This window comes from Eucyclogobius newberryi, unplaced genomic scaffold (genome assembly GCF_026437365.1).
Source record: "Eucyclogobius newberryi isolate DKJ021-1_F unplaced genomic scaffold, fEucNew1.0.hap1 SCAF_1, whole genome shotgun sequence".
Lineage (NCBI taxonomy): Eukaryota > Metazoa > Chordata > Actinopteri > Gobiiformes > Gobiidae > Eucyclogobius > Eucyclogobius newberryi.
This window is the reverse complement of record NW_027315723.1, coordinates 49,586,463-49,658,551: the sequence shown is the minus strand read 5'-3', so window position 1 is coordinate 49,658,551 and position 72,089 is coordinate 49,586,463. Positions and strand designations below refer to the sequence as shown.

The 72,089-nt window shown below is 47.9% G+C and overlaps 3 protein-coding genes across 3 annotated transcripts; all 3 read right to left on the bottom strand.

Moving 5' to 3' along the window:
• Positions 1-19,619: 19,619 nt before the first annotated feature.
• Positions 19,620-48,578, bottom strand: atp7b (ATPase copper transporting beta). Its single transcript, XM_072448222.1, has 22 exons — positions 48,374-48,578; positions 42,199-42,573; positions 41,276-41,651; positions 38,227-38,415; positions 37,814-37,977; positions 37,584-37,745; positions 37,438-37,511; positions 34,855-35,023; positions 34,549-34,782; positions 34,059-34,150; positions 33,722-33,849; positions 33,465-33,619; positions 33,229-33,363; positions 32,963-33,157; positions 32,716-32,898; positions 32,285-32,468; positions 32,064-32,204; positions 31,852-31,994; positions 21,813-22,016; positions 21,619-21,736; positions 20,773-20,875; positions 19,620-19,959 (listed from the first exon to the last, which is right to left on the bottom strand). The coding sequence occupies exons 1-22, from the start codon at positions 48,539-48,541 to the stop codon at positions 19,803-19,805; spliced, it is 3,849 nt and encodes a 1,282-aa protein (XP_072304323.1). The 5' UTR covers positions 48,542-48,578; the 3' UTR covers positions 19,620-19,802.
• Positions 48,579-50,676: 2,098 nt separating this feature from the next.
• Positions 50,677-56,257, bottom strand: eed (embryonic ectoderm development). The gene is made up of 12 exons (XM_072448211.1): positions 56,113-56,257; positions 55,243-55,395; positions 55,058-55,150; positions 54,891-54,956; positions 54,656-54,781; positions 54,440-54,521; positions 54,026-54,117; positions 52,852-52,985; positions 51,767-51,872; positions 51,513-51,671; positions 51,362-51,435; positions 50,677-50,880 (listed from the first exon to the last, which is right to left on the bottom strand). The coding sequence occupies exons 1-12, from the start codon at positions 56,230-56,232 to the stop codon at positions 50,754-50,756; spliced, it is 1,332 nt and encodes a 443-aa protein (XP_072304312.1). The 5' UTR covers positions 56,233-56,257; the 3' UTR covers positions 50,677-50,753.
• A 91-nt stretch (positions 56,258-56,348) lies between these two features.
• pwp2h (PWP2 small subunit processome component) lies at positions 56,349-65,774 on the bottom strand. The gene is made up of 21 exons (XM_072448236.1): positions 65,640-65,774; positions 65,442-65,554; positions 64,516-64,610; positions 64,342-64,441; positions 63,930-64,073; positions 63,717-63,852; positions 60,400-60,623; positions 59,902-60,045; positions 59,534-59,604; positions 59,321-59,457; positions 59,030-59,178; positions 58,766-58,913; positions 58,338-58,488; positions 58,080-58,260; positions 57,817-57,964; positions 57,631-57,739; positions 57,478-57,543; positions 57,181-57,399; positions 56,836-56,986; positions 56,664-56,738; positions 56,349-56,581 (listed from the first exon to the last, which is right to left on the bottom strand). Exons 1-21 carry the CDS (start codon positions 65,655-65,657, stop codon positions 56,419-56,421), a joined length of 2,742 nt encoding a protein of 913 aa, XP_072304337.1. The 5' UTR covers positions 65,658-65,774; the 3' UTR covers positions 56,349-56,418.
• Positions 65,775-72,089: the final 6,315 nt, after the last annotated feature.

Below are 72,089 nucleotides of genomic sequence, written 5' to 3'. Positions count from 1 at the left end.
GACAGCTTGAGCACTATCCTCTTCTTCTTCTGACTACTTATGCTATCAAACAATATTTATTTTTGGATTCCACTTGCAAACTCTTCACCGCCTTCTTTTCTTTCTCTCACTCCTGAGGACCTGTGGACCCAGATGCCCCTCCCCTGGTGAAGTGGTCCCTGCCCTGTGTGGACGGTCCCTCATCTGCCTGAAGAGTGGGTCCAGCTCGACTCAGTCGGTCCCTCTTCTGCCTGAAGAGTGGGTCCAGCTCGACTCAGACGGTCCCTCATCTGCCTGAAGAGTGGGTCCAGCTCGACTCAGACGGTCCCTCTTCTGCCTGAAGAGTGGGTCCAGCTCGACTCAGACGGTCCCTCATCTGCCTGAGGAGTGGGTCCAGTTCGCCTCAGTCGGTCCCTCATCTGCCTGAAGAGTGGGTCCAGCTCCAGTCTCCCTCGTGTCCGTCTGTCCGTCTGTGAGAGTCGGATCTCTCCTTCACTGGAACTCCTCCAGGTTTCTACGCTTTTTTCCCAAAGAGGTTTTTTTTGTAGTTTTTCCTGGCCGAGAAGGAGAGTCTAAGGACAGAGGACCCTGGGACATCGTCCCTCGCCACCACAGACATTGTCTGACTCCATCACCACCACAGACATTGTTGATTCATTTCTCCCTGTGGCCCTCAGAGGCAACTGTTGTTGTGATTTTGGGCCTTACAAAAATAAATTGATTTGATTTGATTTGATTTGATATATATGTTCATTTTTTAAATTTAACCACACATTTTTACATCCTGTTGAAATCATTGGCTTCAGTTATTTTCAGTGAATCATCAGGTTCTGTTTTTAACAGAAAGATGGAAAATAATAAAAAATAAACCACAAAGTCCCTGTGCTTCACACTCAGGACAATAGATGGCGCTCTTCTGGTCACTGAAGAGCGCACCCACTTTCACATACTGCGTCGTTTTAGTTCATTTAGTAGGAGCACGTGCGACTAACACTTGAATATGATGTGTTTGCTTTGGTGTGTCCAGCTGTCCAAATCCCAGAGACACGTCTGTGAGCGTGAGCGGGAACGGTCAGGGAAGCTCCGCCTCCTTCAGCTTCAGCATGTTCAAGTTCAGTGGAGACTCCGCCCAGGTTTATCTGCACTGTGAAGTGTCTCTGTGTGTGAGCAAGTGTGTCCCGGTGAGTGTCCTACTGCAACCGTCCTACTGCAACCAACCACCCCCACTGCAACCACCCCCACTGCAACCACCCCCACTGCAACCGTCCTACTGCAACCAACCACCCCCACTGCAACCACCCCCACTGCAACCACCCCCACTGCAACCGTCCTACTGCAACCAACCACCCCCACTGCAACCACCCCCACTGCAACCACCCCACTGCAACCACCCCCACTGCAACCGTCCTACTGCAACCACCCCCACTGCAACCACCCCCACTGCAACCACCCCTACTGCAACCACCCCTGTAGTACCACAACCAACCCTGTACTACCACAACCAACGCTGTACTACCACAACCAACGCTGTACTACCACAACCAACGCTGTACTACCACAACCAACGCTGTACTACCACAACCAACGCTGTACTACCACAACCAACCCTATACCACCACAACCAACCCTATACCACCACAACCAACGCTGTACTACCACAACCAACGCTGTACTACCACAACCAACCCTATACCACCACAACCCTATACCACCACAACCAACGCTGTACTACCACAACCAACCCTGTACTACCACAACCAACCCTGTACTACCACAACCAACCCTGTACTACCACAACCAACCCTGTACTACCACAACCAACCCTGTACTACCACAACCAACGCTGTACTACCACAACCAACCCTATACCACCACAACCAACCCTGTACTACCACAACCACCCCTGTAGTACCACAACCAACCCTGTACTACCACAACCAACGCTGTACTACCACAACCAACGTTGTACTACCACAACCAACGCTGTACTACCACAACCAACGCTGTACTACCACAACCAACCCTATACCACCACAACCAACCCTATACCACCACAACCAACGCTGTACTACCACAACCAACGCTGTACTACCACAACCAACCCTATACCACCACAACCAACCCTATACCACCACAACCAACGCTGTACTACCACAACCAACCCTGTACTACCACAACCAACCCTGTACTACCACAACCAACCCTGTACCACCACAACCAACGCTGTACTACCACAACCAACGCTGTACTACCACAACCAACCCTATACCACCACAACCAACCCTGTACTACCACAACCACCCCTGTAGTACCACAACCAACCCTGTACCACCACAACCAACGCTGTACTACCACAACCAACGCTGTACTACCACAACCAACGCTGTACTACCACAACCAACGCTGTACTACCACAACCAACCCTATACCACCACAACCAACCCTGTACCACCACAACCAACGCTGTACTACCACAACCAACCCTGTACTACCACAACCAACCCTATACCACCACAACCAACCCTATACCACCACAACCAACGCTGTACTACCACAACCAACCCTGTACTACCACAACCAACCCTGTACTACCACAACCAACCCTGTACCACCACAACCAACGCTGTACTACCACAACCAACGCTGTACTACCACAACCAACCCTATACCACCACAACCAACCCTATACCACCACAACCAACGCTGTACTACCACAACCAACCCTGTACTACCACAACCAACCCTGTACCACCACAACCAACCCTGTACTACCACAACCAACCCTGTACTACCACAACCAACCCTGTACTACCACAACCAACGCTGTACCACCACAACCAACGCTGTACTACCACAACCAACCCTGTACTACCACAACCAACGCTGTACTACCACAACCAACGCTGTACTACCACAACCAACCCTATACCACCACAACCAACCCTGTACCACCACAACCAACGCTGTACTACCACAACCAACCCTGTACTACCACAACCAACCCTATACCACCACAACCAACCCTATACCACCACAACCAACGCTGTACTACCACAACCAACCCTGTACTACCACAACCAACCCTGTACTACCACAACCAACCCTGTACCACCACAACCAACGCTGTACTACCACAACCAACGCTGTACTACCACAACCAACGCTGTACTACCACAACCAACCCTATACCACCACAACCAACCCTGTACTACCACAACCACCCCTGTAGTACCACAACCAACCCTGTACCACCACAACCAACGCTGTACTACCACAACCAACCCTGTACTACCACAACCAACGCTGTACTACCACAACCAACGCTGTACTACCACAACCAACGCTGTACTACCACAACCAACCCTATACCACCACAACCAACCCTGTACCACCACAACCAACGCTGTACTACCACAACCAACCCTGTACCACCACAACCAACGCTGTACTACCACAACCAACGCTGTACTACCACAACCAACGCTGTACTACCACAACCAACCCTGTACTACCACAACCAACCCAGGGCGGGACACACGGGTCAGAACAGGCTCAGTTTGACATGTGACGTTCACCCTCAGCCAGGGTTCTCATCCTGTCTCTGCTCCCAGGGCCACATGGAGAACGCTCCGGTGACGCCTGGAGAACGCTCCGGTGACGCCTGGAGAACGCTCCGGTGAAAACGCCTCTGCGACCACTTTTGTTTTCTTTATCTTTTCCACAAATGTTTTTGATCACATGCATTTAATCCAAAAAAATTAATCAAAATGAAATCAAAGCAGCACCAAAACACACTGAGGGTGTTGCTGCCCCCTGTGGCCGCCGAGTGGAACAGCACCAGAAGCACCGGCACAAATGTGATCTGTAATTTTATCTTCTCTCTTCTTTTTCTGTTTGCATTAAAAAAAACTCAAAAAATGGAATAAAGGGGTGTGGTTAAACAAGGCGTGTCCATTGTCCTGTTCTCATTTCAGAGTGAACAATGTTTAAATGTAGAATCATCTACAAATCAAATGTAATCGTGATCTATTCTTAATGACAAGTTCCTGTTGGTGTTTTGGACAATTGTCCAATCAGAAAGCAGGATGAGCGTCACATGAGTCTCTCGTTTGGGTTGCCAGTTTCAATGTTGAAATCCAGTTATTAAACATTAAAGGCCTTTCTTCAATCTGACTAAATGTCCTTTTTTCAAGACACAATTAGCAAACCTGAACGAACTGTTCCCAACCCGGCGTTAATAGAGCCACCAACACCAAGTGGTCCTGAACACGAGCCTGAACACAAAGTGGCCCTGAACACGAGCCTGAACACAAAGTGGTCCTGAACACGAGCCTGAACACAAAGTGGTCCTGAACACGAGCCTGAACACAAAGTGGCCCTGAACACGAGCCTGAACACAAAGTGGTCCTGAACACGAGCCTGAACACAAAGTGGTCCTGAACACGAGCCTGAACACAAAGTGGTCCTGAACACGAGCCTGAACACAAAGTGGCCCTGAACACGAGCCTGAACACAAAGTGGTCCTGAACACAAGCCTGAACACAAAGTGGCCCTGAACACGAGCCTGAACACAAAGTGGCCCTGAACACAAGCCTGAACACAAAGTGGTCCTGAACACGAGCCTGAACACAAAGTGGCCCTGAACACAAGCCTGAACACAAAGTGGTCCTGAATACGAGCTTGAACACAAAGTGGACTGAACACAAGCCTGAACACAAACTGGACTGAACACGAGCCTGAACACAAACTGAACTGAACACGAGCCTGAACACAAACTGAACTGAACACGAGCCTGAACACAAACTGGACTGAACACGAGCCTGAACACAAACTGGACTGAACACAAACTGGACTGAACACGAGCCTGAACACAAAGTGGTCCTGAACACGAGCTTGAAAGCAAAGTGGACTGAACACGAGCCTGAACACAAAGTGGACTGAACACGAGCCTGAACACAAAGTGGACTGAACACGAGCCTGAACACAAACTCAACTGAACACGAGCCTGAACACAAACTGGACTGAAAACGAGCCTGAACACAAACTGAAGGAGCTGAACATGAGCCTGAACACAAACTGGACTGAACATGAGCCTGAACACAAACTGAACTGAACACGAGCCTGAACACAAACTGAACTGAACACGAGCCTGAACACAAACTGAACTGAACACGAGCCTAAACACAAACTGAACTGAACACGAGCCTGAACACAAACTGAACTGAACATGAGCCTGAACACAAACTGGACTGAACACAAGCCTGAACACGAACTGGACTGAACACGAGCCTGAACACAAACTGGACTAAACACGACCCTGAACACAAAGTGGTCCTGAACACAAAGTGGTCCTGAACACGAGCCTGAACACAAAGTGGCCCTGAACACGAGCCTGAACACAAAGTGGTCCTGAACACGAGCCTGAACACAAAGTGGTCCTGAACACGAGCCTGAACACAAAGTGGTCCTGAACACGAGCCTGAACACAAAGTGGCCCTGAACACGAGCCTGAACACAAAGTGGTCCTGAACACGAGCCTGAACACAAAGTGGTCCTGAACACGAGCCTGAACACAAAGTGGTCCTGAACACGAGCCTGAACACAAAGTGGCCCTGAACACGAGCCTGAACACAAAGTGGTCCTGAACACGAGCCTGAACACAAAGTGGTCCTGAACACGAGCCTGAACACAAAGTGGTCCTGAACACGAGCCTGAACACAAAGTGGCCCTGAACACGAGCCTGAACACAAAGTGGTCCTGAACACAAGCCTGAACACAAAGTGGCCCTGAACACGAGCCTGAACACAAAGTGGCCCTGAACACAAGCCTGAACACAAAGTGGTCCTGAACACGAGCCTGAACACAAAGTGGCCCTGAACACGAGCCTGAACACAAAGTGGTCCTGAACACGAGCCTGAACACAAAGTGGTCCTGAACACGAGCCTGAACACAAAGTGGCCCTGAACACGAGCCTGAACACAAAGTGGTCCTGAACACGAGCCTGAACACAAAGTGGTCCTGAACACGAGCCTGAACACAAAGTGGTCCTGAACACGAGCCTGAACACAAAGTGGTCCTGAATACGAGCTTGAACACAAAGTGGACTAAACACGAGCCTGAACACAAAGTGGTCCTGAACACGAGCCTGAAAACAAAGTGGACTGAACACGAGCCTGAACACAAAGTGGACTGAACACGAGCCTGAACACAAACTGAACTGAACACGAGCCTGAACACAAACTGGACTGAACACAAGCCTGAACACAAACTGGACTGAACACGAGCCTGAACACAAACTGAACTGAACACGAGCCTGAACACAAACTGAACTGAACACGAGCCTGAACACAAACTGGACTGAACACGAGCCTGAACACAAACTGGACTGAACACAAACTGGACTGAACACGAGCCTGAACACAAAGTGGTTCTGAACACGAGCCTGAAAGCAAAGTGGACTGAACACGAGCCTGAACACAAAGTGGACTGAACACGAGCCTGAACACAAAGTGGACTGAACACGAGCCTGAACACAAACTCAACTGAACACGAGCCTGAACACAAACTGGACTGAAAACGAGCCTGAACACAAACTGAAGGAGCTGAACATGAGCCTGAACACAAACTGGACTGAACATGAGCCTGAACACAAACTGAACTGAACACGAGCCTGAACACAAACTGAACTGAACACGAGCCTGAACACAAACTGAACTGAACACGAGCCTAAACACAAACTGAACTGAACACGAGCCTGAACACAAACTGAACTGAACATGAGCCTGAACACAAACTGGACTGAACACAAGCCTGAACACGAACTGGACTGAACACGAGCCTGAACACAAACTGGACTAAACACGACCCTGAACACCAAGTGGTCCTGAACACAAAGTGGACTAAACACGAGCCTGAACACAAAGTGGTCCTGAACACGAGCCTGAACACAAAGTGGACTGAACACGAGCCTGAACACAAAGTGGACTGAACACGAGCCTGAACACAAACTGGACTGAACACGAGCCTGAACACAAACTGAACTGAACACGAGCCTGAACACAAACTGGACTGAACACGAGCCTGAACACAAACTGAACTGGACACAACCCTGAACACAAAGTGGTCCTGAACACGAGCCTGAACACAAAGTGGTCCTGAACACAAAGTGGACTGAACACGAGCCTGAACACAAAGTGGTCCTGAACACAAAGTGGACTGAACATGAGCCTGAACACAAAGTGGTCCTGAACACGAGCCTGAACACAAAGTGGTCCTGAACACGAGCCTGAACACAAAATGGTCCTGAACACGAGCCTGAACACAAAGTGGTCCTGAACACGAGCTTGAACACAAAGTGGACTGAACATGAGCCTGAACACAAACTGGACTGAACATGAGCCTGAACACAAACTGGACTGAACACAATTCTGAACACAAACTGGACTGAACACGAGCCTGAAGACAAACTGGACTGAACACGAGCCTGAACACAAGCTGGACTGAACACGAGCCTGAACACAAACTGAACTGAACACGAGCCTGAACACAAACTGAACTGAACACGAGCCTGAACACAAACTGGACTGAACACGAGCCTGAACACAAACTGGACTGAACACAAACTGGACTGAACACGAGCCTGAACACAAAGTGGTCCTGAACACGAGCCTGAACACAAAGTGGACTGAACACGAGCCTGAACACAAAGTGGACTGAACACGAGCCTGAACACAAAGTGGACTGAACACGAGCCTGAACACAAACTCAACTGAACACGAGCCTGAACACAAACTGGACTGAAAACGAGCCTGAACACAAACTGAAGGAGCTGAACATGAGCCTGAACACAAACTGGACTGAACACGAGCCTGAACACAAAGTGGACTGAACACGAGCCTGAACACAAACTTAACTGAACACGAGCCTGAACACAAACTGAACTGAACACGAGCCTGAACACAAACTGAACTGAACACGATCCTGAACACAAACTGAACTGAACACGAGCCTGAACACAAACTGAACTGAACATGAGCCTGAACACAAACTGGACTGAACACAAGCCTGAACACGAACTGGACTGAACACAAGCCTGAACACGAACTGGACTGAACACGAGCCTGAACACAAACTGGACTAAACACGACCCTGAACACCAAGTGGTCCTGAACACAAAGTGGACTGAACACGAGCCTGAACACAAAGTGGTCCTGAACACGAGCCTGAACACAAAGTGGACTGAACACGAGCCTGAACACAAAGTGGACTGAACACGAGCCTGAACACAAACTGGACTGAACACGAGCCTAAACACAAACTGAACTGAACACGAGCCTGAACACAAACTGGACTGAACACGAGCCTGAACACAAACTGAACTGGACACAAGCCTGAACACAAACTGGACTGAACACGAGCCTGAACACAAACTGGACTGAACATGAGCCTGAACACAAACTGAACTGAACACGAGCCTGAACACAAACTGAACTGAACATGAGCCTGAACACAAACTGAGCTGAACACGAGCCTGAACACAAACTGGACTGAACACGAGCCTGAACACAAACTGAACTGAACATGAGCCTGAACACAAACTAAGCTGAACATGTGCCTGAACAAAAACTGGACTGAACACGAGCCTGAACACAAACTGAGAAGGAGCTGAACACGAGCCTGAACACAAACTGGACTGAACACGAGCCTGAACACAAACTGGACTGAACATGAGCCTGAACACAAACTGGACTGAACACGAGCCTGAACACAAACTGGACTGAACACGAGCCTGTACACAAACTGAAGGAGCTGAACATGAGCCTGAACACAAACTGGACTTAACATGAGCCTGAACACAAACTGAACTGGACACAACCCTGAACACAAAGTGGTCCTGAACACGAGCCTGAACACAAAGTGGTCCTTAACACAAAGTGGACTGAACACGAGCCTGAACACAAAGTGGTCCTGAACACAAAGTGGACTGAACACGAGCCTGAACATAAAGTGGTCCTGAACACGAGCCTGAACACAAAGTGGTCCTGAACACGAGCCTGAACACAAAATGGTCCTGAACACGAGCCTGAACACAAAGTGGTCCTGAACACGAGCTTGAACACAAAGTGGACTGAACATGAGCCTGAACACAAACTGGACTGAACATGAGCCTGAACACAAACTGGACTGAACACAATTCTGAACACAAACTGGACTGAACACGAGCCTGAAGACAAACTGGACTGAACACGAGCCTGAACACAAGCTGGACTGAACACGAGCCTGAACACAAACTGAACTGAACACGAGCCTGAACACAAACTGAACTGAACACAAGCCTGAACACAAACTGGACTGAACACGAGCCTGAACACAAACTGGACTGAACACAAACTGGACTGAACACGAGCCTGAACACAAAGTGGACTGAACACGAGCCTGAACACAAAGTGGACTGAACACGAGCCTGAACACAAACTCAACTGAACACGAGCCTGAACACAAACTGGACTGAAAACGAGCCTGAACACAAACTGAAGGAGCTGAACATGAGCCTGAACACAAACTGGACTGAACACGAGCCTGAACACAAAGTGGACTGAACACGAGCCTGAACACAAACTTAACTGAACACGAGCCTGAACACAAACTGAACTGAACACGAGCCTGAACACAAACTGAACTGAACACGATCCTGAACACAAACTGAACTGAACACGAGCCTGAACACAAACTGAACTGAACATGAGCCTGAACACAAACTGGACTGAACACAAGCCTGAACACGAACTGGACTGAACAAAAGCCTGAACACGAACTGGACTGAACACGAGCCTGAACACAAACTGGACTAAACACGACCCTGAACACCAAGTGGTCCTGAACACAAAGTGGACTGAACACGAGCCTGAACACAAAGTGGTCCTGAACACGAGCCTGAACACAAAGTGGACTGAACACGAGCCTGAACACAAAGTGGACTGAACACGAGCCTGAACACAAACTGGACTGAACACGAGCCTAAACACAAACTGAACTGAACACGAGCCTGAACACAAACTGGACTGAACACGAGCCTGAACACAAACTGAACTGGACACGAGCCTGAACACAAACTGGACTGAACATGAGCCTGAACACAAACTGAACTGAACACGAGCCTGAACACAAACTGAACTGAACATGAGCCTGAACACAAACTGAGCTGAACATGAGCCTGAACACAAACTGTACTGAACACGAGCCTGAACACAAACTGAACTGAACATGAGCCTGAACACAAACTAAGCTGAACATGTGCCTGAACAAAAACTGGACTGAACACGAGCCTGAACACAAACTGAGAAGGAGCTGAACACGAGCCTGAACACAAACTGGACTGAACACGAGCCTGAACACAAACTGGACTGAACATGAGCCTGAACACAAACTGGACTGAACACGAGCCTGAACACAAACTGGACTGAACACGAGCCTGTACACAAACTGAAGGAGCTGAACATGAGCCTGAACACAAACTGGACTTAACATGAGCCTGAACACAAACTGGACTGAACACGAGCCTGAGCACAAACTGGACTGAACACGAGCCTGAACACAAACTGGACTGAACACGAGCCTGAACACAAACTGAAGGACCTGAACACGAGCCTGAACACAAACTGAACTGAACACGAGCCTGAACACAAACTGAACTGAACACGAGCCTGAACACAAACTGAACTGAACACAAGCCTGAACACAAACTGAACTGAACACGAGCCTGAACACAAACTGAACTGAACACGAGCCTGAACACAAACTGGACTGAACACGAGCCTGAACACAAAGTGGTCCTGAACACGAGCCTGAACACAAGGTGGTCCTGAACACAAAGTGGACGGAACACGAGCCTGAACACAAACTGGACTGAACACGAGCCTGAACACAAACTGGACTGAACACGAGCCTGAACACAAAGTGGTCCTGAACACGAGCCTGAACACAAAGTGGTCCTGAACACAAAGTGGACGGAACACGAGCCTGAACACAAAGTGGACTGAACACGAGCCTGAACACAAACTCAACTGAACACGAGCCTGAACACAAACTGGACTGAAAACGAGCCTGAACACAAACTGAAGGAGCTGAACATGAGCCTGAACACAAACTGGACTGAACACGAGCCTGAACACAAAGTGGACTGAACACGAGCCTGAACACAAACTTAACTGAACACGAGCCTGAACACAAACTGAACTGAACACGAGCCTGAACACAAACTGAACTGAACACGATCCTGAACACAAACTGAACTGAACACGAGCCTGAACACAAACTGAACTGAACATGAGCCTGAACACAAACTGGACTGAACACAAGCCTGAACACGAACTGGACTGAACACAAGCCTGAACACGAACTGGACTGAACACGAGCCTGAACACAAACTGGACTAAACACGACCCTGAACACCAAGTGGTCCTGAACACAAAGTGGACTGAACACGAGCCTGAACACAAAGTGGTCCTGAACACGAGCCTGAACACAAAGTGGACTGAACACGAGCCTGAACACAAAGTGGACTGAACACGAGCCTGAACACAAACTGGACTGAACACGAGCCTAAACACAAACTGAACTGAACACGAGCCTGAACACAAACTGGACTGAACACGAGCCTGAACACAAACTGAACTGGACACAAGCCTGAACACAAACTGGACTGAACACGAGCCTGAACACAAACTGGACTGAACATGAGCCTGAACACAAACTGAACTGAACACGAGCCTGAACACAAACTGAACTGAACATGAGCCTGAACACAAACTGAGCTGAACACGAGCCTGAACACAAACTGAACTGAACACGAGCCTGAACACAAACTGAACTGAACATGAGCCTGAACACAAACTGAGCTGAACACGAGCCTGAACACGAACTGAACTGAACATGAGCCTGAACACAAACTAAGCTGAACATGTGCCTGAACAAAAACTGGACTGAACACGAGCCTGAACACAAACTGAGAAGGAGCTGAACACGAGCCTGAACACAAACTGGACTGAACACGAGCCTGAACACAAACTGGACTGAACATGAGCCTGAACACAAACTGGACTGAACACGAGCCTGAACACAAACTGGACTGAACACGAGCCTGTACACAAACTGAAGGAGCTGAACATGAGCCTGAACACAAACTGGACTTAACATGAGCCTGAACACAAACTGGACTGAACACGAGCCTGAGCACAAACTGGACTGAACACGAGCCTGAACACAAACTGGACTGAACACGAGCCTGAACACAAACTGAAGGACCTGAACACGAGCCTGAACACAAACTGAACTGAACACGAGCCTGAACACAAACTGAACTGAACACGAGCCTGAACACAAACTGAACTGAACACAAGCCTGAACACAAACTGGACTGAACACGAGCCTGAACACAAACTGAACTGAACACGAGCCTGAACACAAACTGGACTGAACACGAGCCTGAACACAAAGTGGTCCTGAACACGAGCCTGAACACAAAGTGGTCCTGAACACAAAGTGGACGGAACACGAGCCTGAACACAAACTGGACTGAACACGAGCCTGAACACAAACTGGACTGAACACGAGCCTGAACACAAAGTGGTCCTGAACACGAGCCTGAACACAAAGTGGTCCTGAACACAAAGTGGACGGAACACGAGCCTGAACACAAAGTGGACTGAACACGAGCCTGAACACAAAGTGGACTGAACACGAGCCTGAACACAAACTCAACTGAACACGAGCCTGAACACAAACTGGACTGAAAACGAGCCTGAACACAAACTGAAGGAGCTGAACATGAGCCTGAACACAAACTGGACTGAACACGAGCCTGAACACAAAGTGGACTGAACACGAGCCTGAACACAAACTTAACTGAACACGAGCCTGAACACAAACTGAACTGAACACGAGCCTGAACACAAACTGAACTGAACACGATCCTGAACACAAACTGAACTGAACACGAGCCTGAACACAAACTGAACTGAACATGAGCCTGAACACAAACTGGACTGAACACAAGCCTGAACACGAACTGGACTGAACACAAGCCTGAACACGAACTGGACTGAACACGAGCCTGAACACAAACTGGACTAAACACGACCCTGAACACCAAGTGGTCCTGAACACAAAGTGGACTGAACACGAGCCTGAACACAAAGTGGTCCTGAACACGAGCCTGAACACAAAGTGGACTGAACACGAGCCTGAACACAAAGTGGACTGAACACGAGCCTGAACACAAACTGGACTGAACACGAGCCTAAACACAAACTGAACTGAACACGAGCCTGAACACAAACTGGACTGAACACGAGCCTGAACACAAACTGAACTGGACACAAGCCTGAACACAAACTGGACTGAACACGAGCCTGAACACAGACTGGACTGAACATGAGCCTGAACACAAACTGAACTGAACACGAGCCTGAACACAAACTGAACTGAACATGAGCCTGAACACAAACTGAGCTGAACACGAGCCTGAACACAAACTGGACTGAACACGAGCCTGAACACGAACTGAACTGAACATGAGCCTGAACACAAACTAAGCTGAACATGTGCCTGAACAAAAACTGGACTGAACACGAGCCTGAACACAAACTGAGAAGGAGCTGAACACGAGCCTGAACACAAACTGGACTGAACACGAGCCTGAACACAAACTGGACTGAACATGAGCCTGAACACAAACTGGACTGAACACGAGCCTGAACACAAACTGGACTGAACACGAGCCTGTACACAAACTGAAGGAGCTGAACATGAGCCTGAACACAAACTGGACTTAACATGAGCCTGAACACAAACTGGACTGAACACGAGCCTGAGCACAAACTGGACTGAACACGAGCCTGAACACAAACTGGACTGAACACGAGCCTGAACACAAACTGAAGGACCTGAACACGAGCCTGAACACAAACTGAACTGAACACGAGCCTGAACACAAACTGAACTGAACACGAGCCTGAACACAAACTGAACTGAACACAAGCCTGAACACAAACTGGACTGAACACGAGCCTGAACACAAACTGAACTGAACACGAGCCTGAACACAAACTGGACTGAACACGAGCCTGAACACAAAGTGGTCCTGAACACGAGCCTGAACACAAAGTGGTCCTGAACACAAAGTGGACGGAACACGAGCCTGAACACAAACTGGACTGAACACGAGCCTGAACACAAACTGGACTGAACACGAGCCTGAACACAAACTGGACTGAACATGACCCTGAACACAAAGTGGTCCTGAACACGAGCCTGAACACAAAGTGTTCCTGAACACAAAGAGGACTGAACACAAGCCTGAACACAAACTGGACTGAACACAAGCCTGAACACAAACTGGACTGAACACGAGCCTGAACACAAACTGAACTGAACATGAGCCTGAACACAAACTGAACTGAACATGAGCCTGAACACAAACTGAACTGAACATAAGCCTGAACACAAACTAAGCTGAACACTTGCCTGAACAAAAACTGGACTGAACACGAGCCTGAACACAAACTGAGAAGGAGCTGAACACGAGCCTGAACACAAACTGGACTGAACATGAGCCTGAACACAAACTGGACTGAACACGAGCCTGAACACAAACTGGACTGAACACGAGCCTGAACACAAACTGGACTGAACACGAGCATGAACACAAACTGGACTGAACACGAGCCTGAACACAAGCTGAAGGAGCTGAACATGAGCCTGAACACAAACTGGACTGAACACGAGCCTGAACACAAACTGGACTGAACACGAGCCTGAACACAAACTGGACTGAACACGAGCCTGAACACAAGCTGAAGGAGCTGATCACGATCCTGAACACAAACTGAACTGAACACGAGCCTGAACACAAACTGGACTGAACACGAGCCTGAATACAAACTGGACTGAACACGAGCCTGAACACAAACTGGACTGAACACGAGCCTGAACACAAACTGAACTGAACACGAGCCTGAACACAAACTGGACTGAACACGAGCCTGAACACAAACTGAACTAAACATGAGCCTGAACACAAACTGAGCCGAACACGAGCCTGAACACAAACTGGACTTAACACGAGCCTGAACACAAACTGAACTGAACACGAGCCTGAACACAAACTGGACTGAACACGAGCCTGAACACAGACTGGACTGAACACGAGACTGAACACAAACTGAGCTGAACACGAGCCTGAACACAAACTGGACTGAACACGAGCCTGAACACAAACTGGACTGAACACAAGCCTGAACACAAACTGGACTGAACACGAGCTTGAGCACAAACTGGACTGAACTTGAGCCTGAACACAAAATAAGAAGGAGCTGAACATACTTTAGAAATCTGGTGGGTAACACATCAAGGCAGCATGTAGATGAACTCAGACTGGTGATGATCTCATGGACAGTTTTGTCAGTTACAGGTGCAAAGTGAGTTAGCTCTAAGTGTCTTGGTGGTTTTAGGGTCATTTTTTGCATTGTGGGATTTATAGCAGTTTTAATGCACTGAACTTTGTCATTAAAGAATAATGCAAACTCATTACACTTGGATGTGGAAATGAGTTCCAACGGCAGCTGAGCTGGAGGGTTTGTTAATCTGTTACTGTGGCAACAGGACACGCGAGTTGTTACTGCAGCTTCCAATTATTTCAGAGAAATATCTTTCCATAGTTCTACATAAAATTAGGTTGTACATGTTCAGCTTCTCTTTGTGAATCTCTTTTTGAACCTGGAGCTTTGACTTGCTCCATTTCCGTTCGGCCCTGCGGCACTCCCTTTTCTGTGCCCTGACCGAATCATCATTTCTCCATCGCAACTTCTGCTTATTTTTAACCATTTTAGCCTTCATAGGGGCGATGGTGTCCAGAACATTCAAAACACTAAATGTAACAGAGTTCAACAAATCATTTACATTAGAACATGAGACATTTTAAAGGTGCCATAACATGCTTTTTTCACGTTTCGTAGTCTATCCTAAGTGTATAATTGATAATAATAAGGGTTGTGCAACACCCTTAACATAATAGTTTAGAAATATCACCCAGACCTTGGACCCCCTCACCAACTCGGAAATGCAGACGGCTTGGTTTGATATTCGCCCCCACCCTTGTGAAGAGCGATCTGGCTCCCCCGCCCAACCCGTGACGTAGTCTCAGAGAGAGCGTGTGTCCCCCGCCCACCCGTGACGTAGTCTCAGAGAGAGCGTGTGTGCCCCGCCCACCCGTGACGTAGTCTCAGAGAGAGCGTGTGTGCCCCGCCCACCCGTGACGTAGTCTCAGAGAGAGCGTGTGTGCCCCACCCATCCGTGACGTAGAGAATCAACATTCTATTTATAATGGCGGTGCGTAGACCTGAGCCTTATGTTCTGGACCCAGAGTCACGAAATAACGAGCTGTGCCCGCGGCAGCAAACAAACAAAAGAACTTAAATAGCCGCGGGTACCCCCTTCCCCCCTCAGCGCGGAGCCAGGGGGAAGGGGGCGGGAGGCGGCAGGCGGGAGGCGGGAGGGGGATGGTGACGCGTGCCTGGGGTTATGATGCGGTCTTGCAACCACCCCCCGTCAGTTTGCAGATCGAAGGAAAGGATATAGTCTGTACTCTCGCTAAAAACTGCGGGAATCAATCAAAAAAACACTCTGGGTAAATGTATGAAGCACAAATAGCAATGTAAGAAGGTTAAAAGCTCTGAAAAGTCGATTTTGCATGTTATGGGACCTTTAAAGGTTTATAATTTCCATAAACAGTGCACCTGTGCCATCATTTATGGGTCTCCTGAACAGCTGCAAGACCAGCCTCTGAACAGCTGCAGGACCAGCCGGTGGTTTGGAAAAGCAGACAAGTCAAAGAAGACACAGAAATGATCAGACAGAGCAGCATCGACCACATTGACATTTGAAATATTTACCCCCTTTGTAATTATGAGATCTAGAGTGTGCCCTCTGCTGTGGGTGGAGCCACTCGGCTGTGGGTGAGGCCTCTCTGCTGTGGGTGGGGCCTCTCTGCTGTGGGTGGGGCCTCTCACATGCTGAGTAAGACTGAAGGTTTCAAGGACAGCGTCAAGCTCTTTAGCGTTTCTCTCACAAATATCATCAACATGAACGTTGAAATCACCTGTAATGACCAAACCATCAAAGTCGTTGTTGTTGTGTTACTTTTGATGAAAGTTGGCAGTCAACTGAAAAATGTGCATTTATCGCCACCGACTGTAGTTGTACATCTTCAAAGTATGTGTTTTACGCTATACGGGACAAAGGAGAGAAAAATAAAGAGAAAGTGAGACTGTGCATACAACTGATACGACTGAAAGCATCTCAGTAAAATCATCAATAAAACCTTGGCAGTGCTGGAGAGGCTTGTATAAAACAATGAAAGAATGGATGGAGACTGTTTTAGCTCCATTTTAAAGGAGACATACTCAAATGATGAAAACACCCCAAAAGACAAGGCAGAGGGCAGGGGTGATGACAGGGGCGATGACAGGGGCGATGCCAGGGGTGATGACAGGGGCGATGACAGGGGCGATGCCAGGGATGCTGTCGGGCCTGTCACTGATTGGTTCAAGGCCTTTGATGAGGACCGTGCGGGAAAGAACTGAACTGACTCCTGCGCCGGCGGCAGTGAAGACTGTTGTGGTGCTGTTGCTGATGAATCCTTCGCTGGAGGCGGTGGAGGTGATGGTGGAGCAGCTGGAGCTGAAACCTTTGGTGGAGGCTGTGGTTGTGGTGCTTTTGATGCTGAAACATTTGCTCTGTCAGCACCCTCATTCCACATCTGCACCCTCACTCTACCTCTGCAGCCTCACTCCACCTCTGCACCCTCACTCCGCATCTGCACCCTCACTCCACCTCTGTCAGCACCCTCACTCCACCTCTGCACCCTCACTCCACCTCTGCACCCTCACTCCACCTCTGCACCCTCACTCCACCTCTGCACCCTCACTCCGCATCTGCACCCTCACTCCACCTCTGTCAGCACCCTCACTCCACCTCTGTACCCTCACTCCACCTCTGCACCCTCACTCCACATCTGCACCCTCACTCCACCTCTGCACCCTCACTCCACCTCTGCAGAGGTGGGGGCCCCTCTCGTTTCCAGAATAGATAGAAGTTCTCATTGTAGTGCAGTCCTCTCGGTGCACACTCTTTGGACAGCCATGTGTTCAGCTGTTTAAACTTGTTTATCCTCCTGTCGATGTTTGGGAGAGGTCCACTTATGAATGTTTGATTTCCATTTCATCAGAACGTTGAATAACTTCAAGAAGTCTTTTCAAAACTTCAGTCTGTTCCCATCATATGTCCACTGCACCACGAGCACAATCAGCTGTTTAACTTCTCCAAGTTTGGCCAAAACATTAGGAAGAAGTGACGTTATCTCAGAAACAGTGATGCTGAGAAAATTATGTGGTGGCATTTTTTCGTGCATCACGTGACTTCTATCAAAACAGTCTCAGTGACCTTGACGTTCGACACAGATCCTCTCTGTCTGCCCCCTTTTGGCCATGTCATGTATTACACTTTTCCTTTGTTCATTTACTTTAGTCTTTGATAGTGGTAAAAATCTGTTTGTAAGCTGTATTTTAGGAGACTTTACATTATCTTTGTATCGTTTAGGTTTGTTCCAAATACAACCTGGTCTTTAGTCAGTTTGGGAACGACACAGAGTTACTCCGGTTTAGGTTTAAAGTAGCAGTTTTTCATTGTGAAAAATGTGAATCTCTTACCACTGGAATAGTATTTTGAGTCCTTTTTCAGATTCTAAAGCAAATATCCGTGCTTGTAGCTCATGAATTTCTTGTTGATATTTCCAACAGCGTCTGTTTCCTTCTTCTCACGGACATGTCGCTGGCTCGTCAGATATGTTGATATAACTGCAAAAAATTTCTTAAAATCTTTACTCAAAAAAGTCATAATTAAAGAATGTTGGAGGACAAAAACTGATTAAAAAGCTATAGCAAGCTGGAGCAAGCAGAAAAAGCATCTGCACTCTTCTGAAGGGTATTTTGAGATGAGAAATGAGCGGCCCAGTGTCAATATGTTTAACAGAGATGCACTGAAGACACGGCCATTAAGTGAAAAAACAGCAGTAGTTACAAAGGCACAAAATTAGTTCCAGGTTTGTTTTGAACAATACATTTTGTTAAAGAGTAAAACGTGTAGAAGCTGCTCTCAGGTGGACGCAGGAGGTGCTTTGTGAACGATGTCATGTTATTTATATTGTCTATATTGGGCACAGATAAAATACATATGAATGAGTCTCTCCACCATCAGTTGATTGAAAATGTTCAGGAAATGGAGTCCCATAAACATGGCACTTTTTAAAAAATATATTTATTCTTTTATTTTCAAATGTTTAATGCTAAAGAGTTTAACAAAACAAGACCAAAACCAGAATCAGTCGACATAAAAAAGACGAGAAAATCATGGCACACAAAACCCAAAGAAAACTGTCCAAAGATTTGTCCATTTTAAAATGTGACACGAGCACTTTTCACAGAATAACTAATGGGTGAAATGGTCGTTCATATAGTTGTTGTCCGTGGGATACTGTGGCGACAGAAGTAACTGTGTGGTTAAGAATACTAAAGAAAAGTATGATGCATTAAGTCTTTGCTTTTATTTACATCTTACTGTTTGTTGTGGCCAGATCAAAGCTAGAATACAGGCAAGGTATAAAATGTGGAACTGAAATTGACCAGAATATAATTTACACAAGTGCAAAATACGATGACCCATAATTACAGTATTGAAGTCAAATCAGAGTATGTTCTTGAATCCCTTTTCTACACCACGTCTCTCCCTGGGGTGCTGGGCGGGTCCCGGGCTGAGGGGGGTCTGTGGCCCTCCAGTCCCACGTGAGCACTGATCTGGGACGAGTGCAGGCTCCTCATGTGGCCCTCCGCTCGCGCCTCGTACTCCTCCAACGACGTCTTCTTATACCTGAGACCCAGAGAGCACCATGACACACGCTCTTCTACGTGAGCTCAGCGTTAATGGTGCTAGAGCTTTTTCAAGAATGTTCCGGCTTTAACCTTATATATCTCCACTAAGTATGCAGTAAAAATGTCTTTTGAGCAATCAAAACACCTGTAATGTAATATATACAAGATCGATCAGTTTAATGCCACACTGTGGAACATTCCAGGCAATGCAATAACATCCCCAGGGAGCAAAGTAGACAGTGCACGTCCCGCCACTGAAGAGCACCTTTAATATCGATGAGGCCTCGCTAAAGGTCCCACACATGTGACAGTTATTCATAGTTTCATAGAGCCATTATGATTCAGAAATATTTAACAATGTTTGTTTGTTTGTTTGTTTAGTTGTTTAGAAGCGTGTAGCTCGTGTGTAGCTCGTGTGTAGCTTGTGTGTAGCATGTGTAGCTTGTGTGTAGCATGTGTAGCTTGTGTGTAGCATGTGTAGCTCGTGTGTAGCATGTGTAGCTAGTGTGTAGCTTGTGTGTAGCTTGTGTGTAGCTTGTGTGTAGTATGTGTAGCTCGTGTGTAGCTTGCGTGTGTAGCTTGCGTGTGTAGCTCGTGTGTAGCGTGTGTAGCTCGCGTGTGTAGCTCGTGTGTAGCGTGTGTAGCTCGTGTGTAGCTCGTGTGTAGCTTGCGTGTGTAGCTTGCGTGTAGCTCGTGTGTAGCGTGTGTAGCTCATGTGTAGCTCATGTGTAGCTCGTGCGTAGCGTGTGTAGCTCGTGTGTAGCTCGTGTGTAGCTCGTGTGTAGCGTGAGTCCCGTTGGTGCACACTCACAGTCGGAGCAGCAGAGAGGAGCCCACCACAGACACAGAGGACAGCGCCATGGCAGCAGAGCCCATCCACGGCTGCAGCACCAGGCCCAGCGGCATGAACACTCCTGTGCACGCAACACACAACACACTTTACACTTTCACCACGAGCGCTTACACCAACCACACATTTATTTCACACTTTACACCAAGATGTTTTCATATTAAAAGTGCACCGTGTAACTTTTCCAGTGGAGGGTCTGCCACCTGCTTGTCTCCGTGGAGATGCTGTTGCTTTGACTGAAATGTTCCACAGTATGGAATTTAACTTCTCTCCATGGAGACAAGCAGATCTGTGGAGCGGTGACCCTGCTCACAGTCAGAACACAAGTTTTTCAAGGTTTTTTGGAATCGAAATGTCTGTAATTGAATAAATATAAGTTTCATAGTTTGGTGTGGAGCTGTGCACGATACATAAAGATACAGTTCGTCCCCACACTGACAACAAAGACTAATGCATGTTTTTCTTTGACTTTCTAAGTCTCCCACAAAATGAAAACTAGTATTTTATTTCATTATTATTCTATTATTCGTCTGTTTGGATGAGTCATCAAAGAAGACACTATGGACACGTTCTGCAGAAAACTCAAGAAATCAATCACTGGTCACTTCTTATAAAGTGACCAGCTCGGACAGCTTAGAGAGGTGCATTGCTCCCTCTAGTGTCCCGGCACAAATCAGCAATATTGTCCCACTATTGACATTGGCAGACAGTAGTATCAATACCAGTATCAGCATTGTCAAAGTATTGTGATACATAGAGTGTTTCACAGTGCACCTTTAATGATGGAATGCTGCGAGCTTTGATCACCTGCTGCGATTGGCACGCCCACAAGGTTGTAGATGAGAGCAAAGACAAAGTTGATTCTGATCCTCTGCACGGTCTTCTTCGAGAGCTCGATGCTGGCCACAACATCCATCAAGTCGTTCTGAAAATAAAATGGAATCCATTGAATCTCTGGTAGAATCCAAGTTTCAGCGCTAAACTGAACGCGCCGCACTCACCCTGATGAGCACGATGTCGGCCGCCTCGATGGCCACGTCCGTCCCTGTTCCTATGGCGACGCCCACATCCGCTCGGGCCAGCGCCGGGGAATCGTTCACCCCGTCCCCCACCATGGCCACACGCAGCCCCTTCTCCTGGAGCTCCTGCACTTTGGCCACTTTGTGCGAGGGCAGCACTTCCGCAAACACCTTCTTGATCCCCACCTTCCCCAAGACATGTCAAAGGATTAGAACTGCAGTACTTCACAGGGAGAACTGCAGTACTTCACAGGGAGAACTGCAGTACTTCACAGGGAGAACTGCAGTACTTCACAGGGAGAACTGCAGTACTTCACAGGGAGAACTGCAGTACTTCACAGGGAGCACTGCAGTACTTCACAGGGAGAACTGCAGTACTTCACAGGGAGCACTGTAGTACTTCACAGGGAGAACTGCAGTACTTCACAGGGAGCACTGCAGTACTTCACAGGGAGAACTGCAGTACTTCACAAGGAGAACTGCAGTACTTCACAGGGAGAACTGCAGTACTTCACAGGGAGCACTGCAGTACTTCACAGGGAGCACTGCAGTACTTCACAGGGAGAACTGCAGTACTTCACAAGGAGAACTGCAGTACTTCACAGGGAGAACTGCAGTACTTCACAGGGAGCACTGCAGTACTTCACAGGGAGAACTGCAGTACTTCACAGGGAGCACTGCAGTACTTCACAGGGAGCACTGCAGTACTTCACAGGGAGAACTGCAGTACTTCACAGGGAAGGGAGAACTGCAGAACTGCAGTACTTCACAGGGAGAACTGCAGTACTTCACAGGGAGAACTGCAGTACTTCACAGGGAGAACTGCAGTACTTCACAGGGAGAACTGCAGAACTGCAGTACTTCACAGGGAGAACTGCAGAACTGCAGTACTTCACAGGGAGAACTGCAGAACTGCAGTACTTCACAGGGAGAACTGCAGTACTTCACAGGGAGAACTGCAGTACTTCACAGGGAGAACTGCAGAACTGCAGTACTTCACAGGGAGAACTGCAGTACTTCACAGGGAGCACTGCAGTACTTCACAGGGAGAACTGCAGTACTTCACAGGGAGCACTGCAGTACTTCACAGGGAGCACTGCAGTACTTGACAGGGAGAACTGCAGTACTTCACAGGGAGCACTGCAGTACTTCACAGGGAGAACTGCAGTACTTCACAGGGAGAACTGCAGAACTGCAGTACTTCACAGGTAGAACTGCAGAACTTCAGTACTTCACAGGGAGAACTGCAGAACTGCAGTACTTCACAGGGAGAACTGCAGAACTGCAGTACTTCACAGGGAGAACTGGAGTACTTCACAGGGAGAACTGCAGTACTTCAAAGGGAGAACTGTAGTACTTCACAGGGAGAACTGCAGTACTTCACAGGGAGAACTGCAGTACTTCACAGGGAGAACTGCAGAACTGCAGTACTTCACAGGGAGAACTGCAGTACTTCACAGGGAGCACTGCAGTACTTGACAGGGAGAACTGCAGTACTTCACAGGGAGAACTGCAGTACTTCACAGGGAGAACTGCAGTACTTCACAGGGAGAACTGCAGAACTGCAGTACTTCACAGGGAGAACTGCAGTACTTCACAGGGAGAACTGCAGTACTTCACAGGGAGAACTGCAGAACTGCAGTACTTCACAGGGAGAACTGCAGTACTTCACAGGGATTACTGCAGTACTTCACAGGGAGAACTGCAGTACTTCACAGGGAGAACTGCAGTACTTCACAGGGAGAACTGCAGTACTTCACAGGGAGAACTGCAGTTCTTCACAGGGAGAACTGCAGTACTTCACAGGGAGAACTGCAGTACTTCACAGGGAGAACTGCAGTTCTTCACAGGGAGAACTGCAGTACTTCACAGGGAGAACTGCAGTACTTCACAGGGAGAACTGCAGTACTTCACAGAGAGCACTGCAGTACTTCACAGGGAGAACTGCAGTACTTCACAGGGAGAACTGCAGTACTTCACAGGGAGAACTGCAGTACTTCACAGGGAGCACTGCAGTACTTCACAGGGAGAACTGCAGTACTTCACATGGAGCACTGCAGTACTTCACAGGGAGAACTGCAGTACTTCACAGGGAGCACTGCAGTACTTCACAGGGAGAACTGCAGAACTGCAGTACTTCACAGGGAGAACTGCAGTACTTCACAGGGAGAACTGCAGTACTTCACAGGGAGCACTGCAGTACTTCACAGGGAGAACTGCAGTACTTCACAGGGAGAACTGCAGTACTTCACAGGGAGAACTGCAGTACTTCACAGGGAGAACTGCAGAACTGCAGTACTTCACAGGGAGAACTGCAGTACTTCACAGGGAGAACTGCAGTACTTCACAGGGAGAACTGCAGTACTTCACAAGGAGAACTGCAGTACTTCACAGGGAGAACTGCAGTACTTCACAGGGAGCACTGCAGTACTTCACAGGGAGAACTGCAGTACTTCACAGGGAGCACTGCAGTACTTCACAGGGAGCACTGCAGTACTTCACAGGGAGAACTGCAGTACTTCACAAGGAGAACTGCAGTACTTCACAGGGAGAACTGCAGTACTTCACAAGGAGAACTGCAGTACTTCACAGGGAGAACTGCAGTACTTCACAGGGAGAACTGCAGTACTTCACAGGGAGCACTGCAGTACTTCACAGGGAGCACTGCAGTACTTCACAGGGAGAACTGCAGTACTTCACAGGGAAGGGAGAACTGCAGAACTGCAGTACTTCACAGGGAGAACTGCAGTACTTCACAGGGAGAACTGCAGAACTGCAGTCCTTCACAGGGAGAACTGCAGTACTTCACAGGGAGAACTGCAGTACTTCACAGGGAGAACTGCAGTACTTCACAGGGAGAACTGCAGTACTTCACAGGGAGAACTGCAGAACTGCAGTACTTCACAGGGAGAACTGCAGTACTTCACAGGGAGAACTGCAGTACTTCACAGGGAGAACTGCAGTACTTCACAGGGAGAACTGCAGTACTTCACAGGGAGAACTGCAGTACTTCACAGGGAGCACTGCAGTACTTGACAGGGAGAACTGCAGTACTTCACAGGGAGAACTGCAGTACTTCACAGGGAGAACTGCAGTACTTCACAGGGAGAACTGCAGAACTGCAGTACTTCACAGGGAGAACTGCAGTACTTCACAGGGAGAACTGCAGTACTTTACAGGGAGAACTGCAGAACTGCAGTACTTCACAGGGAGCACTGCAGTACTTCACAGGGAGAACTGCAGTACTTCACAGGGAGAACTGCAGTACTTCACAGGGAGAACTGCAGTACTTCACAGGGAGAACTGCAGTACTTCACAGGGAGCACTGCAGTACTTCACAGGGAGAACTGCAGTACTTCACAGGGAGCACTGTAGTACTTCACAGGGAGAACTGCAGTACTTCACAGGGAGCACTGCAGTACTTCACAGGGAGAACTGCAGTACTTCACAAGGAGAACTGCAGTACTTCACAGGGAGAACTGCAGTACTTCACAGGGAGCACTGCAGTACTTCACAGGGAGCACTGCAGTACTTCACAGGGAGAACTGCAGTACTTCACAAGGAGAACTGCAGTACTTCACAGGGAGAACTGCAGTACTTCACAGGGAGCACTGCAGTACTTCACAGGGAGAACTGCAGTACTTCACAGGGAGCACTGCAGTACTTCACAGGGAGAACTGCAGTACTTCACAGGGAAGGGAGAACTGCAGAACTGCAGTACTTCACAGGGAGAACTGCAGCACTTCACAGGGAGAACTGCAGTACTTCACAGGGAGAACTGCAGTACTTCACAGGGAGAACTGCAGAACTGCAGTACTTCACAGGGAGAACTGCAGAACTGCAGTACTTCACAGGGAGAACTGCAGTACTTCACAGGGAGAACTGCAGTACTTCACAGGGAGAACTGCAGAACTGCAGTACTTCACAGGGAGAACTGCAGTACTTCACAGGGAGAACTGCAGTACTTCACAGGGAGAACTGCAGTACTTCACAGGGAGAACTGCAGTACTTCACAGGGAGCACTGCAGTACTTCACAGGGAGCACTGCAGTACTTGACAGGGAGAACTGCAGTACTTCACAGGGAGAACTGCAGTACTTCACAGGGAGAACTGCAGTACTTCACAGGGAGAACTGCAGAACTGCAGTACTTCACAGGGAGAACTGCAGTACTTCACAGGGAGAACTGCAGAACTGCAGTACTTCACAGGGAGAACTGCAGTACTTCACAGGGAGCACTGCAGTAATTCACAGGGAGAACTGCAGTACTTCACAGGGAGCACTGCAGTACTTCACAGGGAGCACTGCAGTACTTCACAGGGAGCACTGCAGTACTTCACAGGGAGAACTGCAGTACTTCACAGGGAGCACTGCAGTACTTCACAGGGAGAACTGCAGTACTTCACAGGGAGAACTGCAGAACTGCAGTACTTCACAGGTAGAACTGCAGAACTTCAGTACTTCACAGGGAGAACTGCAGAACTGCAGTACTTCACAGGGAGAACTGCAGAACTGCAGTACTTCACAGGGAGAACTGGAGTACTTCACAGGGAGAACTGCAGTACTTCAAAGGGAGAACTGTAGTACTTCACAGGGAGAACTGCAGTACTTCACAGGGAGAACTGCAGTACTTCACAGGGAGAACTGCAGAACTGCAGTACTTCACAGGGAGAACTGCTGTACTTCACAGGGAGAACTGCAGTACTTCACAGGGAGCACTGCAGTACTTGACAGGGAGAACTGCAGTACTTCACAGGGAGAACTGCAGTACTTCACAGGGAGAACTGCAGTACTTCACAGGGAGAACTGCAGAACTGCAGTACTTCACAGGGAGAACTGCAGTACTTCACAGGGAGAACTGCAGTACTTCACAGGGAGAACTGCAGAACTGCAGTACTTCACAGGGAGAACTGCAGTACTTCACAGGGATTACTGCAGTACTTCACAGGGAGAACTGCAGTACTTCACAGGGAGAACTGCAGTACTTCACAGGGAGCACTGCAGTTCTTCACAGGGAGAACTGCAGTACTTCACAGGGAGAACTGCAGTACTTCACAGGGAGAACTGCAGAACTGCAGTACTTCACAGGGAGAACTGCAGTACTTCACAGGGAGAACTGCAGTACTTCACAGGGAGAACTGCAGTACTTCACAAGGAGAACTGCAGTACTTCACAGGGAGAACTGCAGTACTTCACAGGGAGCACTGCAGTACTTCACAGGGAGAACTGCAGTACTTCACAGGGAGCACTGCAGTACTTCACAGGGAGCACTGCAGTACTTCACAGGGAGAACTGCAGTACTTCACAAGGAGAACTGCAGTACTTCACAGGGAGAACTGCAGTACTTCACAAGGAGAACTGCAGTACTTCACAGGGAGAACTGCAGTACTTCACAGGGAGAACTGCAGTACTTCACAGGGAGCACTGCAGTACTTCACAGGGAGCACTGCAGTACTTCACAGGGAGAACTGCAGTACTTCACAGGGAAGGGAGAACTGCAGAACTGCAGTACTTCACAGGGAGAACTGCAGTACTTCACAGGGAGAACTGCAGAACTGCAGTCCTTCACAGGGAGAACTGCAGTACTTCACAGGGAGAACTGCAGTACTTCACAGGGAGAACTGCAGTACTTCACAGGGAGAACTGCAGTACTTCACAGGGAGAACTGCAGAACTGCAGTACTTCACAGGGAGAACTGCAGTACTTCACAGGGAGAACTGCAGTACTTCACAGGGAGAACTGCAGTACTTCACAGGGAGAACTGCAGTACTTCACAGGGAGAACTGCAGTACTTCACAGGGAGCACTGCAGTACTTGACAGGGAGAACTGCAGTACTTCACAGGGAGAACTGCAGTACTTCACAGGGAGAACTGCAGAACTGCAGTACTTCACAGGGAGAACTGCAGTACTTCACAGGGAGAACTGCAGTACTTCACAGGGAGAACTGCAGAACTGCAGTACTTCACAGGGAGCACTGCAGTACTTCACAGGGAGAACTGCAGTACTTCACAGGGAGAACTGCAGTACTTCACAGGGAGAACTGCAGTACTTCACAGGGAGAACTGCAGTACTTCACAGGGAGCACTGCAGTACTTCACAGGGAGAACTGCAGTACTTCACAGGGAGCACTGTAGTACTTCACAGGGAGAACTGCAGTACTTCACAGGGAGCACTGCAGTACTTCACAGGGAGAACTGCAGTACTTCACAAGGAGAACTGCAGTACTTCACAGGGAGAACTGCAGTACTTCACAGGGAGCACTGCAGTACTTCACAGGGAGAACTGCAGTACTTCACAGGGAGCACTGCAGTACTTCACAGGGAGAACTGCAGTACTTCACAGGGAAGGGAGAACTGCAGAACTGCAGTACTTCACAGGGAGAACTGCAGCACTTCACAGGGAGAACTGCAGTACTTCACAGGGAGAACTGCAGTACTTCACAGGGAGAACTGCAGAACTGCAGTACTTCACAGGGAGAACTGCAGAACTGCAGTACTTCACAGGGAGAACTGCAGTACTTCACAGGGAGAACTGCAGTACTTCACAGGGAGAACTGCAGAACTGCAGTACTTCACAGGGAGAACTGCAGTACTTCACAGGGAGAACTGCAGTACTTCACAGGGAGAACTGCAGTACTTCACAGGGAGAACTGCAGTACTTCACAGGGAGCACTGCAGTACTTCACAGGGAGCACTGCAGTACTTGACAGGGAGAACTGCAGTACTTCACAGGGAGAACTGCAGTACTTCACAGGGAGAACTGCAGTACTTCACAGGGAGAACTGCAGAACTGCAGTACTTCACAGGGAGAACTGCAGTACTTCACAGGGAGAACTGCAGAACTGCAGTACTTCACAGGGAGAACTGCAGTACTTCACAGGGAGCACTGCAGTACTTCACAGGGAGCACTGCAGTACTTCACAGGGAGCACTGCAGTACTTCACAGGGAGAACTGCAGTACTTCACAGGGAGCACTGCAGTACTTCACAGGGAGAACTGCAGTACTTCACAGGGAGAACTGCAGAACTGCAGTACTTCACAGGTAGAACTGCAGAACTTCAGTACTTCACAGGGAGAACTGCAGAACTGCAGTACTTCACAGGGAGAACTGCAGAACTGCAGTACTTCACAGGGAGAACTGGAGTACTTCACAGGGAGAACTGCAGTACTTCAAAGGGAGAACTGTAGTACTTCACAGGGAGAACTGCAGTACTTCACAGGGAGAACTGCAGTACTTCACAGGGAGAACTGCAGAACTGCAGTACTTCACAGGGAGAACTGCTGTACTTCACAGGGAGAACTGCAGTACTTCACAGGGAGCACTGCAGTACTTGACAGGGAGAACTGCAGTACTTCACAGGGAGAACTGCAGTACTTCACAGGGAGAACTGCAGTACTTCACAGGGAGAACTGCAGAACTGCAGTACTTCACAGGGAGAACTGCAGTACTTCACAGGGAGAACTGCAGTACTTCACAGGGAGAACTGCAGAACTGCAGTACTTCACAGGGAGAACTGCAGTACTTCACAGGGATTACTGCAGTACTTCACAGGGAGAACTGCAGTACTTCACAGGGAGAACTGCAGTACTTCACAGGGAGCACTGCAGTTCTTCACAGGGAGAACTGCAGTACTTCACAGGGAGAACTGCAGTACTTCACAGGGAGAACTGCAGTTCTTCACAGGGAGAACTGCAGTACTTCACAGGGAGAACTGCAGTACTTCACAGAGAGCACTGCAGTACTTCACAGGGAGAACTGCAGTACTTCACAGGGAGAACTGCAGTACTTCACAGGGAGAACTGCAGTACTTCACAGGGAGCACTGCAGTACTTCACAGGGAGAACTGCAGTACTTCACATGGAGCACTGCAGTACTTCACAGGGAGAACTGCAGTACTTCACAGGGAGCACTGCAGTACTTCACAGGGAGAACTGCAGAACTGCAGTACTTCACAGGGAGAACTGCAGTACTTCACAGGGAGCACTGCAGTACTTCACAGGGAGCACTGCAGTACTTCACAGGGAGAACTGCAGTACTTCACAGGGAGAACTGCAGTACTTCACAGGGAGCACTGCAGTACTTCACAGGGAGAACTGCAGAACTGCAGTACTTCACAGGGAGAACTGCAGTACTTCACAGGGAGAACTGCAGAACTGCAGTACTTCACAGGGAGAACTGCAGAACTGCAGTACTTCACAGGGAGAACTGCAGTACTTCACAGGGAGAACTGCAGTACTTCACAGGGAGAACTGCAGTACTTCACAGGGAGAACTGCAGAACTGTAGTACTTCACAGGGAGAACTGCAGTACTTCACAGGGAGAACTGCAGTACTTCACAGAGAGCACTGCAGTACTTCACAGGGAGCACTGCAGTACTTCACAGGGAGAACTGCAGAACTGCAGTACTTCACAGGGAGAACTGCAGAACTGCTGTACTTCAGAGGGAGAACTGCAGAACTGCAGTACTTCACAGGGAGCACTGCAGTACTTCACAGGGAGAACTGCAGTACTTCACAGGGAGAACTGCAGAACTGCAGTACTTCACAGGGAGAACTGCTGTACTTCAGAGGGAGAACTGCAGAACTGCAGTACTTCACAGGGAGAACTGCAGTACTTCACAGGGAGAACTGCAGAACTGTAGTACTTCACAGGGAGAACTGCAGTACTTCACAGGGAGAACTGCAGTACTTCACAGAGAGCACTGCAGTACTTCACAGGGAGCACTGCAGTACTTCACAGGGAGAACTGCAGTACTTCACAGGGAGAACTGCAGAACTGCAGTACTTCACAGGGAGAACTGCAGAACTGCTGTACTTCAGAGGGAGAACTGCAGAACTGCAGTACTTCACAGGGAGCACTGCAGTACTTCACAGGGAGAACTGCAGTACTTCACAGGGAGAACTGCAGAACTGCAGTACTTCACAGGGAGAACTGCTGTACTTCAGAGGGAGAACTGCAGAACTGCAGTACTTCACAGGGAGAACTGCAGTACTTCACAGGGAGAACTGCAGAACTGCAGTACTTCACAGGGAGAACTGCAGAACTGCAGTACTTCACAGGGAGAACTGCAGTACTTCACAGGGAGAACTGCAGTACTTCACAGGGAGAACTGCAGTACTTCACAGGGAGAACTGCAGTACTTCACAGGGAGAACTGCAGTACTTCACAGGGAGAACTGCAGTACTTCACAGGGAGAACTTGGGACTGCCTTTCCACTTCTACATATCGGACAGAGATAAATGAGACACTGCAAACTGTTTCCAATCTAGACATTCCATTTGACTGTAAAACACTGTATCCGAGACGATACGTGGATCTTATCTTATCTTATATCCGCCTGTGGAATGTACTTTACGCTGCGGCAGAAAAACAAAGAAATGGTCGACAGCAACGGAACCAACCGGACTGGACTGAAATAACTCTGGACATTTATCGAGGTTCTGCAGGTGACATCACAACATTCTGAATTTCAGCAGCGAGTGGAAAAATAGCATGAGTCAGTGGAAGAGATCAAAACACAACTGCTACAGTCTGATAACATATATAAAAGTCTACAACTCAGCTAAATATTTAGTTTGTAGCTGACATCTCCCTTTGAATAAGATGTTTTAGAGTCAATTGTTGAGGAAATTAATGTCCTAAATCTCCAAATGTCTTCGTAAACAAGCTAGAAATCTGCTAATAAACTACTTTCATGTACATTTTACCTTGTAAAGTTAATTTGAACGAAACACAAGCTCCTCGGACAAAAATGAGGCTGGAATAAGCAAAGGAACGTATTTATCTGTTGCGCTGCCCATAATTCTGCCACACACTGCCACTAAGTCAGATCAAATAATGTCGTGTTGCACATTAACCTCTATAATATCTGACATTCTTTGAGCTGCTCTTCTGTTTTTGTCATTTTTCTTTCTGTGTGTTCTGTTTTGTTTATTTCCTTGTCATGTTGCACTCTATAAAAAACAAGGAGATGGACCCTCGCCCTCATTGGCTCTTTGAGAGGTGCTCAGGCTGTGTTTTACCTGGGCGGCGATGGCTTTGGCCGTGCGCTTGTTGTCTCCCGTTATCATCACCACCTCGATGCCCATGTTGTTGAGCGTGTGCACCGCCAGGGCCGACTCCGCCTTCACTGTGTCTGCGATGGCGATCATAGCACACAGCACGCCTACAGCCACACACAAGAACAGTCTGCACCACCGTCGTATTCACCCGACTCATGAGGAGTGTTCTTTACCATCAACAGCGACCAGGATGGCAGTTTGCCCTTTGGTTTCGTGACTGGACATGGCGGCATCGATGTCCGCTCCAATGTGATGTCCGTTCCTTCTCATCCACTCTCGGTTTCCAATAATGACTGAGAACGACTGGTTTTGGCCTAAATGTGTGAGAAATACGTAAACACATATCATTTTTACCACTTTATGAATACAAAGAATACAGACACAACGCAGTGACCTTTGGAAGTGACCCCTCCAGCAGGCAGGAGGCTGCTCTCATCACTTGTGGCTCCAGGCAGAATGTAGTGCTCCTGGTCGGGCTGCTGGAGGAGATGCTCCACGTTGGAGACCTTACAGCTGATCCCACAGCCCGGGACCGCCTGGAAGTCCTGACAGTATCCCAGCAACGCAGAGCCCAACTCCTGAGACACACACATGTGACATATTAAGGGCCAGTGGGATTAATCAGGATAAAAATATAACAGCAGTGTGAAACTAAAAGCCAATCATTTGCATGCCATGATGGGTTAATAATCTGCTTGTTCAATAAAAAATAGTTCATGTATTTATTCATGTAAGTGATAGAACTGGTTAGACAAATGGGGAAGGTGCTGGCTAACTTTACTCTTAATCTTTAGATCCTTCTCTGGCCTCTTTAGCAGAGCTGACCTCTTTGCAGTGTTTGGCCACAGCCAGCCCGAGCGGGTGCTCACTGTTGGCTTCAGCGGTGCCCACCACGGCCAGGACCTTCCTGAGGGGCATCCGGGCCACCTCCCACAGCACCAGCACTCGTGTCACCAGGGGCACCCCGTTTGTGATGGTGCCCGTCTTATCGAATATCACAACCTTTATCTGCAGGAAGAGCACAGCGTGTCGATATCGTCCAACAGGTTCAATCAATATCTGAGGTTCTTGCCTTATGTGCCATCTCGAGAGGCTCTCCTCCTTTAATGAGAATCCCGTTCTGAGCGCCCACACCTGTGCCCACCATGACAGCGGTTGGGGTGGCCAGCCCCAGAGAGCAGGGGCAGGCGATGGACAGCACTGTGATGGAGGCCTGGAAGGCAAAGCGCACAATCACCTCCGCCTTGGAGATGTTGGGGTTATAACCCTGTGGAGGAGAGAAACTGTGTCAAAGTGTCAGCTGTTTACAACTGGAAATACAGGTTGGGGGGCTGTTACCGGAAAATTCTCCTTGACCACCTCAAAGTCCACAAACCCAACGGCCATCCAGGCTCCCAGAGTTAAGAGAGAAATGACCACAATGAAAGGCACAAAGTATCCGCTCAGCTTATCCGCCAACTGCTGGATCGGAGCCTGGGCAAAAGTGCAACATCATCATTTTGTGAGAAATGACTGTAGGTCACATCGAGCTGAAAATCATGTTGAAATAACTCAGTAATATATTGTAAGTTTACCTTGGAGGTCTGGGCCTCCTCCACCAGCCGCACGATCTGGGACAGAGTAGTGTCTGCGCCCACATGCGTGGCCTCCACCAGCAGCGCCCCGTGAGCGTTGATGGACCCGGCGATCACGATACTGCCCACCTTCTTAGCAACGGGCATGGGCTCACCTTCACAACAGAAATCAGACTAAGACAAACGTATTCAATCACATGGAGGTTTTACAGTTTGAGTTGAATCCTTTTGGCAGTGCCATGTGTCATGTGTCAGACCTGTGATCAGAGACTCGTCTGCCATGGAGCTTCCTTCCATCACTTTCCCGTCCACAGGGAACTTTCCTCCCGGCACCACCTTGAGCACGTCCCCCCGCTGCACCAGCTCCACCTCCACCTGCTCCTCACTGACACAGAGGTAATGTGACTGACTGAACACATCGACACTGAAGCTGCGGAAGTGTGGTGTATTCTGAGAGTGTTTTATACTGACAGGATTGTTTAACGTGACGTCATGTGAAGCACGATGCATGTTGGGTATTCAATAAAAGTTGTTGATGAAGCACGCAGTGGTCCCACGGATTTATGTTCAATACAAGAACACGACAAGTGTTACCTGAGGATGGACAGGTCTGGTCCCAGCGTGACCACGGTGGCGTCGGAGGCCTGGAGCGACATGAGCTTGGCCAAAGCAGCGGACGTCTTACTCTGACCAAGAAGAAAGAAAGAATTGTCATTTTTTTCATTATTCATTTCTTTTAAAGGGGAAAATATATACATTTCTACACATAAAAAAACACATTCATTTTTTTTTTACATTATTGATCAATTAATTTTGGTATAAAAGGAAAAAACAAGAACAGAATTTCCAATATTTAAAAAACAAATGCCAAACTTTACCTCACATCCAATAACAGTAAAAGTGTTTCAGGATTTTCAGATGCTACAAAATGGTTTATTGTCTGGTTGAATAGGTCATTACAATGATTCATTACGTTGTGTTTTCTACTTTAGCTCCTTTTCGTTGTATATTTTATGTTTATTTACAAATTGCAATTCAACTTTCTTTTCTATCTGAACAAAAATTAAAGTATAACTCCTCCTGCCTTCGCCATGTGCTCCAGCCATCGTCCCAGAGCGATGAACACAAACAACATGGGCGGAGTATCAAAGAACGTGAGTGGACTCTGGCCCGCCCGCTCCACCATGGCGACGACGAGCACCACGCACGAGTAGATGTAGGCTATGGAAGTGGCTAGCACGATTAGCACGTCCATGTTGGCCGTGCGGTGCTTTAAGGAGCGGTAGGCCTGGACGTAAAAGTAACGACCTCCAAATATCTAAAAGCAAAAGAAAAATGACTCTAAAAAGTATATAGATTGAAAGAACTGATGTTACGCGTGTTGTTCCACCTGCACTGGGGTGCAGAGGATGAAGAAGACCAGGTTCAGCCACGAGAGCCCTGGGAAGAGGGTGTGGTCTTCAGGCACGGAGCCACCGTGGTCCATCACCATCATGTAAATCATCAAGGCCATAACTGGAACCCCAAAAATCAGGCTGGTCAGGAAGGAGCTCCTCCACCTGCCAAAGAGAGATGCAAAGACTTTACAGCAGGACACGCTGATGGACGCGTGTTCAGATACTGCTGTCATCACTGTCTGGTACAAACTGCTTTCATTAGTCTCTCCTCCTGCTCGACCTTTGACCACTTATGTCTGTCCTCTCTTTGCTGCAAGGGAGCGTCTACAGAGCCCAAACTGCCATGTCATGTTGTGCCGCAGCTCCTGAAACTGCTGCGCTATTTGACCGCACCGGGTCAGGGTCAGGGTTAAGGTTAGGGTCAGGGTCAGGGTTAAGGTTAGGGTCAGGGTCAGGGTCAGGGTTAGGGTTAGGGTCAGGGTCAGGGTCAGGGTTAGGGTCAGGGTCAGGGTTAAGGTTAGGGTCAGGGTCAGGGTCAGGGTTAGGGTCAGGGTCAGGGTTAGGGTCAGGGTCAGGGTTAGGGTTAGGGTCAGGGTCAGGGTCAGGGTTAGGGTTAGGGTCAGGGTCAGGGTCAGGGTTAGGGTCAGGGTCAGGGTTAGGGTCAGGGTCAGGGTCAGGGTTAGGGTTAGGGTTAGGGTCAGGGTCAGGGTCAGGGTTAGGGTTAGGGTCAGGGTCAGGGTCAGGGTTAGGGTCAGGGTCAGGGTCAGGGTTAAGGTTAAGGTTAGGGTCAGGGTTAAGGTTAGGGTCAGGGTTAGGGTTAGGGTTAGCCATGAGACTATATGGCAGTGCCGCGGTTCCTGAAACTGCGGGTTAGGGTTAGGGTTTAGGGTTAGGGTTAGGGTCAGGGTTAGGGTTAAGGTTAGGGTTAGGGTTAGGGTTAGGGTTAGGGTTAGGGTTAGGGTCAGGGTCAGGGTCAGGGTCAGGGTCAGGGTTAGGGTTAGGGTTAGCCATGAGACTATATGGCAGTGCCGCGGTTCCGGAAACTGCGGGTTAGGGTTAAGGTTTAGGGTTAGGGTTTAGGGTTAGGGTTAGGGTCAGGGTTAGAGTTAGGGTCAGGGTTAGGGTTAGCCATGAGACTAGGGTTAGGGTTAGGGTTAGGGTTAAGGTTAGGGTTAGGGTTAAGTTTAGAGTCAGGGTCAGGGTCAGGGTTAGGGTTAGGGTTAGGGTTAGGGTTAAGGTTAGGGTTAAGGTCAGGGTTAGGGTTAGGGTTAAGGTTAGGGTTAAGGTCAGGGTTAGGGTTAGGGTTAGGGTTAGGGTTTGCCATGAGACTATATGGCAGTGCCGCGGTTCCTGAAACTGCTGGGCCATTTGACCGCGCCGCGGCTCTGCAGCCACGGCCTTGCTGCAAAGATTCGGCGTGGTCATCGATATTTACACGTAAAAGTGACAACAAAACAACAATGTCTCGCACATGAAGGACAAAGATCGATCCAACTGAGCCCAGTCCCGTTCACTACATGATGCTCATTCAAACAAACCATGTTCCTAATGATTAGCGCTTTAAGTTAGGAAAATACTGCCTGTATTTCTCACTAACGTCTGATCATTATAAACATGAAGATCCTGAGCCACAAACACAGACTTGTCTTCTCTTCTCTTCTCTGCACATGCTCAGTTAGAGCTTCTCTTCTCCTCTGCACATGCTCAGTTAGGGCTTCTCTTCTCCTCTGCACATGCTCAGTTAGGGCTTCTCTTCTCCTCTGCACATGCTCAGTTAGAGCTTCTCTTCTCCTCTGCACATGCTCAGTTAGAGCTTCTCTTCTCCTCTTCCTGCAGTACTGCTCAGCGGCCTGTAGAGGCCACTAAAGCAGCAGAAGAGAGGGGAAAACAGGCTGTTTCGGATATTTAGAACAATTTATATATAGTTGCGATTTGATTGGTCAATCACTGCTTGTCTTGATTGCCCTGAGCGCACGACGCTGCATTAAAGTAAATGATGTGCTCATTTTAGTATTCAGGAATTCAATTGTGGAAGAAGAGGAAGTAGAAACAAGTTTTGGGTTTTGTTGTGGCAATAAAATAAATTAATATTTGCCTTTAAACACATTGGACTATTTAGCAAATATTTATTATATTTAGCATGTTTAGCATGTTTATGATTCATTTGTACTGTGCCAGGACGAGATGGGGACAGAACATGTGGCTAAATACACCGCCGCTATCGAACAATAGTCATGTTGTGCCGCTCGGTGGTGGAGAGGACAGCACATGTGCGCTGCTTATGAGAAACCTGCAGCATCGCGAGTTTGAATCGAAATGACATTTTGCTGCAATGTCCTTCCCACTCTCATCCCTGTTTCCCACTAAACTGTCCTGGCAAGTCCAGCTGAAGGGCCTCGCTTCACAGCAAGAAGGTCCTGGATGGATTCCCGGGCCTTTATGTGTGGAGTTTGCATGTTCTCCCTGTGTCGGCTAATCCTGCTGTTTACACCGTGTATTTCATGTATGTTCACGAACGATCCAGACCAACTAAATGAGTCTCATGTTCTAAGAAATGCATAGTTTTAGATACTTGCTGTTTGATTTCTTCTGTGTGTTCCAGATTGTTCCGGACGGCTTCTTTCACCAGAGTGGCCTCAAATCCAAGGTCCTGGAAACGGGACATGACTTCTAGACACATTTGTAAAAGCATGAGGTGCCATAAACCCTCTGGATGCTTCACCTGTATGAGCCGGACTATATCTCGAGCTCCGATGACGTCGGGGTTGAAGTGGATCTGAGCTCTGTTTGAGGCCAGCTCCACTGAGGCCCGCAGGACGCCTTTGGTGGAGGTCAGCCTGGACTCGATGGTGTGGACACAGGATGCACAGGTCATGCCTGTGACCTGCAGGGGAACAACACTATTACTGAACACCTTTAAATGTGCACCAACCGGTTGAACGTTCCACTCACTGTGAGCTCCAGCTTCCCGTCTGTGAGGCCACTGTCCTCGATGAGTCTGGCTCCAAAGCCCAGATCCCCGATGAGGCGCTCTATATCAACCGGGGTGATAAGATCTGAGCAGTATTTCACTTCTGCTTTACCCGCCATTAAAGAAACTAAAACGGCAAGGATCCCTGCAGAGACAATGTGTTTGTGTTACTCTTGAATAATCATCTAAAACGACACCATCTCCAACACAACCAAGTCAACGCTTTCATCAAATAATCATTATGAAGTGAGATAAGATAAGATATGACTTTATTTGTCCACACATGGGGAAATTTCGGAGCTGCAACACAAGTATTTGATTTGCTGGATAAGAATGTGTGATCTCTTTATGTTTGTGATGGTGTTGCAGGTTTCAGGGTTGTGTGTCATGTGACCTCTGTGTTTGAGCAGGTTCCTCTCGATGTTGGCCACACACGAGGCACAGGTCATCCCCGTCACACTGATGAAGCACCTCTGGACCTTCTCCTCAGACTCTCCAGTAGTGACCCCAGCCTGCTGCGGGGGCCAGGACCACGCGGGCGGGCCCTCGGACGGAGCTGCTCGGGGCCTCTCGGGAGCAGGTACTAAAAACACCAGACAGACTGAACCTGATGTATATTACCTGACATGCTAACGTGCTAACGTGCTAACGTGCTAACATGCTAACGTGCTAACATGCTAACATGCTAACATGCTGCTGTTTGCATGGAGTTAACTGCTCAGCAGAACCAGGCAAATCCAGATCTTAGAGAGGTTTTCACATTCGGCCCAACAATAGCTCTTCATCAAACTCTCAAATGGTTTCGAGTCCCGTTTCTATGGCAACTCAGCGGCACAGGGTTTGAGGCAGGTCCAGCCTTCAGACTCGTACAAAGCCTATTTAATACGACAAACTCAGGATTCATTTGTTTATTAGTGCAGAGAATATTTCCCTCTTCACACAATACTTTAAAATGCAAATGTAACTTTATTCAATTGCAGGTATTTTTATTGATAAAAAATACTCCACATCCAGATGACGACCTCTGAAACCTTTTCAAAAGGAGAAGCACAAATATTTCTACCACGTACATGTTCTATTCCTGGACAAACGAGGGCTTGAGTCCCACACACAGTTCACCTTTAATCCATCATGTTTCATACTGTGTGTTTTAGAAACACATCAGTAAACTATTTATAATATACACTAGTATAAGGCATTTATCACTTGTTTGATCACATTTACAACAGTTTCATAATAAATACTTTAATGCTCTTATGAACATTCTACACATAAATAATGACTTTTAAATGAATTAACTATAAAAACATCTTATTAATAGATGTCTAAGTCAGAGCTTCTCAATCTTTTTCTGGCGCGCCCCTCACTGCCTATAGGACAGCCACGCCCCTCACTGCCTATCGGACAGCCACGCCCCTCACTGCCTATCGGACAGCCACGCCCCTCACTGCCTATGGGACAGCCACGCCCCTCACTGCCTATCGGACAGCCACGCCCCTCACTGCCTATGGGACAGCCACGCCCCTCACTGCCTATCGGACAGCCACGCCCCTCACTGCCTATCGGACAGCCACGCCCCTCACTGCCTATAGGACAGACACGGCCCTCACTGCCTATAGGACAGCCACGCCCCTCACTGCCTATGGAACAGCCACGCCCCTCACTGCCTATAGGACAGCCACGCCCCTCACTGCCTCTGGGACAGCCACGCCCCTCACTGCCTATGGGACAGCCACGCCCCTCACTGCCTCTGGGACAGCCACGCCCCTCACTGCCTCTGGGACAGCCACGCCGCTCACTGCCTCTGGGACAGCCACGCCCCTCACTGCCTATGGAGCAGCCACGCCCCTCACTGCCTCTGGGACAGCCACGCCCCTCACTGCCTATAGGACAGCCACGCCCCTCACTGCCTATGGAGCAGCCACGCCCCTCACTGCCTCTGGGACAGCCACGCCCCTCACTGCCTATGGGACAGCCATGCCCCTCACTGCCTCTGGGACAGCCACGCCCCTCACTGCCTATGGGACAACCACGCCCCTCACTGCCTCTGGGACAACCACGCCCCTCACTGCCTCTGGGACAGCCACGCCCCTCACTGCCAATGGGACAGTCACGCCCCTCACTGCCTCTGGGACAGCCACGCCCCTCACTGCCTCTGGGACAGCCACGCCCCTCACTGCCTCTGGGACAGCCACGCCCCTCACTGCCTATGGGACAGCCACGCCCCCCACTGCCTCTGGGACAGCCACGCCCCTCACTGCCTCTGGGACAGCCACGCCCCTCACTGCCTATGGGACAGCCACGCCCCTCACTGCCTATAGGACAGCCACGCCCCTCACTGCCTATGGAGCAGCCACGCCCCTCACTGCCTCTGGGACAGCCACGCCCCTCACTGCCTCTGGGACAGCCACGCCCCTCACTGCCTCTGGGACAGCCACGCCCCTCACTGCCAATGGGACAGTCACGCCCCTCACTGCCCCTGGGACAGCCACGCCCCTCACTGCCTATGGGACAACCACGCCCCTCACTGCCTCTGGGACAGCCACGCCCCTCACTGCCTCTGGGACAGCCACGCCCCTCACTGCCTCTGGGACAGCCACGCCCCTCACTGCCTCTAGGACAGCCACGCCCCCCACTGCCTATGGGACAGCCACGCCCCCCACTGCCTCTGGGACAGCCACGCCCCTCACTGCCTCTGGGACAGCCACGCCCCTCACTGCCTCTGGGACAGCCACGCCCCCCACTGCCTATGGGACAGCCACGCCCCCCACTGCCTCTGGGACAGCCACGCCCCTCACTGCCTCTGGGACAGCCACGCCCCTCACTGCCTCTGGGACAGCGGCCTGTAGAGGCCACTATAAGACACAGTGAGGTCAGCCGAGCTTCAGCAGCAGAAGAGAGGGGAAAACAGGCTGTTTTGGATATTTAGAACAATTCATATTTAGCTTAATTTAGTTTAATAGTTAATATAGTTTAATATTAGAACTCACTGATTGCCTTGATCGCCCTGAACGCACGCCACTGCTGTTTTCCATATATTTGTAAAATAAACATTTAAAATTGATATATAAGACATTCATATTACAAACCTCGTTCCCCTGTCCACTGTAGCTGTATCTTTGGGTTTTTATAACTTTCACCATAATTTCACTGTTGACTGTAGCTTACTTTACTTTGCGTCTTTTCTTTGACTCTCAAGTACATTTTAGTATCACTGTAACTTCCTGTCACACGGGATGTTACCAAAATAAAAGCAAAACCTTATAAATGTAGCTTTACAGGGAGGGAGACGAGGGTGAAGGGACCCAGGACAGGACAGTGCGGCGGGACAGAGACACTTTGAGAAGCTCTGGTCTAAGTGCTTTTAAACAAATAACTAGTGCTTATTAATGCCTTCATTTACGAAGAACGTGTCTTTGAAAGCGTAATCATCAGTTCTCTACCTGTAAGTGATGCCTCGTAGCCCATGTCCTGCACGGCCCTCCTGACCCTCTCTGGTGCAGTGAGGCTGGGGTTAAAGGTCACTCTGCCCTTCTGCTCCTCCAGGGACACGGACACTCGGCGCACCCCGGGCTCCTGACTCAGGCGCTCTGTGATGGAGTCCACACAGGAGCGGCACGTCATCCCCGTGATCCACACCTCCAGAGTCAGCCACTCGGGGTGCTCCTGCCCCCCCTGCCCCCCCTGTCCCTGCAGCAGAGTGGCCTCAAACCCCATGTCCTGTATGGTGTCCCTCAGCTCCTCCGCTGTCGTCACATGAGGCTGGAATGTGATGAATGCGGAGGAATTCTGGAGCGACACCTGGATGAAGGACACGCCCTGGAAACAGAGATGGGGCGGGGCGTACACTCGTTATGATCACACATGTCTATTGTTACGGAAAAAGGACTGCATAACAGAGACATACAAAAATGACTAAATAGCCCAAAATGTGAAGATGATTCTGAATATAAAAAAGGGCACATTTGACATCATAACTGATTTTCATTTCAGGCTCTAATCCGATCCATGTAGGGTAAAAACTGTAGACAACTGTAACGTTCTCTGTCTACATTGGTTTGCAGTGATGTATATTGTGTAATTCTGTCCCTTTTATTGACCACACTTAAGCGAACAGGAGGCTGCAGTGAAGAGCAGATGGGATTTCAAGTGGTTTATTTTACACTCTCTTAAACCTGAATGTTGTTCCAGCTCTTAAAAAACTATAACACAACAATCTCTGCAGAGTAGAAATCACTGGCTTTTTAACGCCGCGTGAGTTGTGCAGTCCTCTCTTGTCTTTGTTTTTATTCTGTTTTATAATTCTTAACTTATTTACCGTGTTGACAGCTGAGTCCTCTGAATGCACCGTACACCTCAGCCTCACCTTCAGCGCCGCCATGCGAGCCTCGATGGTCTGGACGCAGGACTGGCAGTGCATCCCCTCCACTCCGATGCGCACGGCCGACTCCGCACTGTGGCCCGTGTTGTGCAGGTGCAAACCGATCTCCTTCGGGCTGACGACATTGGGATCGTAGTGCGCGGAGATCGAACGTGAGGGCAGCGAGGAGGAAGCAGAAAGAACGCCCTGTGTCCCGCACGCAGCGCTCTGAACGGACCGGAGCTGCTCCTCAGACGTGACCGTGGAGAAGGTGAACGTGGCAGAGGAAACTGACGGAGAATGGAGTTGAGTTTCGCTGCCTAAGTCGTACGCCAAGTTGTCAAAGCCATGTTGGCCCGAGTCTGAGGGGCAGGTGCTCCTCTGGGGAGACACACGAGTTTGGGACAGAAAGTTTACAAATCAAAGTAAAGAGGACAATGTGCATGGACTGAAATGAGCCTCTACTTCCTGTCTGATGAGCGTGTTCACACTGAGCTGTGCCGCTGCAAACAAACCAAATGTTATCTTTACATCCGCGCAAAGTTACGGTTTGTTTGTTTTCAATTGAAGCTTCATTAAATTTACTTTTACTGAACAGTATTTCCTCATTAATAGTTTACTCAAAGTTGTATTTTGATTGATTCCTGCAGTTAATCCTGTAACTGAGGCTCGATTGATCAGGAAAAACTCTTGATTATTTGAAACATGAAGACTCCAAGTGATACATGTGGGGTTCTAAATGTGACCACTTTTCAAATCTCAAACATGTAAATGATCATCTGCTGCTCGTTCGGGGCGTTTCAGTTTTGAACAGGAAGTTAATGGGCCCTTTTCATGAAATTTACCGGCTAGTTACGGTTTCCTTAAAAACATGGAGCTCCACTTCCTGCTCCAGTCATTCCTTCTGGGGAATTAGCAGAGTCTCACTAAAATGAATGAATAATGAATGAAGACAAAGCAAAGAGAGAGTTCCAGAGTGATAACCACATGTTCAGACCTTATGTTTCATGTAAATACTTCACCTGGAGACATCTATGTGCTTATAAAAGTAAGTGATTATGTCTCAAAGCTAATGCTAATGCTAACATACAATAAAGGTAATCAATAATGTTCAAATAACAGCACAAACTGAACTAACCTGTTTACACAAACCTTCTATGTACTTTTATCAAGTTTGTCAGTTTTATATTTAAGTTCATATATGTTAGCCTTTAGCTTTGAGACAGAAACACTTTCTTTTATAAACACGTAGCTTTCCTATATTTACATAAGAGTCTAAACCTGCAGCAGTGATTCTCCATCTGTAACTCGCTGTCTGTGTCACAGCATTTCATTCATTTATTTCAGCAACACAGAGAAAGAACTGGACGAGAAGTGAAGATCTGCACTTTTATAGGAACAGGAACTAGCCGGGCCTGTCCTGAGAAGGGCCTGTCCTGAGAAGGGCCCTTCTACTGTCCTGAGAAGGCCCTTTCAGGAAAGGAGAAGGGTATGTCCTGATTTAGTCCTGTTTTAGTCCTGGTTTAGTCCTGCTTTAGACCTGTTTTAGTCCTGTTTTAGACCTGGTTTAGTCCTGCTTTAGTCCTGCTTTAGACCTGCTTCAGTCCTGCTTCAGTCCTGCTTTAGTCCTGGTTTAGTCCTGCTTTGGTCCTGGTTTAGTCCTGCTTTAGACCTGCTTTAGTCCTGCTTTAGTCCTGCTTTAGTCCTGCTTTAGTCCTGCTTTAGTCCTGGTTTAGTCCTGCTTTAGACCTGCTTTAGTCCTGCTTTAGTCCTGCTTTAGTCCTGCTTTAGTCCTGCTTTAGTCCTGGTTTAGTCCTGGTTTAGTCCTGCTTTAGTCCTGCTTTGGTCCTGGTTTAGTCCTGCTTTGGTCCTGGTTTAGTCCTGCTTTAGTCCTGCTTTAGTCCTGGTTTAGTCCTGGTTTAGTCCTGCTTTAGTCCTGGTTTAGTCCTGCTTTAGTCCTGCTTTAGTCCTGCTTTAGTCCTGGTTTAGTCCTGCTTTAGACCTGCTTTAGTCCTGCTTTAGTCCTGCTTTAGTCCTGCTTTAGTCCTGGTTTAGTCCTGCTTTAGTCCTGGTTTAGTCCTGGTTTAGTCCTGCTTTAGTCCTGCTTTAGTCCTGCTTTAGTCCTGGTTTAGTCCTGGTTTAGTCCTGCTTTAGTCCTGCTTTGGTCCTGGTTTAGTCCTGCTTTGGTCCTGGTTTAGTCCTGCTTTAGTCCTGCTTTAGTCCTGCTTTAGTCCTGCTTTAGTCCTGGTTTAGTCCTGGTTTAGTCCTGCTTTAGTCCTGGTTTAGTCCTGCTTTAGTCCTGCTTTAGTCCTGCTTTAGTCCTGGTTTAGTCCTGCTTCAGTCCTGCTTTAGTCCTGCTTTAGTCCTGCTTTGGTCCTGGTTTAGTCCTGCTTTGGTCCTGGTTTAGTCCTGCTTTAGTCCTGCTTTAGTCCTGGTTTAGTCCTGGTTTAGTCCTGCTTTAGTCCTGGTTTAGTCCTGCTTTAGTCCTGCTTTAGTCCTGCTTTAGTCCTGGTTTAGTCCTGCTTCAGTCCTGCTTTAGTCCTGCTTTAGTCCTGCTTTAGTCCTGGTTTAGTCCTGCTTTAGTCCTGCTTTAGTCCTGGTTTAGTCCTGCTTTAGTCCTGCTTTGGTCCTGGTTTAGTCCTGCTTTAGTCCTGCTTTGGTCCTGCTTTGGTACTGGTTTAGTCCTGCTTTAGTCCTGCTTTGGTCCTCATAGGTCATAATGGTTTCAGTTCTAGTACTTTGCAATAAATAGCACATGATCTGACACGTCTGTAACCACTGTCCAACCCACAGACACTATTTGGTTCTAACACTAGAACAGTGAAGAGTAGAACAGTGGACAGAAGAACACTAGAACAGTGGACAGTAGAACACTAGAACAGTGAAGAGTAGAACACTAGAACAGTGAAGAGTAGAACAGTGGACAGTAGAACACTAGAACAGTGGACAGTAGAACACTAGAACAGTGGACAGTAGAACACTAGAACAGTGGACAGTAGAACAGTTTAAAGTAGAACACTAGAACAGTGAAGAGTAGAACAGTGCACAGAAGAACACTAGAACAGTGGACAGTAGAACACTAGAACAGTGAAGAGTAGAACACTAGAACAGTGAAGAGTAGAACAGTGGACAGTAGAACACTAGAACAGTGGACAGTAGAACACTAGAACAGTGAAGAGTAGAACACTAGAACAGTGAAGAGTAGAACAGTGGACAGTAGAACACTAGAACAGTGGACAGTAGAACACTAGAACAGTGGACAGTAGAACACTAGAACAGTGGACAGTAGAACAGTTTAAAGTAGAACACTAGAACAGTGAAGAGTAGAACAGTGCACAGAAGAACACTAGAACAGTGGACAGTAGAACACTAGAACAGTGGACAGTAGAACACTAGAACAGTGAAGAGTAGAACAGTGCACAGAAGAACACTAGAACAGTGGACAGTAGAACACTAGAACAGTGAAGAGTAGAACAATGGACAGTGGACAGTAGAACAGTGGACAGTAGAACACTAGAACAGTGAAGAGTAGAACAGTGGACAGTAGAACACTAGAACAGTGAAGAGTAGAACAGTGGACAGTAGAACACTAGAACAGTGGACAGTAGAACAGTGGACAGTAGAACACTAGAACATTAGAACACTAGAACACTAGAGAACACTAGAACACTAGAACACTAGAACACTAGAAGACTAGAACAGTGGAAGGGTCCTTGCGTTTTGGTGCGGGTCACATGACCCTTCACAGTGGAATTTCAGCATGACTCTGCTTAAAGTCAGAGGCTTAAACTAGATCTGATCTGTCATGATCCAGACTTAAAAGGACAAAAGTCACTTCAGTGGATCAGATCTGCTGAAGGATTCAAACAAAAGTACATGAGACATACAAATATAAGACAATAATTAATCAAATGAAGAAGAAAATCCTATGCAAAGTAAAATGCAAATTGCAATCCTTCGGTTAGTCAGCCTGGTTTAGGACTAAACCAGATCTAAACATGTCTAAACTGGGACAAAACTATATCATATATATTACTATGTGCATGGTCTTACCTGCATGGTTGTACCTGCATGGTCGTACCTGCATGGTCGTACCTGCATGGTCTTACCTGCATGGTCTTACCTGCATGGTCCTACCTGCATGGTTGTACCTGCATGGTCTTACCTGCATGGTCGCTCAGTGATGAGACGCTGGTTCAGTCAAGAAACAGGGAATAAATGTCATGTTTTTAGGAAGTGAGACAAGTCTGTGGGATGGAACCACGGAATGTGGTGACATTCTTCAAACAAGCAAATCTTAATCTTAAATCTTAATCTTAACTAAGGCCAAGAAGAAGAAATAGTGTGTTTCCAGTAACTTGACCGAGCTGGATTTCAAAATAAAGAAAACCCGACTTTTAACATTTTGTTGCATATTTACTGGCCGTACATTTCGAGAATGTCAAATTGTGAGAGAGAGAATCGTGATCGTGAGATATGAAAATCACTGCACATTTGATCTGTGTTTGCAGATGCTCTTTTTGTGCAGCCGTGATAATAACACATCTATGGGCCGTAAGCACGCCCGCTGTTTCAGCCGTGAACTTATTGGGCGTGACTGTCAAAAAGTGCTCACATCATCAAGTGACAACAAGAAAAATAGTGAGAGCTCAGCGACCACAGAGTGCAGGGCGACAGGCGCGCAGGGCGACAGCGCGCAGGACCACAACAGAGCGGTAATGAGTCAGAAGTGCTCTGCTAATGGCTCCTTCCTGTGGTTGCACTGGTTCAGAGGTGAGAACAACTTCAATGTGAAGCTCTCACTTCTGAGAAAAGAAAACTGTGCCAGGATTTTAAAATATATTAAAAAAAAATAAAAACATATCCGATCTGGATTTCTTTTTCAATGTTACTGGAAACACACTATTTTTTTTTGTAATTAAATATGAATTATGATTATTGTCTTGGAGTCGGGGGAAACCTGCGGCAGCACGAGGAGAACATGCAAACTATGTTACACTCTTTTCATTGGTTTAACTCAGGGCGTGTTCAGACTCTTTTCACTGGTTGGCACAGGGGTGGCACACGGATGGCACAGGGATGGCACACGGGTGGCACAGGGGTGGCACATGGGTGGCACAGGGGTGGCACAGGGATGGCACACGGGTGGCACACGGGTGGCACAGGGGTGGCACAGGGGTGGCACAGGGGTGGCACAGGGGTGGCACAGGGATGGCACAGGGGTGGCACACGGGTGGCACACGGATGGCACAGGGGTGGCACACGGGTGGCACAGGGGTGGCACACGGATGGCACACGGGTGGCACAGGGGTGGCACACGGATGGCACAGGGATGGCACACGGGTGGCACAGGGGTGGCACAGGGGTGGCACACGGGTGGCACAGGGATGGCACACGGGTGGCACACGGGTGGCACAGGGGTGGCACACGGATGGCACAGGGATGGCACACGGGTGGCACAGGGGTGGCACAGGGGTGGCACACGGGTGGCACACGGGTGGCACACGGGTGGCACAGGGGTGGCACAGGGATGGCACACGGGTGGCACACGGGTGGCACAGGGGTGGCACAGGGATGGCACACGGGTGGCACACGGGTGGCACAGGGATGGCACAGGGGTGGCACTAGGGCCGGACCAAGTTTATGGTGCTAGTCTTTTCTCTTTTAACATTTAAATCTTTTTTTTTAGTTGATTCAATATATTTTTAGATCATAATATATGAAATATGAATATATATTTACTTGTTTGTTCAGTAATGTTTAGTGAGTGATAATAGGGGCTTTACCACTAACGACTCGCTTAAAATGTATCAAAATATAAGGCTTTTTGAGTAATCCAGATGTAAATTAGGAGATAAAATAGGATAAACTCTATCTTTAGGGTTATATCTCTTCTAAAAACGTCTATAAAATATCCGAACAGTGTCAAAACAAAGGTTTTTATCTCAACACAAACGTCTTTGTGGCGGAGTTTACACGTTATAAAGCTGTTTCTGCCTATCACAGGTTTGTCTGGCTGACTTTGTTTCTTTCATATTTACAATACTTACAACAAACTTATTACAGGAAAAACAAATCCCCTGAGCTTCAAAAGGTTTCATGAGGGGCCCCAGAGAAGGGCCCCTGAACAGCTGACCCCCGGAGCGTTCCCCGGAGAGCCGCAGCTGACCGCGGGCTTTACCTTGTCCTCAGCCGCTGTGGGGCACTTGTTCCCGGGGTGGAGGCTACAGGTGCAGCCGGGCGGACATCCACAGTCCACCATGAGGATCTCCTCTGCCGCGGGCCGGGCCTGGGGGCCCCCGGAGGAGCCATGTCTGCCCGGGCCGTGAGGAGACTTCGGGGAGAACATGTTTTGAAGGCCGGTGGACGGTCGCGGTTTATCGGCTGCGGTTATCAGAGGTCCCGGGGCAAAAGTCCAGAAGCGCGTGCGTGACCGATAAAGCGGGGGCGTGACGTCAGCGGGCTCGTGCGCTGGTGTTTGGGGGGTTTGGGAGGGGGGGGTCTTCATATAGTTTATCATTTCATATATGTGATGATCACGTGTTAAACTGAGGTTTGTTTTGAGACGTTTCTAAAACTAAAGCAGTGAATAATTTAAACTTTACACGACTAAAAGCAGATGATCCGCTCTTCTAAATATGAGATTACTTTTATTAGTGAGACGAGCTCCATGGTAACGCTCAGGGGCGGGGCTTAGACCAACAAACTGCTTTGTGAAGGACTAACCTGTTTATCCTCCTCCTCCTCTCTCCCCCCTGCTCCTCCTCTCTCTCCCCCCTGCTCCTCCTCTCTCCCTGCTCCTCCTCTCTCCCCCCTGCTCCTCCTCTCTCTCCCCCCTGCTCCTCCTCCTCTCTCTCCCTGCTCGTCTCCCCCTGCTCCTCCTCTCTCCCTGCTCCTCCTCTCTCTCCCCCCTGCTCCTCCTCTCTCCCTGCTCATCTCCCCCTGCTCCTCCTCTCTCCCTGCTCCTCCTCTCTCTCCCCCTGCTCCTCCTCTCTCCCTGCTCGTCTCCCCCTGCTCCTCCTCTCTCCCTGCTCCTCCTCTCTCTCCCCCCTGCTCCTCCTCTCTCCCTGCTCATCTCCCCCTGCTCCTCCTCTCTCTCCCCCCTGCTCCTCCTCTCTCCCTGCTCCTCCTCTCTCTCCCCCCTGCTCCTCCTCTCTCCCTGCTCGTCTCCCCCTGCTCCTCCTCTCTCCCTGCTCCTCCTCTCTCTCCCCCCTGCTCCTCCTCTCTCCCTGCTCCTCCTCTCTCTCCCCCCTGCTCCTCCTCTCTCCCTGCTCGTCTCCCCCTGCTCCTCCTCTCTCCCTGCTCCTCCTCTCTCTCCCCCCTGCTCCTCCTCTCTCCCTGCTCCTCCTCTCTCTCCCCCCTGCTCCTCCTCTCTCCCTGCTCGTCTCCCCCTGCTCCTCCTCTCTCCCTGCTCCTCCTCTCTCTCCCCCCTGCTCCTCCTCTCTCCCTGCTCATCTCCCCCTGCTCCTCCTCTCTCTCCCCCCTGCTCCTCCTCTCTCCCTGCTCCTCCTCTCTCTCCCCCCTGCTCCTCCTCTCTCCCTGCTCGTCTCCCCCTGCTCCTCCTCTCTCCCTGCTCCTCCTCTCTCTCCCCCCTGCTCCTCCTCTCTCCCTGCTCATCTCCCCCTGCTCCTCCTCTCTTTCCCTCCTGCTCCTCCTCTAGGGGGGATTGGACCCCACGTCCTCCAGATCGACCGCTCGATGGTCGTGCTCTGGATTTAGAAACACTTGTCTTGAATTTATTCAGACTTCAGATATAGAAAAATAGCTTTATTTAAGTCACATGAGATGGAAACACGTGAACTGTAAAAAAACAACTGAAAGCTTCCAATTCTTTTGTGTTGGCACCAGATTCCAACGCAATCGACATGACAACTACTCAAATAAAATGACAATAAAATGGAAAGAACCCCATGACTATTCTTAACAAGCGTCATACACTCTAACATCTCTAACATTGTCACACACTGTTACCGAGGCAACATGAGCATGAGGAGTCCACACTGGTATTGCACAAAGTCAAACACAATATTAGATTTTTTAACACTTTTTTGTGGAAAGTTGTGAAAGCAGAAGCGAGTAAAAGAAAGTTGTGTGTTTCATAATAATGAAAGGAAAGTCAGTCCAAACGATCCAGGACGATCTGGGACGAAGCGGGATGAACCAGGACGAAGGGGCGCGCTGCGTCAGTATTAAACAAGGCACTCAAAGACATCGAGTTTTAGTCATCTTTAAACTGATTTGTAAAGAAATGTAAGATGTAAATTTATGTTTTTGCAGCGTGTGTTGGTGATCCTGGTGTGATCTGGTGTGATCTGGTGTGATCTGGGGGTGATCCTGGGGGTGATCTGGGGGTGATCCTGGAGGTGATCTGGGGGTGATCCTGGGGGTGATCTGGGGGTGATCCTGGGGGTGATCCTGGGGGTGATCTGGGGGTGATCCTGGGGGTGACCTGGGGGTGACCTGGGGGTGATCCTGGGGGTGATCCTGGGGGTGATCCTGGGGGTGATCCTGGGGTGATCCTGGAGTGATCCTGGAGTGGTCCTGGTGGTGATCCGGTGTGATCAGCGCTGTCGGTCCCAGCGCCAGATGGAGGCGTCGTCACACACGGCGATCAGGATACTGCTGTCCCGGCTGAAGCTGGTCTGTCTGATGGCCGAGGTGCACTTTGGGAGCGTCAGGGTGGTGCACCTACACAACACACACGGCATTAGACCAGGGCAGGCAAGACTTTTTATACTGTAGAATATAAAGGTCAATAATTTCTGAATCTCGCCAGGGACACGTGGTAAACATCTGAGGTGTGCAGTCAAAATAAGGGGAAGTTAGAAACAGGAAATAACAATAAAATATCAATCTACAAAAGAAAGCAAACAGTCAATATCAGAAACCAGCAATCCCACACTCTGGATCATCACTAATACATCCACTTTCAGTTCTTCTTCCAGTCCTAAGTTATTCTGAGCCAATAAAACGTGACAGATGATGGTTAACCACAAACCAGGCCAGTCTGTCGGAGAAATCTGCTGATTCAACTATTTTAAAAAAAAGCCATTCTCATGTGGCATTCTTAAGTGTGGCACAAACACACATTCAACTACTGAGTATTTAAACATTTTAAAATGAGTTTCCAAATGTTCTTAGTCTCATGTTTGTGTGGTGAATAACATACTTTGCTTTGTGGGGGTCTTCCACTTCCAGATCCCACACGTAGAGCTTCCCCACTTGGTTTCCCAGAGCGAGCATCTGAGGCACAGGGTTGAGTTGGAGTTGGAGTCATATTGTGTGTCTTAGTTTGAATGTTGGTTCTGAAGGTGCTGTACCGTCTGCCAGAAGTCCATGGAGAAGCGCATGTACCAGATGTCACACTGGCTGTAATCGAAGCGGCCCAGGATGGTCACGTTTGACTCATTTGGTTTAATGTGGTCGATGTCGTCCTCCATTTTTCCTGGTTTCCAACACACGATGGCGTTTTCACACGACTATAACAGAAACAAAAGGATTATTATCAATTATCATCATTTCAATTGTGTTCAAAGTGTAGTTTGTCTTAATGTGTCCAGAGGAGCTCACAGACCTTGGACAGGATGAGGTCTCCCAGCCAGCGCACACAGTCCACATAGTTTCTGTGGATGTCGCGTGTGGAGAAGTCCGGGAAGTGGATCTTCTGTGAGACAAAAGGTCTGGAAAGAGCGAGAGAAGAATAAGGAAACAGCACCCAAAATATATCACCACATTGTTTTAAGTTATATTATTATTTGGTCATTGGGTATTGTACAATAATCAAATATACATGTTATTTTGGTATATTAATACTAAGACATTAACTTAGACATAGTATGTGTCATTATTAAGTGCTTTCCTGATTTTTTTGTAAGTTGGAAGAGTAGGGCGGAACCTTTGTGCAGAAGGTATTGCACCAGGTTGGTTTAGACGGTGGAACTTCCCGTTTCCGTCAAACGTGATCTGGACATGAAAAGCAGTGCTTCGGTTCATCCTTGCTTTTGTCTTTTACAATATTTTCAGATCGCACAATTCCTGCTACGGCGGCCCCGGAGCCTGGGGCCCGTAACACATGCAAAGTGCAGTGTTGTCAAAAGGAAGCGCAGAAAGAAGTGCATCACATGCATCGTGAGCTATTGACATATCGTTTCTATGAACAGTATAAACTGTATAAACTGAGGATTGTGTTAGAAAATCCAGTCATTTGTGTGTGACATATTATACCAACTGCTTTTTCACATTTGTTTTAAGGGCATCAGGCTGTTGTCATGTTCGGGTGAGCGTCTGTCCCTCCTCGGCCATGTGACCGCTCATTTTCATCAGCTGATCGTCCTGATGTGGCCAGTCTTTCGGACATTCCAGGTCTGCAGGTGTGGATGCATGAACGCTCCCGCGGCTGTGACACGCCTGTGACACGCCTGTGACACGCCTGTGACACGCCTGGGACCACTGAGCAGCAGATCAGCTGATAAAGGTTATGTCAGGTCACAGTCTGATGACGCTCACCCAAACATGGCAAGGTAAAAACAACCTACTTTGTCTTTAAAACAAACAAAAGTATATATAAAAAAAGAAGACATGATGAATTACATCACTAGATGATGCGAGGGTGAATAAATATAAAGTTAAAACAGTTGAATTGCCTTCTGCACTTGGTACCTGTTGGTCTTTGAAGGGTTGTACTCATAAGAGCCTCGGATGGCTTTCTGCATTCTCTCAGAGTTAATCCTCCACAGCTTCAGGGAGTGGTCCATCCCACAGGACATGATCTTTTCACCCAGGAGGTCAAAGTCCTGCAGTAGGAGAGGAAGGTGGACTTAGCAGGGCTCAGATGAAGGATTGTCTCTGGTATAGTAGTGATGCTAAACAATCCCGTCATTTTTTTCAAAGTTGCATAGCAAAACACGAAAGTGACTAACAATCAATATTTTCCATTGATGTAACAAGATTATTTATTTCAAATGTATTTGTAAACATTCTATTTAAAAAAATTAAAACTCTTAACAAATTAACTTTTAAACACTTTTCAAACATTTTTTAAAAATAAAACAGAAAACTTGCAAACAAAATTTGTTGTTGAACAAATTAATTAACACCAAGTCAGATGGCCTTATCTGTCTCATTTACATAATTGTTTTTAACACTCACAAAAAACATGTATTTTCTGATGGAAAAATAAAGGTTGCTGTGGCGTCCATCATGGTGTATTTTTTGTGTTATTCAAATTGTACCGCTCTATTTGACGTTCCATTCCAGCTAAAACGTTTCCATTTTTGGTTTTGCTATTTGATGACGGTCCCTAAGCATTCGTCTCCGGCTGCACATTTGATGACGGTCCCTAAGCACTCGTCTCGGCTCTGCACATTTGGATCAGTGTAATTTGCTGCGCCCAAAATACGCATCTGATTGTTAAAAACGAGGTTGTGTCACGTGGCAGTGTAAATATGAATATTTTGGCTGTGAATGATCTGCAAAGACTTTTGCGTTTAGGAGCTATTGACCTCGGAAGTCCGAATCTGCAAATATGACGCTAACTTCACCGCACGTGGCTCCTCCCACTTTCAGACTCGATCTGAGACAGCAGCGGACTCGTCGTGACAACACAGCGTCCTACATGTGTCATGACGTTATTGACGATCGATTGACGAGTGATCAGTACTTTTAGGCGCTTTGGTTATACAATTGAACACAAAAGCTGCGATACAAAAGCACTTTTTTTCTGACGAACGCATCGCATTTGAGAGAAATTGCGTCGCATTTTGCGATACCGCTTATTCTGAACCCTGAAGACTTAGTGACTTTGTTCATTTGTGAGTGGACACTTGATACTCACGGCACTGAGCACTTCATCTCTGTGTCCCTCCACACCCCCGAATATGGCCACCAAAGTATCGGTCTGGATGTTCCAGAGGCGCAGTGCGTGGTCTGCAGTTAGTGTGGGGAAGGAAAACGTCACAAATATAATAAAGAGAGGGATATGCACACATTTTACAAGAAGCTAGATGGGTTTGCAACTATTTTTACAAACACGATTAGAATGCATGAGTGGAATGCCAACCTTTCACATTTGAATTATAAAAGTATAAACAGCCCGTCTGTAACTAAAGTCCGAGTGAGTGATTACAAGAACACCTGACCATCACACATTATGAGCTTCAAAGGTAAAACCGGGTCAGCTCAAGACTGACAACAAGAGGACACAACCAACTGACCATACTAAAGCTAATGTATGAAATAACAGTTGTACCTTTGCTGACAGAGAGCAGGAGGTTTGGGTCCCTGGGATGAAACTTCAATTCATTAATGGCATTTCCATGACCTACATAATGCTGGGAACAAAGGGAGATCGGCATGAGCTTTACAGAAATCCTAAAATGCTCAACAAAATGCAATAAGGCAGACAATAAAGATGAGATATCCCATGAAAAAAGGATGAATTCTAAAGCAGATAAATGGTGTGCACCTTGATGCATTGCATGGTGATGTGGTTGATGACCCGGATGATTCCCCTGGAGCCGGCCACAGCCAGCAGAGGGTGGCTGGTGTTGGTGTCGTAGGTCCAGGCACAGGTGTAGAAGTTCTCGTCCGCCTGGGCACGCGCCGGTTGAGGAAACTCGACGACAACAACACAACCGTCCTCACGCTCCGGAGGCGAAAAGCGACCACAGAACAAGTCACCAAAAAGGTAGAAAGGATACGTCAGCGTCTACGTAGGACTGCAGCAGGCGGATTTCTCCCTGAGAGTGACATTCATATAGAGTGACCTGAGAAAATACAGAAGTGCATGATTATTCAAATGAGAAAAAAGTATATGGATATCGATTAAACTTATACCATTGTTCAATCGGAAGAACATAAACGTTACCCTGTTGCTGCCGACAGTGGCAAACACCAGCGGGTCCCCTTCTTTACTGTTCCAATTAAACTGGACTCCGAAGAGCGGCTGGCCGTGATCCTCCTAAAACAAAGAGCCAACACAAGGAAACCATGACCATGTGTGATATATGTCGACGGTGCGCTCGGTGACTACACGTCGATCGCCATCGTTACCCTCAGGCTGTTGACACACTTGAAGGAGTATCTGCACTTCTTGGACTTCCACTTGCCCTTGCCCCAGCTCTTTTTGCTGGGGGCGTTGGCCGTGTTCGTGGGGGTGTCAGGGCGCTCCGTGTTGGTCCCACTTTCCACGCTGACAGCATCGTCCTGGGACACACATGCAAACTTTTCATCCCATGTGTGTGCCTCCAGAGTGATACATGTAGTGGGTGTGTGTCATATCTTTAATCATCATTTAACACAACCCGGTGTGATTGACGTGCACGAGAACAAAGAAATACTTTTTGCATTGATTGCGTTCAAAATGAATTTAGTTTAAGGTGATGCAGAAGACGCTGTACCACAATATCTCGTGTGTAATATTGTCTAAAGAATAACTAAAGCAAGGCCACACAGAGGAAGCACTGCCCTGATCTGTTCAAAGTGACAGTGCCAAACGCTCCAATTTATATGTCCATTCTTGTAGAGGATCGTAAGTACAGAGGCTGTTATTGTGCATTGACTCTCATATCACCCTGGGAAGATAAAGGTAAGATAAAGGTGTAAGAACATGAAAGTTGTCTCGCTGCCAGAGCCCATGTGACTCCACGTGAACGTACACAAAGCCTCGGGAATGAGCGCGTTCGTGTCCCTCACATCGCGGGACAGTGACACTGGTCTCACGCGGGGGACGTGTCCTCCACGTTATGACCAGTGCTCGCGGAAAGAGTAAAAACAGCAGATGTGTGTGAGAGAAGCCGGGCGCAGGAGAACAATGCTGCTGCCGCGGCGCTAGCTCCCTATGCTAGTAGCCCGCGTTAGCTTGATGCTAACCGGCGGAATGTTTGATGATAAAAGCGGGTTGCGGACGGCGCGGAGTCTTACGTTCTCGTCTCCGGAGAGGTCGGGATTACTGTTCTCATCACTGCTTAGTTTCTGTTTTTTCGCGGGCACTTCTTTTCCCGCTGGAGACGGGGACTCAGACATGTTCTTATTTTCCCTCATTTTGGCTCAAACTCCGCCTTTTCCGCCCTGCGCCGGAAACACTTTGCCGCACGAATACAAATTAAAATAAACCCTTCTGAAGGCCTGCTGGCAACAAGGAAACTGAGAAAGGACCATCGAGGGTTTATATACATTTTATTAAAAACATGTACAAAGCAGAATGTTCAGTATGTGCAGATTTGGACGTTACAGTATCATCTCTGCCTCCTCCACAGAAGCATCGCCGCTTTCCTCAGACACATCATCTTCATCGTCCTCTTCATCGTCCTCTTCCTCAGCCGTCCTCTTCACTCCTCTCTGTTTGGACAGGGCCACTGCATACCGAATATTGTATTTGTTGAAGTCACACCTAAAGACAGAAATAAACCTGATTAAGCGGTGCTGCACATTCCCAGACTAACAGTAAATGGGGGATAATGTGTCGGACTCACAGTTTGGAGAGACTGTCGTAGTGTCTCTGGATGGCTTTCTGCAGAGCTTGGAGTGTGGGCAGGAGGGCGCCGGATCTAAGAAATGCATACCAGGCAAATAGTGACAAATACTGCTGAGCGGACAATGTGTCATTCATTCAAGATCTACGGGTGATGGCTGAACTGATCCCACCTATTCTTGAGTTTCTGCCCGTGCAACATGAGCAGGCTCTGGGCCCAGCTCATGTAGAACTGTAGGTGACCAGATTTCTCCAGACAAGTGGCTAAGAAGCCCAACAGCTTCTCCACATAAATGTCAGGCAGAGAGCCACACACCACACCGACTGAAAAATATAGAGAAATGCGTTTTATGCTTATCAAATGTATGTATTCTAAACGTGATTATAGTTTGACACTTCAGATGAATAAAAAGCAACATTTATATAAAACCAGACAAAAATGGTTCATTATAAACCATACCGCTACAAAAGACTCAAATCTGTAATGACACTGGTCTAAACGTGTATTGCGTGCTCACTCTGATCGTGGGGTACAGTTTCGATGACCTCCTGCTTGATGGCCCTCTCGTTTAGCCTGAACGCCAGCACGATGGCAGAGGTCCACTCCTTCAGGCGGAGCTGTTTGCGGATGCTCTCCGGGGTGACGTCCAGGTCCAGGTCGTAGGGGTCAAACACCATGGAGCCGTCCAGCGAGTAGACCAGCAGGCCCTCTGTGCTGGTGGCTGCCCAACTCCGGCCTGACAACAGACCAAACGCCGCATTTCTAAGACAAGGAAAGCTCCTTAATGCCTGTGAAGGGGCAGTGTATTACTTACCCGTTGGAGAGAAACGTAGAGATGAGACTCTAATTTCAGGTTTGAAGTGTCTGGAGCTCATATCGCCTTCAGAAGACCGGAAGAGGAGAACGCAAGGTGAGCCGTTTGACTAAAGAGGTGAGAGTCAGCCTTCATTATGTGGACGAGTCATACCTTTGCGGACCCCAGGCAAGCTGATGTTCACCCCATCCCCGTCTCCTGCTCCATCATCCACCAGAGCAAGACTGCCAAACTCGGTCATCTTACGACGGTCCAAAAACTCCTGAAAACGTACAGCGAAATGAGGAACGTCTGCTTTAGGATTACAGTGAAATAACTGCGGTGAAAGGCGACGCAAACCTCCATCGCATCAAAGGACAAGTTACAGGAGATCTCAAACTTCTTCATCAGCATCTGCGCCTTCACATTGTAGATGCACACAAACTTGGACTGGCCCCCCGCCAAAATGGCCTCCCCATCGGCAGAGTAGCACAGAGACGTAAAAGACCTTTAGTGACAGAAAACGCACGTCAAATAGGTGTAATCTGCATGATGTTTCAGCACGATGGAGGTTCAGTGGTGAAGGTGGTGCGCTCTCATCAGATAACCGGGCAGTCACTCACTTGCCCTTGGCGGTCTGCTTGGCGGTGACTTTGTCCGTCTCTTTGCGTCCCAGCTCCAGGTCGTGGCGTCCGGACACCGAGCCGGTCTGCGCGGCGCTCTGAGGGCTCCAGAACGAGATCTCCCCGTTCAGAGTGGCCACCGCCAACTCCTGCCCATCAGGGCGGTACGCCACAGCCAGGCCTGAGGACAAAATGCAGTCAGTTTTATTGTAAGTGAAACACGCATCCGTTTCTTTTGGCAGATCACAGAGTGCGTACCGTCTGATGTGAGGGCCAGTGTCTCTTTGACCTGCCAGCTGTCCAGCATGTCCCACAGCCGCACGGTCTTGTCCCACGACGCGCTGGCCAGAACAGACTGCACCGGGCTGAAGCACAGGGAGGAGACCGGGCCCTCGTGGCCCCCCAGGACCTGAGCAGCACACAACTCACCATTACTTTAAAGGAGAGACATTTTTATTTAACCACATGAGAATAATTCCCCCTTGTCCAGTAGTATTTAGAGTGATTCATGTATGATTAAGTCGTCTTTATTCTCTTGCGGACAAGAGGCCATAGCTTGAATGGTGACGCGTTTAGGATTCAGCATTTTGACACAAATTGAATTAATTCCTTAAAGTGATGTAAAAAGGCTGGCACAAAGACAGAAGCACTATAGCTCTTCTTCAACAGGGAGGTACTGCACGTACCTCCAGCAGTCTGCCCGTCTGCATGGACCACAGGAAGATCTCAAAGGAGTCCTGAGCCCCTGCGCTCACCAGCTCTCCACTGACATCTACTGCCAGGGAAGAGAACTGCGCTGGGCGAGGGGACGTGAACGTGCGGAAGTTTCGGTATCTTTAAATCAGGCACAAACGAGCAGCTGTTATTTCATTTCTCATAGTTATGGCATTGTCTTCCAGAAAACTCCTTTAAACCCATATGTTTTCATACATTGAAAAGCACAATGTCACCTGTGCAGGTCGAATGCCCGAACCGTCCCGTCCAGAGAGGCGCTGACCACCACCATGCCACTGGAGTTGAACGTGACCTGAGACACGCTGCTGCTGTGCTCTGTGAACGTCACGAAGCACAGGCCGCTGTTTGTGTTCCACACTTTCACCTGCCGTGAGGAAAAGAGCCAGAACATACTATTCAAGACCGATTCAATGTGTCTAAAAGAAGTCAGATGAATATCCTCGGTTTTACTCATGGATATAATTCTGTTTTGCAGCTTAGGCCCTGAAGACAAAGGAGAACTTGACCTTGCCGTCGTCGCCGCCGGTCGCGATGTGCTGTCCGTCCGGAGAGTAGGCCAGGGACGCCATGTTGTTAAAGTGACCCTGCTGTTTGAACACGTACGACTCGCTCTGCCACTCCCACACCAGCAGTTGGCCCATCCCTATGGAACGTGCAGGATTATACACCATGAAAACGCACTGAAAACACTCTGGTTATCTACAAGAACCAAGACGTACGTGAGCAGCCGAAGCCGATCCAGTCTCCCGTGCTGTTGAGAGCCACCGAGGCGATTCTCTGGTCTGAAATACTAGCACACACGGAAAAGTTCATGTCATTTCCTTTGTCACAATTCGGTGGTCGTAGCGCAGTCAGGTCTTTCTATAGGACGCCTTGTGCTCAGTCGTTTTAGACACATTACTTTGCTGAACAGGGACAAAATACAGCCTTCTGCTCTGATCGCAAACCGTTACCAGTGCCAACCGATGCAAACAATGAAAAGTCCAGTTCAATACGACCGGTCAAACGGCCTCATACTGTAGTCGATGTGCGGTCGTAACTCCTGAGATCTCCCCCGGCGACGCTGCTGCTGCTGCTGCTGCTGTACCTGAGCGAGTGGATGAGGTTGAACTCGGGCAGCTCGTGAAGGTGGAAGATCCCGGAGGCGAAGCCCGTCACCAGGATGTGGGTGGGCTTATGGAAGGCGGCGGTGGTCAGGTTATTAAAGTCTCCCTCCTTATTAAAGAAGTGCCTGAGAAACAAGTGAGAGGTCAGTTTAAGCTGTTGGGCACGGTGTACTTTACAGCCGCTCCAGAAGAACTCTGTGGGAACCCTTAACTGCAGAACGTTACTTTACGTGTACAAACTGCCATTACTTTCCCGCTCCGCATAGCTTATAGTTCATGTTTTGTCTTGTAGATGTGGTTTAATAATACAAAAATAAGTCACCAAAAAAGGCTAAAACGATAGAATAAAAACATTTTCACACTGCTACAGAATCAACAGACAAAAACACAAATTCGAAGCACATATATTCTGATTAAAGATCTAATACGACCTCTGTTCACAGACTTCATTAGGTTGCAGGATGCAGGAGGACTCTTACTTGCTGCTCTGCTTGTAACGGACGTTCTTGGTCTGCTCCTTGTCTTTTTGGGAGTGTGCTTTGCCCCTGATGACCTGCCCCTCCTGCTGCTCCATGTTCTCCTCCTCCTCCTCCTCCTCCTCTTCCTCTGTCCTCTGGGACGGCTTCTTGTTCAGGACTAAACCGTCTGGCTCCGTGTCGCTCTCCCAAACGCACAGGGACCCGTCTTGGCTCACTGTGTACAACTGATAAAAGAAGCACCACCACTGATTAATACAAATACTGATAAAAATATATGTTTTGACCTATAATACAGTATGTACTTTAACATTTAAGAACTATTTAATGCTTAGGCTACCCCAAATGAATTGTCTGTTTGCTGTAACCCGAGTCAACATTTTTCAAGTGGCTCGGTCGGTAGGCAAATTCTTATTTTTTTTCACTTTGAAGGCAAAAAAAAAGATCCAAATTTTGCCATTTTTGGAGTCGGAGTGACCACCAGGGGTCAGGCTTCAACAGCCAATGACGGAAAACGTCTCGATCAACCCGATCAGGAGACTAAATCTCACGATTTTAAGATATTTCAATCGACCTTTTGAGTGCCGATGTCCTTTATTTTGGTAGCGAAGGCGAGCGGGGGGAACATGCGGGGGACACGGACACCGCCATGTTTGTTGTGATGACGCTGCTGGGTGTGTTTCAATCCCAGAATGCATTTGCGTAAGTCAAATTTCACACCCTGACAGAGCCTGGCATTACTCTGGACATGTCAGTGGCGCCGACAAGGACACTACGGGCCAACCGCCATAAAACAACAGTCTGAGGAAGAACAAGCCCTGGACTAAAACTGTGAGGAGACCTTGCTCAACACCCGGTCTGGAGAGACGGGAGATGGCGGAGGAGAGTGGATCGGGGATGGAAGACATTCTGGACGGCGTGGAGGAGCAGCCTTTTCTGCCTGCACGTGCCCGGAAACGTAAAAAGTCCCTTAGCTCGCCCGAGGGTTCTGGGAATGAGCAGCAGGATGAGGCTGAAGCTATTGATATCCGGGGTGAGAGCAGAGACTGTAAGGTGATCATAAAGCTTGCACAGGATAGTGCATCCTTTAAGGAGTGGAATTCAGTGGCATTGTCAAAGAGCCTAACTGTAGCTGTGGGAGTGATCAAGAGTGCGAGTGTCCTTAGAGATGGCTCGCTGCTGGTCGTGTGCAAGGACGCGGCTCAGCAACGGAAGGCGATTGGAACTAAACGTCTGGGTGGAAAGGACATTCTTGTGTCTGATGCTGAAAGAAACACGGTCAGAGGAGTTATCGTAGGTGTCCCTACGGCGACGTCTGTGGATGAAGTTAAGGAGAATTTGACTGGAGTTACGGTGGTGGACGCTAGGCGTTTGAAGGTGACCCGGTTTGGGGTAAGATGTGACAGCTTGTCGGTAATGGTAACACTTGAAGGGAGGTGCCTACCTAGTAAGGTGTTCATTGGGTACATGTGCTATAGCGTCAGGCCATATGTTCCGCCGCCCCTGCGTTGCTTTAAGTGCCAGCGCTTTGGGCATATTGCAGCGGTCTGTAGAGGGAAGCAAAGATGTGGTAAATGTGCAGGAGATCATGAGTATGGGAAGTGTGACGTGGGTGCAAAACTGAAGTGCTGTAACTGTGGGGAAGAACATAGCTCTGCCTACGGGGGATGCAGGTTTAGCAAAAGAGCTGCTGAGGTGCAGAAAATAAAGGTCTCTCAAGATATATCCTATGCAGATGCAGTCAAGAAAGTTTCAAGTAACGAGTTTAGAGTAAATACAGAGAGAGGAGCCAGCGCTGCTCCCAGCCAGGGCAAAATGAGAAAGGCCAGCGTGGCTCCCAAGAAGTGTGAAGGTTTCAAGAGTGGAGGTCCCAAGTGTGCAGGTTCCAGAATGAATGAGAATACCCTGGTTGTGGATAGAGAGGATTTTGTACTCTTTATGGTGGATGTTGTAAACTGTGCTGCTCAGACTCAAAGCAGAACTGAAAGGATCAGGATCATTGCTAAAGCTGCAGGGAGATTCCTTGGAACAAAGGAGCTTGATTGGGCAGATATAGAAAACAGGCTAAAGGCGCTAAATGGGAGTCGGAGTGATGGGGGTCTGCTTTTGGGGAGTCAGAGTGATCAGAGTGACGAGATGGGGGTGGGGGTGGTCTCCTGTCCTCGTCCAGTCTCGTAGACGCACGGCTACCAAGCAGCGACATCAGTGGAAATATTAAAGCCTATAGAATGAAGCCTAAAGAATAAAGCTGTACGGTGGAAGCACCGAACGTCAAAGAAGGAGAGGAAGATGAAGAAGAGTCTCCCTGGAATAAAGCCGGTTGTTGTCTGAAACAACAACAACTATTCTAGTCACAAAGACATATCATGACCTCATGGGCTTTGTAACACCAAAGCAATGGAAGGAGTACTTTTACGGACTACGACAGAGTCTGAGGACTACGATAAAGTCTGAGGAATAAAGTCTGGCGGTAATGCAACACTTGGATGCCAACCGCCATAAAACAACAACAACAACAACAACAACAACAACAACAACTTGTTATGATCTCATGGGCTTTGTACTTCCAAAGCACCGAACGTCAAAGGGGGCGAGGAAGGTGAAGAAGAGTCTCCCTGGAATAAGGCCGGTTGTTCTCTGACACAACAACTATTCTAGTCACAAAAACACATCATGACCTCATGGGCTTTGTAACGCCAAAGCAATGGGAGGAGTACTTTTACGGACTACGACAGAGTCTGAGGACTACGAAACGTCTGAGGAATAAAGTCTGGCGGTAATGCAACACTCGGATGCCAACCGCCATAAAACAACAACAACAACAACAACTTGTTAAAGCCAATATAACGTCTCCTGTTTTGATACAGACGCATGTGGAGGATTGAAAACGATGACGCGCATGTGTTACGCGGTGCGTTATCAGTCCGCTGTGATGAAAGTCAAGTTAACAAGCGTGATAAAAATATTTGACACGGTGGTTCAGGAAAGACCGGTCGGAGAGTCGGCGAAATAATTGAAAAATAAAAGATTTTGACGTTTTTTCAGCAAAATGCTGATATTTATTTTTCAGTCGGCTAGTTTCATAGCGGGTCGGTCGGGTTACGGCAAACAGACATATTATTTTGCTCAGCCTTATGCTGGTCTATTAGCGAGGTAAGGGTATTAAATTATTAGTAGGCCCTCAGACTAGATCTTTTTTTGCCATTATCAGGTTAATTCTTATAAGAATCTGATTTATTACGTAGAAATAGCATGAAGAGCAAACCAAATACTGAGCTCAAATCAAAGTGGCATTAGTGTAAATGCAAAGTAGTACACACATCCAGACTGTCTTTCTCAAAGAAGCAGCCCACAATCACGTCCTTGTGGCCCCCCAGGGAGTAGTAGATGAGGTTGGCCCAGCGCTCGGCCCCAAACACCCAGGTGGACATGTCTTTGCTCCCCACAGCAAAACACCTGCCGGGGACAGTTAGAGTCAAGAACACACCAACACTGCCTTTTCAGAGCGTTGAAATGTCACGTTCCACTCTCACTTGGAGTCTGTCGTCCAGTCGATGCAGGTGGTCTCGTCGTAGGGCCCGTAGTAGCTCTTGTCCAGCACAAAGGCATTGAACTCGCGCTGTTTTCCCGGAGCGTGGTACATCAGAGCCACGTTCTCCTTGGTCACCACAAACTTCCTGGAGAGGGACAAAGCAGACTTACGACAGCGCCATTGACAACTACTACTACTATTAAACTGATAACCGTCTGGAGCTAATTAATTTAATTCATTCATTCATTCATTAATTAATTAATATACATATATATACACATACACACATACATACATACATACATATATATATATATACATACACAGAAGGAACTATAGTACATAGACCATGTTTGACTTTTTGCTTCAACCAATTACCCACAGAAAGACTCTGAATAAAAGTATGTTCTGACCTTCCATCGGGGGAGAAGCTGATGCTGTGGACAGGTTTGTGAAAGTGGAAGTGGAAGAGAACGGCCCTCGTGATGAGGCTGACCAGCAGTGCAGCGCCATCTACAGACACAACGTTTTAACAATCAGCTTGAGTTAGACACAGTTAAACCTCTAACTCCAGTTTCTGTTCTTACCTTCATCCACAACAATGGCTAGATTCCCATTGGGAGAAACGCCCACACACGTTATGTTTTTTGTGGTGGAGACGGGTAAAGTCTCTGAAGTGTTGCTACAAACCAAAAAGACAAAAAATGCATGATTGTATTTTATAATAAACGTGTTGACCTGTTGTGTTCATGACAGCTGTAACTGCGTGTCCAGTAGGGCTGTAACTGCGTGTCCAGTAGGGCTGTAACTGCGTGTCCAGTAGGGCTGTAACTGTGTGTCCAGTAGGGCTGTAACTGTGTGTCCAGTAGGGCTGTGTGTCCAGTAGGGCTGTAACAGTGTGTCCAGTAGGGCTGTGTGTCCAGTAGGGCTGTAACAGTGTGTCCAGTAGGGCTGTGTGTCCAGTAGGGCTGTAACAGTGTGTCCAGTAGGGCTGAGTGTCCAGTAGGGCTGTAACAGTGTGTCCAGTAGGGCTGAGTGTCCAGTAGGGCTGTGTGTCCAGTAGGGCTGTAACAGTGTGTCCAGTAGGGCTGTGTGTCCAGTAGGGCTGTAACAGTGTGTCCAGTAGGGCTGAGTGTCCAGTAGGGCTGAGTGTCCAGTAGGGCTGTAACAGTGTGTCCAGTAGGGCTGTGTGTCCAGTAGGGCTGAGTGTCCAGTAGGGCTGAGTGTCCAGTAGGACTGTAACTGTGTGTCCAGTAGGGCTGTAACAGTGTGTCCAGTAGGGCTGTGTGTCCAGTAGGACTGTAACAGTGTGTATTAGATCTGGTACATGGTAACAATACATTAATTGCTCTAATTTGCGTTAAAGGAGCATAAATGATGCAAAATCAGCTTTAATGAGCTTATAACCTTAATGTTTCCTCGTCTTTAATCAAAGATGCATTTTAATTGACATCACACCACATCTAATTTAGAGAAATACAATCATGTAAATGATCTGTCTCGTCGTATTTACTTTTTCAGGTCGAAGATGGATATTCTGTTTCCGACTGGACTGATGACCGCGTTCCCATCTTTGGAGAAGTTTAAGTTTCCCTGTCGATAAACTGCTCCGAGGAGATTGGAAAACTGAAAAGAGACGATTCATTTCGTGTTGTTATGATTGATCTAATGTTCCATGTTCCGTTTAGCATCAGAACAAAAAGTAACTTACCCGATATGCAAACTTCATCTTCCCTCTCTAGGCAAACATCCACACGCGTATTCAGGTTATAACTCCAGTCTTTGCTTCATAAACTCATCCATTCCTCCACACGATGCTGCGCTCACACGTGCGCCCGGTTTGTTGACACGATGCACTTCCGCGTTTCTGCTACGCGTGCGCTGTAGCGCGCCCTCTAGCGACCGGGAGGGACACGCCACAGAAGGACACGACACAGAGGGACGACACAGAGGGACACGACACAGAGGGACACCACAGCTCCATGAGGCAGTGTGATCATTTTTTTATTAGGCCCGAGCGCCACAAGCTGGCGAGAGGCCTATTAATCTCGTAAGGCCGTGCGAAGCACGGCTGCGAAAGTGCGCACGTAGTGCGCACGAAATCGAGCGCGAAGCGCTCGCCCACTTCCAAACACTCACTAACGCACTCCTTCACTCATGCACGCCCCGTGCATACTAATTAGTTGTAGGAAAATGGAACATTACCGTTGTAAACGGGCGAAGCCCGTGCAAAAGTGCGCACTAAACGAGCACTTTACATTGAGATGACGACCGCGAAGCGGTCGTCATCCCCATATAAAGCACTCATTTGCGCTAAGTAGCTCACGAATACGTTCCCCATATCTTGCATGTTCCGTGCATATAGGTATGTAATGCAAAAAAGTAACATTATTACTGTGTAGAGGGCCAAAAACACAAAGTGGGCGGAGCCCACTCAAAATTAACGAAAGTACCCGTCAGTGACCAGGGACCCACACCATGAGGTAGGAAAGCGCGAGCGCTTTCCGAAAATGTATAGTTTATGATATTTGAAAAATGGGAAACATTGTTTTCGCATCGGAATATTTAGGCCCGAGCCCCAGCAGGGCGGAGGGCCTATTGCTCCCGCAACGCTGCCGAAGGCAGCGTTGCAACTGTCTGACCAAACATGCGGGCGCAGCCCGCATGTTTGGTACCCCGTCGCCCCTGGCAAGTACAGTGAACTAGCCCATGCAGGGCGGAGGGCCTATTGCTCCCGCAACGCTGCCGAAGGCAGCGTTGCAACTGTCTTACCAAACATGCGGGCGCAGCCCGCATGTTTGGTGCCCTGTCGCCCCTGGCAAGTACAGTGAACTAGCCCATGCCGAAGGCATGGATCATGCATACTTACTCCTGCTATGACAGAAATAGTCAACAATTAGTGAATGGGCGTAGCCCATTCACTAATTGTTGACAACAGCAGCGCGAAGCGCTGCATTCCTCCAAAAACCCTCCTGGCATCGTCCCGTACGCGAGAATCCATGCCGCAGGCATGGGCCATGCTTGTATCTGCTCAAATCAATGGAAGTCTATGGGGAGTGGGCGGGGCATCCCGACGGAATAGGGAGTGACGAGCGCGTAAGCGCTCGTAATGATGATTCCACCCCATGGCGGCATCGGGAAGGCTTAGAGCTTTCAAACGATGTATCATTTGTTGTTATAGTAAAAACGGCTATATTGTTTTTGCTAAAAATATTATTATTATTATTATTATTATTATTTTTCTTGTTCTTCTTCAGCGCTTTGATCTCTAATTTGACCCCCTGAACATGCTCAAAAACTCACCAAACTTTGCCCAAAATTCAGAATCGGCGGAAATTTTTATTTTTTCTGGGCCATTTTTTTTTTCGTTAAAAAATGGCGCGACAGCGCCACTGACAAAAGTCAAAATACATTGCGCCTATGGGAGACGCCCCGAGGTCAACTTTGGCGTAAAGCTACGAAATTCGGGACACGCATTCCTCTCGTGAGGATAAACAAAAAAAATCATTGTGGCCACGCCCCCAAACTTACCCTATGGCCGCCATCTTCCTTTGAAAATGAAAACAAGCTGAGTTAGCCATTTTGTTTACGTCAAACTTTGACGAACTCCTCCTAGGGCGTTTTGCCCACCGACTTCAAAATCGGCGGACGTCCTCTGGACAAGTGGGGCATCTAAAGTTATTCAATTTTTTGAGATACCTTTAACGGTCTGTGTGCGGCGCAGCCGCAAAGTTGGACAACTTATTTTGGAATATTGCAGGTCTAAAAATTGCTCCCATTTGATCAAAACCAGTCCGATTAGGACCAAATTTGAATCAGTTGTTAAACTTTCTAGTTTGGACCAGTTTAGGCTGACAAAATTGAAATGGCAGTGATAGCGCCCCCTACAGAGTGACCTTTAAATTAACATTGAAGGTCAAAAATTAGTTTTACCAAAATTGTCTAAACTTTACCCAAAATTCTATTTTGCCGTCCCGATCACAAAAGCCAATCACAAAAATGCCAAAATTTTTACGCCGTAGTCGTAGCGATGACAGAAACCTCCCATGTTATCCCTATGGGAAAACCACAAAATCTCTCAAATTACCACATTTTTATGTTTTACACTTTAACGAACTCCTCCTAGTGCGTTTTGCCCACCAACCTCAAAATCGGTGTACGTCCTCTAGACAAGTGGTGTATCTAAAGTTATCCAAATTTTAAGGATAACTTTTACGGTCTTTTTGCGACGGAGCCGCAAACGTTTCCCAGAATTCTGACTATTTGGCCTTCAGAGTGGCCTATAAACAATAGAGTTTTTCCAAATGACATGATATTTTGAACAAAATTCTAATTTGCCATCCTGATCATAAAAGTATGAGAGCCAAAGTCATATTTTGTACGGCGTAACCGTAGCGTTGACAGAAACATCCCATGTTATCCTTATGGGAAAATCGTAGAATCGCTCAAATCACCACATTTTTACGCTTCACACTTTAACAAACTCCTCCTAGGGCGATTGTCCGATCAAGCTCATATTTGGGGGAAATCATCTACACAAGCGGGCCATCCAAAGGTATCCATATTTTGATTCTAAGTGCTACGGTCTCTGTGTGGCGGACCCGCAAATATATGTCAGAAATGGGAAAACAGCGAAATCTCTAAAATGACCACATTTTCACGCTTCACACTTTAACAAACTCCTCCTAGGCCGATTGCCCGATCAAGCTCATATTTGGGGAAATCATCTACACAAATGGGGCATCAAAAGTTATCCATATTTTGATTTTAAGTGGTACGGTCTCTGTGCCGTGGAGCTGCAAATATATTGTCACAAATGGGAAAAACACCAAATCCTTGAAATGTTCACATTTACGCTTCACACTTTAATGAAGTCCTCTGTGGGCAATAGCTCGATCAAGCTCATATTTGGGAAAAATAATCTACACAAGCGGAGCATCAAAAGTTATCCATATTTTTATTCCAAGTGTCACGGTCTCTGTGCGCTGGAGCTGCACATTTGACCGACATTTGTGTTCATTTGCACTGGTTAAGCACAGCATTGTACATGTCCAATGTGTCGCTGTCTTAGTTCTTAGACAATTGCGTTAGCGCCATCTCTGTAAAATGCAGAGAGCAGAGTCGTAAGGCCGGCGGCCCGCGAGGGCCGTTGGATGCCGCTTGCGGCTTTAATTTTTCTTGTTCTTCTTCAGCGCTTTGATCTCTAATTTGACCCCCTGAACATGCTCAAAAACTCACCAAACTTTGCCCAAAATTCAGAATCGGCGAAAAATTTTATTTTTTCTGGGCCATTTTTTTTTCCGTTAAAAAATGGCGCGACAGCGCCACCGACAAAAGTCAAAATACATTGCGCCTATGGGAGACGCCCCGAGGTCAACTTTGGCGTAAAGCTACGAAATTCGGGACACGCATTCCTCTCGTGAGGATAAACAAAAAAAATCATTGTGGCCACGCCCCCAAACTTACCCTATGGCCGCCATCTTCCTTTGAAAATGAAAACAAGCTGAGTTAGCCATTTTGTTTACGTCAAACTTTGACGAACTCCTCCTAGGGCGTTTTGCCCACCGACTTCAAAATCGGCGTACGTCCTCTGGACAAGTGGGGCATCTAAAGTTATTCAATTTTTTGAGATACCTTTTACGGTCTGTGTGCGGCGCAGCCGCAAAGTTGGACAACTTATTTTGGAATATTGCAGGTCTAAAAATTGCTCCCATTTGATCAAAACCAGTCCGATTAGGACCAAATTTGAATCAGTTGTTAAACTTTCTAGTTTGGACCAGTTTAGGCTGACAAAATTGAAATGGCAGTGATAGCGCCCCCTACAGAGTGACCTTTAAATTAACATTGAAGGTCAAAAATTAGTTTTACCAAAATTGTCTAAACTTTACCCAAAATTCTATTTTGCCGTCCCGATCACAAAAGCCAATCACAAAAATGCCTAAATTTTTACGCCGTAGTCGTAGCGATGACAGAAACCTCCCATGTTATCCCTATGGGAAAACCACAAAATCTCTCAAATTACCACATTTTTATGTTTTACACTTTAACAAAGTCCTCCTAGTGCGTTTTGCCCACCAACCTCAAAATCGGTGTATGTCCTCTAGACAAGTGGTGTATCTAAAGTTATCCAAATTTTAAGGATAACTTTTACGGTCTTTGTGTGACGGAGCCGCAAACGTTTCCCAGAATTCTGACTATTTGGCCTTCAGAGTGGCCTATAAACAATAGAGTTTTTCCAAATGACATGATATTTTGAACGAAATTCTAATTTGCCATCCTGATCATACAAGTATGAGAGCCAAAGTCATATTTTGTACGGCGTAACCGTAGCGTTGACAGAAACATCCCATGTTATCCTTATGGGAAAATCGTAGAATCGCTCAAATCACCACATTTTTACGCTTCACACTTTAACAAACTCCTCCTAGGGCGATTGTCCGATCAAGTTCATATTTGGAGAATATCATCTACACAAGCGGGGCATCAAAACTTACCCATATTTTGATTCTAAGTGCTACGGTCTCTGTGTGGCGGACCCGCAAATATATGTCAGAAATGGGAAAACAGCGAAATCTCTAAAATCACCACATTTTTACGCTTCACACTTTAACGAACTCCTCCTAGGCCAATTGCCCGATCAAGCTCATATTTGGGGAAAATCCTTTACACAAACGGGGCATCAAAAGTTATCCATATTTTGATTTTAAGTGGTACGGTCTCTGTGCCGTGGAGCTGCAAATATACTGTCACAAATGGGAAAAACGCCAAATCCTTGAAATGTTCACATTTACGCTTCACACTTTAACAAACTCCTCCGTGGGCAATAGCTCGATCAAGCTTTACTTTGGGAAAAATCATCTACACAAGCGCGGCATCAAAAGTTATCCATATTTTTATTCCAAGTGCTACGGTCTCTGTGCGGCGGCGCAGCAAATTTGACTGACACTTGTGTTGATTTGCACTGGATTGGCCATGTCCAATGTGTCGCCGTCTGTCAAGTTCTTTTTTTATTCAACACACAATAAGGGCGCCATCTTTATCAAGTCGAAAGCGCAGAGTCGGAAGGCCGGCGGCCCGCGAGGGCCGTTGGATGCCGCTTGCGGCTTTAATTATTATTATTATTATTATTTTTCTTGTTCTTCTTCAGCGCTTTGATCTCTAATTTGACCCCCTGAACATGCTCAAAAACTCACCAAACTTTGCCCAAATTTCAGAATCGGCGAAAAATTTTATTTTTTCTGGGCCATTTTTTTTTTCGTTAAAAAATGGCGCGACAGCGCCACCGACAAAAGTCAAAATACATTGCGCCTATGGGAGACGCCCCGAGGTCAACTTTGGCGTAAAGCTACGAAATTCGGGACACGCATTCCTCTCGTGAGGATAAACAAAAAAAATCATTGTGGCCACGCCCCCAAACTTACCCTATGGCCGCCATCTTCCTTTGAAAATGAAAACAAGCTGAGTTAGCCATTTTGTTTACGTCAAACTTTGACGAACTCCTCCTAGGGCGTTTTGCCCACCGACTTCAAAATCGGCGTACGTCCTCTGGACAAGTGGGGCATCTAAAGTTATTCAATTTTTTGAGATACCTTTTACGGTCTGTGTGCGGCGCAGCCGCAAAGTTGGACAACTTATTTTGGAATATTGCAGGTCTAAAAATTGCTCCCATTTGATCAAAACCAGTCCGATTAGGACCAAATTTGAATCAGTTGTTAAACTTTCTAGTTTGGACCAGTTTAGGCTGACAAAATTGAAATGGCAGTGATAGCGCCCCCTACAGAGTGACCTTTAAATTAACATTGAAGGTCAAAAATTAGTTTTACCAAAATTGTCTAAACTTTACCCAAAATTCTATTTTGCCGTCCCGATCACAAAAGCCAATCACAAAAATGCCTAAATTTTTACGCCGTAGTCGTAGCGATGACAGAAACCTCCCATGTTATCCCTATGGGAAAACCACAAAATCTCTCAAATTACCACATTTTTATGTTTTACACTTTAACAAAGTCCTCCTAGTGCGTTTTGCCCACCAACCTCAAAATCGGTGTATGTCCTCTAGACAAGTGGGGCATCTAAAGTTATCCAAATTTTAAGGATAACTTTTACGGTCTTTGTGTGACGGAGCCGCAAACGTTTCCCAGAATTCTGACTATTTGGCCTT

Excerpts from the sequence above, each read along its gene's own strand:
- atp7b (XM_072448222.1), bottom strand. The coding sequence starts at position 48,541 with ATGTTCTCCCCGAAGTCTCCTCACGGCCCGGGCAGACATGGCTCCTCC. Across the intron at positions 34,783-34,854 it reads TCCTCTGCACCCCAGTGCAG|ATATTTGGAGGTCGTTACTT; the intron begins GTGGAACAACAC and ends TTTTGCTTTTAG. Across the intron at positions 22,017-31,851 it reads CCAAAGCCATCGCCGCCCAG|GTGGGGATCAAGAAGGTGTT; the intron begins GTAAAACACAGC and ends GTCTTGGGGAAG.
- eed (XM_072448211.1), bottom strand. The coding sequence starts at position 56,232 with ATGAGGGAAAATAAGAACATGTCTGAGTCCCCGTCTCCAGCGGGAAAA. Across the intron at positions 55,151-55,242 it reads AGTGTGTCAACAGCCTGAGG|GAGGATCACGGCCAGCCGCT; the intron begins GTAACGATGGCG and ends TCTTTGTTTTAG. Across the intron at positions 52,986-54,025 it reads GAGATGAAGTGCTCAGTGCC|GACTTTGACCTCCTGGGTGA; the intron begins GTGAGTATCAAG and ends CTCCTACTGCAG.
- pwp2h (XM_072448236.1), bottom strand. Across the intron at positions 64,611-65,441 it reads TCCATCTTCGACCTGAAAAA|CAACACTTCAGAGACTTTAC; the intron begins GTAAATACGACG and ends TTTGGTTTGTAG. Across the intron at positions 58,914-59,029 it reads CGGGCATTCGACCTGCACAG|ATACCGAAACTTCCGCACGT; the intron begins GTGACATTGTGC and ends CCTGATTTAAAG.